This window comes from Perognathus longimembris, chromosome 9 (assembly GCF_023159225.1).
Source record: "Perognathus longimembris pacificus isolate PPM17 chromosome 9, ASM2315922v1, whole genome shotgun sequence".
NCBI lineage: Eukaryota > Metazoa > Chordata > Mammalia > Rodentia > Heteromyidae > Perognathus > Perognathus longimembris.
Window position 1 is genome coordinate 20,252,891 of NC_063169.1, and position 72,089 is coordinate 20,324,979.

The 72,089-nt window shown below is 39.8% G+C and overlaps 1 protein-coding gene across 2 annotated transcripts; it reads left to right on the forward strand.

The window, feature by feature from the left end:
* Positions 1 to 16,841: 16,841 nt before the first annotated feature.
* Positions 16,842 to 53,117, forward strand: Gpr63 (G protein-coupled receptor 63). 2 transcript variants are annotated; one of them, XM_048353804.1, is made up of 3 exons: positions 16,842 to 16,953; positions 27,069 to 27,144; positions 49,884 to 53,117. In XM_048353804.1, exon 3 carries the CDS (start codon positions 50,034 to 50,036, stop codon positions 51,288 to 51,290), a length of 1,257 nt encoding a protein of 418 aa, XP_048209761.1. In that variant the 5' UTR covers positions 16,842 to 16,953; positions 27,069 to 27,144; positions 49,884 to 50,033; the 3' UTR covers positions 51,291 to 53,117. The 2 variants fall into 2 exon arrangements, with proteins under 2 accessions (XP_048209761.1, XP_048209760.1); XM_048353803.1 differs by lacking the exon at positions 27,069 to 27,144.
* The last annotated feature ends 18,972 nt before the right edge of the window (positions 53,118 to 72,089 follow it).

Here is a 72,089-nt window from a genome sequence, read left to right on the forward strand (position 1 = left end):
TAACATAAATCATGGGAAAGATTGGAAAGGTTTCTTGTTGTCTACATGTATACTCTGGTCAAGGAACTGGACTACATCCCCAGCCCCCAAAGTACATATTTTGGTGGGACACTGGGCTCGCACCTATAATCTTAGCTACTCAGGAGGCTGAGATGTAAGGATTGTGGTTCAAAGTTAGCCTAGACAGAAAAGTCTGTGAGAATCTTATCTCCGATAAGCCACTCAGAAAAAGCCGGAAGTGGTGTTGTGGCTCAAGTGATAGAGATCTAGCCTTGAGCACAAAGGGGCTGAGGGATGGTGTCAAGGCCCTGTCAAGCCCCAGGACCAGCAAAAAAAAAAAGTGTTTCAATATCAATAGGTGAGGACCAAAGTGGTTTGTTTAATAGTTATTTCTATCTTCTGAACCATGTAAGATATACTTCTATTTTTGACAGTTCTCCCTTTTGTCTTAAATGAACAGACTTGAAAAATGAAGTCCACACTAATTCCTTCCAAAATCCTACCCAATGTCCAAAAAAGCTTTTTCTTCTGCTTGGAGCATCTTTCTTCTCCTCACTCAGCATCCTAAGAGCCACACATGTTATGGACTGAGTTGGAGGTTTTTGAACTCATCAGTACTATTTCAAGTTCTCAGTTCCATTTTATTTTATTTTTATTTTTTTTTCAGTTCTATTTTATTTATTTATTTATTTATTTTTTGCCAGTCCTGGGCCTTGGACTCAGGGCCTGAGCCCTGTCCCTGGCTTCCTTTTGCTCAAGGCTAGCACTCTGCCACTTGAGCCACAGTGCCACTTCTGGCTGTTTTCTGTATATGTGGTGCTGGGGAATTGAACCTAGGACTTCATGTATATGAGGTAAGCACTCTACCACTAGGCCATATCCCCAGCCCCTCAGTTCTGTTTTTAATGGGCAAGACTTCAGTGACCATCATAAAAATATTCAGTCAATTTACTGATATACAGAGCGGTTACAGTTTCATACTTTAGGCATTGGATACATTTCTTGTACTGTTTGTTACCTCCTCCCTCATTTCCCCCTCCCCCCTCCCCTTTTCCCTTTCCCCCCCATGAGTTGTTCAGTAGATTTCTACTAAACAGTTTTGCAAGTTTGCTTTTGTAATCGTTTGTCTTTTTTACCCTGTGTCTCTCGATTTTGGTATTCCCTTACAGTATCCTAGTTCTAATACCTGTATACATGGTTTCCAATGTACTCAGATAAGATACAGTGATAGTGCGGGTACAACCACAGGAAGGGCATACAAGAGGATCATCAATAATAGAAGCTACGGTTTCACATCGCATGTTGAAAGTAATTACAACAGTGATATAACAGTCGTTTCCGTAACATGGAGTTCATTTCACTTAGCATCATCTTATGTGTTCATAAGGGCATAGCTATTGGGCTCTTGTGATCCTCTGCTGTGACGAGCCTAAACCTGTACTAATTATTCCCTATGAGGGAGACCATAGAGTCCATGTTTCTTTGGGTCTGGCTCACTTCACTTAGTATAATTTTTTCCAAGTCCTACACACACACACACACACACATACACACACACAAACACACACTAACAAAACTTCCCCACAAATGCCAAACTTTGATTGAGTTTTATAAAAATCAGTTCTAGAAGAATCCCAAACGATTAAGTGCTTGTCCAAAGAATTTTTATTCAATTCATTTGGTCTTTCTGATCAACATATTAAATAAAAGTGAGCTGGACACTGTTATCATCTCCATTTTCAAGATAATATGACTATTGCATGGAAGCTCCCAATAATTTCCCTAGCCTAAGGAGCATCTGTAATGAATCAGTTTAAAAGCCTGACTGGTGGTTCTTGCTATGAATAAAAAATGGGGATTATTAATCCATATTAATCTAAGAAGCTTCACATGGTATTTGAATTCCAAAACATATTTTTGCAAAATTTAACCAAACTGTCTTTAATTTGTAATCTTGCCTATGATGCAAAGGGACCACATCACTGCTACACTTTGTTGGCAAAGGGCTCATGTCTGTGGCAGTAAAGTCACCTTTGGGATTCAGGGTAGAAGCCTCTTTCTTGCTCCATTTATTCCATGATCTGGAACATTTTGGAAACTGAAGTTCCAGATCTTGCTGTCCATTTCTTCATGCACTAGCATGACCCACAATCTCTCTACTTGGTTTTTCTTGTCAACATAACCATGTTACCTTGAGTTTTCCTCCAATTAATGAGCATGAGATAATGTGCATCCTCATTATTGGGCAACACGTTACCACTTCTTTTTGGCAAGTTGACTAGATTTTGGTTCAAGACGAGCTCATTAGGATAACTAAGGGTGAAGTTCAATTTCAAGCTCCTAAGTACATTTCAGACTCAGAGGCAGTTGTGAAAAGAAACAAAGAGAAGTCTGGGAACACAGGAGTTGCATGTGAGGAAGAAACCCCATTTTTCCTAAGATTCATTCTGCTCAGTGCCCAGAGAACTGATTTCTTTTGCTTTGGGCAGAAGGAACTCTCCTTTTCACTTGACAACATCTGGGAGGGAGGGAGGAGGCTTGCTCTTAAAGGATAGCTGAATTCCTTCCAATTCAACATTTGAATTCTGCAAACTTACCAGAGGTGCCAATCAGTGCTGTATTCTTCCTGTGAAATTAGGATCATTCACTGCACAGAGAAGTGAATGATTGGTAATGTCACCATTGTCAGCTCTATTGAAACCCTTGTGGACTTGCCCTGCACAGTCCTGTATCACTTGGAATCCAGCATTCTTCATGGGTGGATGAAACCATTCCAAGTTATTGCTCCCACTTCAGAGCATTTGCTTGTATTATTTGCTTCGATTTTATTTTTGAAACCTTAGGTACAAATTGGAATCATTTAAGATCTTAAATTTAGATTCCTTAAAGTTCAATAAATTAACTGCTTGTAAATGCTCTAGAATGTAAGTGGAAAACTTTGACAACAATCTGTTAGATTCTTCTAGAAAACCATAGCACATGTAAGTGAAGGCTTTCTCTTATAAATTAGAGGCACTCTGTGAATAGAAGAATTTAAAAATCAGGTTGTATTAGTAAGCAAAAAAAAAAAATCAATAGGCAGACTGGCAAAATGAGACTAGAAAAAGAAAAAGAGAGGTTATTCACTGTTAGCTGCTTCTTGGATTCTCTCTTGCCCTTAAATTGTTTTTTGAAATTTGTATCAAAAATATAAGTAATAAGCAATAGTGCCCACTTAACTAGTATAAACAAAGGACAAAAGACTTGAAAATCTTAAGCATGTAATTCATGACATGCTTTTTCTGGAAGGAGTACCTTAGAAATGCTCAACTACTGTGATTTGTTTGTGTCAAAAGGGTAATCATAGAAAGGTCTCTTAGGAAGGAAAAGCATTTTTCAGGCCATACCTGTGAACTCAGAGAAGAGAATATTCTAAGGCAGTACGTGCTCAGATGGTCACTATTGGAAGGCATCATACTGTCAAGAATAAGGGAAGATAGGTACCTCTGTGTCCATTGTTCCCTTGTACTCAGGGAGTTAATTCCATGAGTATAATAAAATACATTGGCATTTCAGGAAAAAGTCATCTGGGACACGGGGGGGGGGCAATATTGTCTCTACTAGAGTGCTTATCTTTTCCTGATTAAGTAAAATGCACGAGTGGAACCAGAAGTAATACATATATCAAAAGTTAATGTTGTATAACACAAGTAGAAACAGTTTTGTCACCTCAAATTAATTAATTCACAAGAAAAGAAACCAGGCATGATTGTACATATTTATAATGCCAGTTACTCATGAGGTAGAGATAGGAAAATGATGAGTTAAAGTCCAGACATGCAAAGTTATAAAGATCCTGACTCACAAACACAGTATAAACAAAAAGATGGAGGATGCAGCTCAAGTGCCTACTTAGCATGTATGAGGCCCTGGGTTTAATCCTCTGTACTGCAAACAAACAAACCCAGGTTTTAGAATAACTTTTAAAAATGAAAGATTTTTATTGGTAAAAATGTGAAAATAATTTCTCTTTTTGAAGTTGTTTCAGCTGGTAGAAAAGCAGCACAAAGATAGCAGACTTCAAGCACCTGAGAAAGACTTGAAGAAGGAAAAAAATACAAAAGATAGCATGAAACTTGCATTTTTGTGAGGAACATAAATTAAGGAGTAAATAGATAGGGTAAAGATGAAGGAATTCAGGATTGTTCAAATTAGACACTTTGTGAGTTGCTTCTTTTCTTCTTTGCTGCACAAGAAATAAAAATGGAAATCTCTTAAGGTAGTTGAGAGTTTGGAGAGTCATCCTTTTTTGATCTCAAGAGAAGAGGAGCCTTGTTTTAAGGTCTAGACCCGGGATATCATAGGACTGGAGTACTCACGATGAAAGAATGAGGAGTATGTTTTTGGTGGGACTGGAATGGATGGAGACATTGAGACAAGAAGAACTTCCCTAGGCTGGCATAGAATTCCCCAGGGAGTAAGGACTGTGCATTTCTCATGAATTTGGTTCCGGGAAGAGGGTCAAGGTGATCCCATGGTAATTAGTGTTGCCTGCCTCCTAGAGGATTCACACGCCCTACTCAAGCATGCAAGCCAAGACTTCGAGCTGGTTGAGCTTTGTTGTGGGGAGGCCAGCAATATCTGTGAGAGAAAGGTGAGTGGAGGCCTTTCTCTTTCTCCATATGCAGTGTACCTTTTAGTTTTGAATGCATATCCCAAGTATGAATCAAAATACACTGAACAGAATTTGCCTCTAGTGGGATAGGACCTAAGCCACAACTTGGTTGAATTAATCAGTATTAATTTTGATTTGTTGTTGTTGTTGTTAATGCTTGAACTTTTGGATTGAATTTCCAGTCAATTTATGTAGTTTTAGCCAATATCGGCTTTGGTCTCAACATTACATCCATTCATGTTTTCTGTCAAGGTGTTATAAGTCAGGTGTGTCCTTTCTTAGGATGAGTGAGTTTTCTGACCTTATGGGCCTAATATCTGCTCCTACCCCTCTTCCCCCATTTTTTTCTTGATTACTAGTGAACTGCAATGTGCATTTCCTCCTTGGTAAATGTATTTTGCTTGCTTTTACTCTGGGAGTTTTAGTCTTATCTGAAAGTATATATTTGCAACCTTATCTGTGCTCTCCTGTGACATTCTTGTTAATGGACTAAAGCCACATCTTCCTCTTAAAAGCATTCTAAGACCTCTGTGGTGAAAAGAAACATCTCTTCTTCTGTATTTTCACCTATTTGTTTTGACTATTCGCTAACACTTGGTTCCATTGACTGGAGGAAGAAAGCTTCCCTCTTTGGGAAGGGTCCACCTTATTTCACTCACTTAACATTTTTCCCTTTACAATATGTAGCAATGTACTTTACACAGAACACGTGTCCCATAAATACTCATTGTATTAAATGAAATGAAATAAAAACCATTATAATTTAATTTTCAAAGATGATAGACCATAATACCTTGCAATGGCAATGTGGTAGACTTGATGAAATCAACTACAAATTGCATTAAAAACACACAATGATTTTCCCTTCAGAATCCAGGGTTTCTCAGCACAGAAAGTAGGGATTTATGACTTCCACAATAGTTTGAAATTAGTCACTCTGAATATTTTCTAAATCATAATCTAGAGCCCATATAATTAAATTTCACTGAGAGACATATATTAGAAATTTATTAAGTGGCACAATTGTAGAAAAAATAAATAAAAGACAGACAGGCTCTCTTAATCATAACTTTTAATAGGATTAGAAGTATGAAAACAACTACCAAAATGATAAAATATCCAAGAACGACGTTAAGAGTGCCAGCCGTGATTTTGAGTGGTATAATTTTGTTTTATTGGTATCTGGGGCCTTTAGGAATATAAAATACAGAGAGAAACATAACCAATAAACAGGCCAGGACATGGTATAAATGATAGCGTGCTCAGCAGTAAAAATGCTTTAGCTATTCAATTTTAAAACCCAAGCTTTTTTTTTTTTTAACTTTTGAGAAGATAGAGCTGATATTCTGATTTTTAGGAGTCATTTCAATGTATGGGTAAAACATGGTCTCAAGTGGAGTTTGATGGTGATTTTAAGGGGTTCATTAACAGCAGGATAACTCGTGCCCCAGTTGTTTTGGGTCATGAACTGGCATGATTTCTGGATGCGATCTCTCATCCAGGGTGTCTGTGTCTCTCCTCTTGGTCTTGGAACCACTGCTTTTTGTAAGGAAAAGGATGTGCTATTTTGTTTCTAAGCTTCGAAGTTGAAAGGGTACAATCTCGGAATGTACTCAATGAGAATGAATTACAGGGCTTTAGTAAACTAAATGCTTTGCTGTGAGCAAGCTCGGGTGGAATTCTAGAATCTTTGTGATGTCATCGACAACTTGTTCATGATCAAAGCCTTATCAATGAGATGAAGGTAGCATGTATTCCCTGCCATGTTAGATGGTACTAGTTCTTGAACTTTGGCATGCTATAGAATTTCTGGGAGGCTCTTAAAAACAGAAATTTATAGAATATACCCCAGAGTTGCTGAGGTCAAATTTAAGTTCAAAAAGTTGAGTTTTTAAAATAGTGTCTGATGGGAGTTGACTCATTCTGGTCTATCACCATAGTTGGAGGAAAAGGCATCTTAAGAATATGGAGTTGATGGAATGCTTCTTGTGTTTTCAGTTACTCTCAACTACTCCCTTTAATATATCTGTCTAAGGGCCTTACAGGCAATCGAAGATATATTAATAATATTTAATGTAGGATTCTGAAAATGGAGCTAGTATAAAAATGGTAAGGTTTGTTGAAAATCTGATCACATAAGCTGTTTCTTCCTTTGAATATTTCAAGTTTCTCTTCTGCATGAGGTATTTCCAGTTTCTATTTTACAAACATGATTCCTGAGCTTTGTATATTTACTTGCTAATTTTGAATACATTCTTAAGAAGAAATAATAAAACTTTTAATGGAGACTGTTGTATTCTTTAGTGGAAGACATTTCAAAGGCAAAATTGTTTTGGAAATGTGTAAAAATTAAATAAGGTAGAGTTTCCCTTTACCACATAGATTATTCATTCTTTTTTTTTTTTTTTTCCTATTACTGAGCATTGTACCCAAGGCCTTGCATTTACTAGGCAGGTACTCTACCACTTGAGCTATACCCTCAGCCTTTAAAAAATTTTGTTATTAAGATAAAATCCTAGACTAAATTTGCCCACACTGTCCTTGAACTCACAATCTGTCTGCCTGTATCACCTGTATTGCTAGGAATACAAGTGTGTACTATCATGCCCAGATCATCCATTCTTCTTTCTTACAAAGGAGTGTCAAACTTAGGGCTTGAACTCAAGATCCAGAAACTGTCCCTGAGCTTTTGTGCACAACTTAGTGCTAGTGCTCTTCCACTTTGAGGCACAGTGCTACTTGCAGCTTTTTGGCAGTTAATTGGAAATAAGAGTCTTATAGACTTTCCTGTCTAGGTTGGCTTTGAACTACCATCCTCATATTTTAGCCTCAGCTTTACATGCCTGTGCCACTGACATCTGGCTTTCAACACTTTTTTATCCTTCCTTCTCCTAGTTTGGTGTGTGTGTGGGGGCTGGTGGTAATTCACATAGGTGACATTAAAAGCATACATGACATTCAGCATTTTCTGCTGAAGTTTGAAATACTTGATGCTTTTCTCATAAACTATGTACACATGAAACCAGCCCAAGTGTGTGGATCCCTGTGGGGATATAAATTCCCTGGATATTTGACAACAGCATCAACTTAGTAAATACATAACCAACTATCAGTGAAGAAGCCATAGGCTAACACTGGTTGCTTTATGATTATTCATGAACAAATTATTTAACAATAGATCATTTTATGACATACATGTCATGAAATTCTATGAATTTCTTAAATATACAGGTACTTTTTAATGATTTTAATAAATGAAAACTGAATATACACATTCCATAGGTCTTTGGGCAACACTTTAATTGTATTACAAATTATTTAGAGTATGGATATCTCATATACACATTCATTTGTTTATTGCCTATGTTTTCAGGGAAAGAATGAGGAGTGATCTATAAGATTTCTCCAACTGCCACCATTCTCTTGTATCAAATAGCCTAAGCAACATCAATTTCCTGTTTAGTAAGAATTCCAGAGGCAGTTCAGCTAATCATTCCTCCCTCTCCCCCACTTCATCTCATTTAAGTTAGAATTATAGTTCTTTTCTTTTTCTTCCTCTTACCAAACCACAGATCCTACATTAGGCTTCACTCTTTCTGTTTATGCTTTTCTTTCTCTCTCCATATTGGTAATTTAGTCTTCTACTCCAGGCTGTACCTTTCTGCTGATCTCTGCATCACTGTAACCGGGCCATGTTTTTAAACTTGATGATAGCTTCTCACTGTTCACTGTAACAGAACTGGTGGTCCTCCCAAGAAGTCTTCCTGAACAAAGAAAAAGAAATATACTCTCCCTGTGGCTTCCCTTGCTTTGTCATGCTACAATCTCATTATAGTTTCTAAGCAAACCTCACGTATACTGTCATCATCTCCCAGTTGTGGGATTCTTCTTACCTGTGTTGATTTGTCTGTGCCATCATGAAGACAGCATCAAGAGAGGATGAAGCATGCCAGGTTATTTTTAGAAATATCTGTGAAAGACAAAAGGAAAGAAGGAGTGAATAGGGAGGTCACTCAGCTATGGTGCGAATCCCCACAGTTCAGGAACAATGTAGCGAAGGAAGAAATATGCCATAGTTCTAAGAAAAAATTGGCCAGTATTGAGCCAGTATATTTATCATTGTCCTATTAACATAAGAGAATGATTTTAAGGAAGGATTAACTCAAGAGAAACAGAAATATTTTTAAAAAAATAACATTCTCATGAAACCTTCCAAATATATTCAATACAAGGGAAAATAGGATAGTAAATGCCCACATAGTCAATCCCTAGCCTCAAATATTATAAACCATATTTAGATCTCTTCTACCTTCTACTATTTTGCAGGATTGAATAGCTGTATTTGAAATTTCAGTACAAAGGGACCCACTGCTTGGTGGAGAAATGTGTAAATTATGAGCACTTAAGTGGCAATATTGAATGTAACAACATGAAGAGGTACATTATATAAGCTACACTATGATAAAAACTAGGATGATATAGTTAAAATTTTAATGACTCATTTGCTATTTATTCAGTTTATGAGTTTCTAATATCATTTACTGCTAGTGCTTCCTCTCTTCCCTGGGGAGCTTTTGGTGGTATTTCACTAGAACCTCTTAAATGTTGCTAGCTGACCATACATTGCACGAATGGGGAGGCAGCTAAGAGATTATGACTCAGGACTCATGCTGTGTGGCTCACTGCTAAAAATCCCATGTGGTCTGTAGTACAGTTAAGTCTTTTTCCATGGGTAATGTGGAGCAGAGTGTGGCATTCCAGTAGGGACTTAGTAAGATGTGCATGCCTACATAAAGATACTAGTCATGAATCATGAAGGTCACTGCTTGATCAGGCTGCTCAGCTGCTGGCTGGATGCATTATGCCATGGGTTCAGCTCAGGTGACCTCAACTATGACTGTACCTTGAAATCACCCAGGAAGATTTAGTCCATCTCCAACCTCCAAACTGAATCTGTGTTTGCTAAAGGTTTCTCAAGCATTGGTACGTTCACAAAGCATTCAGATGATGGCAATGTTGACCGTGTGTCTATCTAGTCAGCAAACAAGAAGAACTATTTTACAGGTTTTACCTCATGCAGAAGCTCATGCTGAAAATCTTACTCATAAGAATACTGAAGCTTGGAGAAGTGTTTTTTTCTTCATGCCTTGCTATAAATTGCAGTTTCATAGTCAGTCCAGTTGGCTTCGGAAGTAAGGCCTTTTAACTGATTTTTGAATACAGTTACATTATAAACTGACATATATAATAAACATAAAGCTGGCTGCAGTGGCTCAGGGCTATAATTTTCGTCAGGAGTATTGGCATTCAAGGCCAATCTCAAGGCAAAATATTTCAGAGCCAATGAAAAGCTGGGTATTGTGGGTACAAGTCCATTATTTTAATTAATACAAAGTATAAACAAGAGGATCTCAGTCCAGGTCAGCTCAAGAATAATGTGAGGCCCTATTTAAAGAAAAATAACTGGTCTGGGATTTAGCTCAGTGGCAAATTGCTTGCCTAGCAAGTGCAACATCCTGGGTTCAATCCCCAGTACCAAAAAAAAAAAAAGAAAAAAGAAAAAAATATACAGTTAAAAAAAAACCCAACCAAAAAATTACTAATGTTTCAAGGGCTGGGGATATAGTTCAAGGATGACAGCACTTGTCTAAAAAGCAGGAAGCCCCGAGCTCAAATCCCAATATATCAAAAAGAAACCACCAATTATTAATTAATGATAAAATTTAACTCTATGTATAATATTGGTATTTTATCTTGTTTAATTAAAACAATGATGGTTGGAGCTGGGAATGTAGCTCAGTGATAATGCACTTGCCTAGCATGTATAAGAAACAAGGATCTATCAGCACCCTTACCCTCAACCACCAACAGAAACAGTAGTGGTTAATACCTAAAAAATGATATGATGATAAAGCCAGCCTTATAGCAAATTCTAAGAGGGCAACCCCACTCAACAGAAAATGTAAAAGACTCCCAGACAGAAACAGAAAGAAACTACAATAGCCACATCCCAACAGGAAGAGCAGCTCAATAAAGACAAAAAAAAAAGGGAGAGGAAACACAGCCTAACAGGAAAATGGAAGGAGAAAATCACACTTATCCATGATCTCTTTGAATATAAATGGTATAAATTCTTCAATAAAGAGGAGCAGACTGACAGAGTGGATCTGTATACAAAGTGAACCCACAAAAGTCAGCAGCTTTTCTGTACACCAGCAATGTACAAGCAGAAAAGGAAATTATGGAAATAATACCATTTACAATAGCTAAAAAAAGAATAAATTATCTAGAGATTAACCTAACTAAAGACATGAATGACCTATTTAATGAGAACTGTAAAAAATCTAAAAAGGGAAATCAAAGAGGACACAAGGAGATGGAAAGACCACCCATGCTCATGGGTAGGCAGAATCAATATAGTGAAAATGGCCATATTGCCCAAAATATTAAAAATACAATGCAATCCTCATCAAAATCCTAGCTACATTCTTCACTGAAATAGAGAAAGCAACCCATAAATTCATATGGAACAGCAAAAGACCTAGAATAGCCAAAGCAATTCTAGGCAAAAGAAGCAGTGCAGGAGGTATCACAATACCAGATTTCAAGCTCTATTATAGAGCCATCATAACAAAAACAGCCTGATAATGGTACAAAAACAGACCTGAAGACCAATGGAATAGAATAGAAGACTCAGAAATAAAGCCACATTCTTACAATCAGCTGATATTTGACAAAGGAGCTAAAGACATACAATGGAAAAAACAGAGCCTCTTCAACTACTGGTGCTGGGAAAACTGGGTGGCCATATGTAGAAAACTCAAAGTAGACCCTAGCCTATCACCATGCACCAAGATCAACTCAAAATGGATCAAGGAGCTCAACATCAGACCTGAATCTTTGAAACTACTGAAGGACAGAGTAGGAAAGATGCTAGAACTTATAGGCACAGGAAGGAACTTCCTGAATATAGTCTCAGGGGCACAACAGACAGGGGAAGAGACTCGACAAATGGGACTACTACAAAATAAAAAGTTTCTGCACAGCTAAGACATAGCCACCAAACTAGAAAGACAGCCAACCATATGTGAAAGGATTTTCACCAGCACAGCAACAGACAAAGGCCTAATATCTGTCATCTACAGAGAACTCAAAAAACTAACACCCTCCAAGCCCAGTAAACCAATTATTAAATGGGCAAAGGAGCTAAAGAGAGACTTCACAGGAGAAGACATTAAAAATGGCAAAGAAACATATGAGGAAATGTTCAACATCCCTGGCAGTAAAGGAAATGCAAATAAAAACAACCCTGAGATACCACCTCACTCCAGTTAGAATGGCCTCTACTCTGAACTCAGGCAACAACAAATGCTGGAGGGGATGCGGGGTAAAAGGAACCTTTCTCCACTGTTGGCGGGAGTGAAAATTAGTACAACCACTTTGGAGAACAGTATGGGGGATCCTCAAAAATCTCAGCATAGACATACGCTATGACCTAGCCATACCACTCCTAGGCATCTATCCTGAACAATAGGTCTCAGGATATCAAGAAAAACATCTGCACATCCATGTTTATCGCTGCACGATTCACAATAGCCAAAATATGGAAACAACCCAGATGCCCCTCTACAGATGAATGGATCCAAAAAATGTGGTACCTATCCACAATGGAATATGACATAGCAATTAGAAATGATAAAATATTGGTATTCACAGGGAAATGGTCAGAACTTGAACAAATAATGTTGAGTGAGACAAGCCTAGAACACAGAGAACAAAGGGGCATGGTCTCCTTGATATATGACTGTGAAGGGAGTGTGTGTGGGGGGACAGTAGAGACGAGGTCTGGGAAACAAAAAACTTCTTCTCAAATGGTATTTCCACAGGTTTGGGTCAGCGACCTTACATTATGTATCTAAAACCAAACAACTACTAAACATAAAAGGGTCTAAAATAGACCTGTCAGTGGATCACAATAGCTCAACAGCTATGTATGTATGATCATATAAGACAAGGATAAACAAACTCTATTGTTGGTGTTATATTTAAAGTTCTAGGTGAATTTCCTTTGACATATGCCACGTGGCTACTGTACATGATTTTGGTACACTGGGTATTGTATATATGCCTACCTGATCTAGGGAAGGGAAAGAAAAATGAGGGTGTGAGATATCACAAAATATGTACTCACTGCCCTATTATGTAACTGTACCCCTTTTGCACAACCCCTTGTCAACAAAATTTAATTAATAAAAAAATTTAAAAAAATGATGATTTATGTAATGATACCATGATGTTCCATGTTCTTTTCTATTCTAACAATGGCAATGCTTGCTCCACATCAGTGTCCTCTCATTTTTTTTCTTTCATGGAAAGCCCCTTCCTTTTATATCTTGCCTAGAGAATGCTTGGCAAGTGCTCTGTCACTTGAGTTTGCATTTTGTTTTGGAGATAGTTTGTCCAGACTGGCCATAAGATCAAGATTCATATGTCTCTGCCTTCAGAGTATATGGGATTACACTACAAGGTCTGAATTTCATGTTGCATATTTTTTACTGTAAGTGTTTTTATTGTTATTATAAAGGTGAAATACAGCAGGGTTATAGTCACTTATGTCAGGTAAAGAGTACTGGTCCTTTGGGACCAGGTCACTCTTTCCCTCTACTCTGAGGTTCTTTTTGATATGTTGTGATGCTCTGTGTTTTCTGTGTTAGATGATTATGTCTCCTTAAATATAAGTTCAGTCTCTTTGACGATAGTAACGACATTCTATGCTCTCGCTTTGTTCTTTTTAAATAGGAACACTATAGGTGCTAAAAACACATCCATGTGGCCTTGCAAAATTAACTTTGAGCTTTAATTTCTTTATTCCTAAAACAAGAGGATGTTTTAGATTATTCTAAAGTCTCTCTTAGAAACTTTAGAAAATATTAGGTGGCTATAGGTCTGTGCAGGCCCCAGGCTGATGAAGGGATCACAAAAATGTGGCATATATACACAATGGAATTCTATGCTGCCATCAGAAATGATGATATTGCACCATTCATAAGGAAATGGGAAGGAATTATATTAAATGAAGTACGCGAGACCTGAAGAAACAGATTGCATGGTTTCCTTCATTTAATGGAATTATAATGTGCACATGAATCTACAAGTAAACAAACACACCGGGTGGTAAAAGACAAAAAATACACTTGGACATGACAAATTCTACAGAACTCTAGACATTCATACAGTGAGAACAAAGAAAGCTACTCCTAGGAGAGGATCACAAAGACTCAATAGCTATGTACATCTGATCGTATAAAAGGACATTTATTGAAATGGACTACAAGGAATGGAAACAGGGCTTTTGTGTTATTTTGCTTTTTTTTCTCCTTTGCTACTGTTTTTGATTTCTGTACCTTTTGGCTGTATGTAAATTTGTTTTGGGGAGAGTAAGGGAGAGTACAGAAATGTTGGGATAAAAGGTGAATAAATGCAGCCGTGAAAGCCACTAGATACCACGTTGAAAGTGAACTATACAACTTGTGGGGAAGGGTACTCAGGAGAGAAAAACTTAGAGAAAATGAAGGAAGAAGTGACACTGTTCAAAAACAAATCTGCTCATTACCTGCCTTGTATAACTGTAACCCCTCGGTATATCACCCTTACAATAACAATAAAAAAAGAAACTTTAGAAAATAGAGTCCATTTTTTCCTGTGCTATGTCAGCATTCTATAAAGCTTTCAAATAAAGGAAATGTGAAACTTTTTTAAATGAACAAGTGTAAGAAACTGTCTTGCGTGGGAAGACAAATGCAGAAACTGGCGTTTTGGGTAGGCAAAATATAAACTTCTCCATTTTATCTCTGAAAAGATAAAGAGTAAGTTAGTAAAGTGTGAAAATGAACTTGAGTCATATGGCCCTTATATAGTGACATGTGGTTAATCACAGAGCATATCTCCCCCCAAGTTCAATGAATACATAAGTAACAAAGGATTTCTATGGCTGCTTACCAAGTTGAGTGGATTACATAATATTCTAAGTCCTAACAATTTGAGTTGGAGTATATGGTGATAGAGTTATAATTTAAGGAAGAAAATCCTTAAATAAAATTATGTCTTAACTCTTGTTTGTTTGCAGAAAATTGTTAAACATCTCAGAGGGGCCTGGGACCAAGGGATGTGGTTGAATGAGTATTTACAGTGTCATGAGCATCAGTATTCCCCAGGCTGCAGGGAGGGCGAGTCCTGGGGTCATGCAGTGATGGTGATGTGTGAGTGTGTTGGGAGCATGGGGTTGTCCTGGGAATCTATACCCTTCAGCTGCTCAACACTTATCCCTCTCCTTTATTAACAACGCTGTCATTTTCCGTAGGGAGCCTTTTCTCTTTCCCTCTGCATTGGCTGTATGTGGAGAATTGAGACAGGTAAGTGATTTCCCTTGACATTTTTCAGACACAGGCAAATGAGTCCAGCCTGGCTCTGTGTCTCCCATGTCATGCAAGTTTATGAGTAAGGGATCCGAGTGGGTCCCAGGAAGATGACATTTGGGGTGTTCTCTGGCTGATAGGATCCCCAGCTAATGAGGCTGAAGGAAGCCTTGCAGGTTTGTGTGTTCTTTTCTCGAGATTTATAGATATATGAAGCAGTAACCAAGCCCCTCTCCTGTAGGTTTAAGCCACTGTGCGTGGAGCCTGGGTCACATCCAAGTATCCTGACTCTGGGTGAGCTTACCAGAAGACAGTTTTATCTTATTCACGTTTGCTTACTGCTTACTGTCCTTCCACTCTTCCAGTCTCCTTTCTTGAAGCCCAGGGTTGAGTTCCTCCACATCTGGCAACAGAAGTTGCTCCCACCTTCTGCATCTTTTATCCCTGCCCTCTTCCCCCAAGTTGGACCCCAGCACTCGTTTCAACAATAGTTACAAGGTGGCAGGAGGGGCTCCAGTCTCAGTTCAGGCAGGCAATGGCTCCCGCAAGTGACTTTCTGAGAGAATTAGAAAATGCCACCCCAGAGGGGCGGGGCTGCTGGGCTTAGGATGGCACTGAATCAGAACCCCAGATGGTCTGTTCCTTTTCAGAGGGAGCACGCTGTGTAGAATACAAATGGCACAACACGCAGCCATGGCCCAACAGTACTATGAAGGAAGAGTGGGAGCCATGAGGTGAAGAAATGAACTCCAGAACAGTGGTGGGCCCCGTGCTGCTCAGGCCCATTGTTACTGGCGCCAGTGGCTTGGGTGGACCAACAGCTGCTCCTGCAGTCAGCCTCCTGGGCATGCGCACAGCTCCTGCTGTGGTCTCTGGGCGATCACTTTGGTTGGTGCTGATGGGACACACTACCATGTGCCCCTGGAAAGCAGCGCCACTCCAGGTGACGGTGGGGTCTTTTCTCCAGAGCCTTCTTGGGTGTAGCCCCAGATCTCTGTAGCCAATACACTTTCAGGAAAGTCAGTGGTTCTAACGATCCAGTTGGCGACCACCAGGATAGTTTGGCCCTGAGAAAAGAACACAGTAAAGCAGAGGCGGGTGCTGGGGTTCCCAACTGTCTAGCGTTGAGTGTTCTGTGCTCCTACTGGAGATGAGAAAGAACAACCATAAAGGGAAGGCAAGCAGCTAGGGTCGCACCATCCAACTGAGCAGAGGCCCGCTGTGCGGTGGTGTCCAGGTACTGGGCTCAGGTAGAGGGGTATCAGGGCGCTGGGCCCAGGTAGGGGGAAATCAAGGCTCTGGTTTCAGGCAGAGGGGAATCAGGGCGCTGGCGGGGCAGTCAAGAGCAGTGGGGGGAATGCCAGCCCAGGACTAGTACTTTACCCTTGGTAGGACTCGGGGTGAGGTTGGGGTGGGGGCTTTGCCTGGGCATACTGTCAACCCAAGGGGTGGGGTGGGGGGGAACATGGAGCTCCATTGCTGCCAGCCAGCTCCCACCTTCTTCACTCCCTTCCTTCCTTCCTTTCTTCTTCTCTCCCTCCCTCCCGCCCGCCCGCCCGCACCCATACACATCTCGGGTCCCCAAGCCTAAAGCAGGGCCGGCGCCTTTAAGAGGCAGCTTTGGTTACCCTGGGGGCGGGAACCCCTCGGCAGCTCGCGGGGCGGAGGCGCGGGCTGCGGTGCTCCCCACTTTCGGCGCCGGCTCCCTGCGCCGCCGCAGCCTTCCAGGCGGCGGGGCTCCTCCTCCTCCCCCCCTCCCTGGAAGCCGGGTTCCCTGCGGCCCGGGAGCGGGGGGCTATGTCGGGAAAGTTCCTGAAGGGCCGGGAGGGGGCCCCCGCTCGCCGGGCTCCGCCCGAGGCGCCCGCGCGCGGCCCTTTGTACGAGGTGAGAGGGGCCGGGGCCGGGGCGGGCCGGGGCGGGGGCGCTCCTGTGCGCGCGCGGCGGAGGGCGTGGGGGCGATGGGGTCGGGACTGAAGTTGTGCCAGGAAGCTGGGGTTTGGGCAGGGTTCTTGCGGTGGGGCTGGAGTTGATTCAGCGGCCAGTGACAAACACGGGGCGCGGCGGGGACGGGGTTCCTCCGAGCTCCCCAGCCCTCCCCTCCCCATGCCCGGTTCCCCCCTACCCATCCCTCCAGCCCGCAGCCCAGCTAGGCCTTCGAGGAAAGCGGGCTCTCCCCGCCCGGCTGCCCGCCTCCAGCTGCCAGCAGCGGCGGGCGGAGGAAGGATGGGGTTTCGGGAACTTTTCCACGGGGGTCTCCCGTCCCGAACGGCCGCTGCCCCACACCTGGCGGGCCCAGGTGCGCCAGGTACGCGGTCCCCGCGGCGCCCGCTCCCCACCGCCGGGCCCCGGGCGCAGCTGTGCGCCGGGACCCGACTCACTTCCCTCTCCCGTACTCCTTTTAGGAATCTGAGTCTCAGTCTCTGAGTCTCTGTCTCTCTCTGTTTCTCTCTCTGTCTCTCTCTCTTCTCCTCTCTCCTCTCTCTCTGTCCTCTCTTCTCTCCTCTCCTTTCCTCTTCTCTCTCCCTTCCTCTCTCTCCTCTCTCTGTCCTCTTTCTCTCTTTTCTCTCTCTCCTCTCTTCTTTCTCTCCTCTCTTTGTCCTCTCCTCTCCTTTCCTCTCTCTCTCTCCCTCTCTCCCTCCCTCTCCCTCCCTCTCTTCTCTCTCCCTCTCTCCCTCCCTCTCTTTCTCTCTGTCTTCTCTCTCTGCTCTCTCTCCTCTCTCTGCTCTCTCTCTCTCTCTCTCTCTCTCTCCTCTACCTGTTTTCCCTCTCCCCGTGCCTATCTCGGTGCCTGTCTATCAAGTCTCCTACCCCTAGCCTTTCTCTTTGAGTCTCTCAATATTCTGACAGTTCAGGATCCTTCTCAAAATCTTTAGGTCCACATTTCCCAAAGCAATGGTTTAGCTGGACAGAAAATTAGGAATTCTTGTAGTAGCATGAAGATTTTTTTTTTTTTACTGAGATACTATGAGGTTTAACCTTAACCGTACACACACAAATACACACAACTTCCTTTTAATTTTTTTTGTGATTCTGTTTTCAAATAACGTTTTAGATTAACAATGCTCCAACTAATTTTATGAATAGTATTTCTAAGAATGATTAACAAAATTTGATTTTTCTTCATAAGCTTGCTTGACATTGCTTCAGGCAGTTCTACCCATGAGTGAGGTGTGTAATAATAAAACCTATCCTATTCATTGAGCATATTTATTACACCAATGGGCAAGTTGTCTCTTCATGTTTCTCATGGCTGAAGGAAGGAATCCACCCATGGGTCCTCACTTCACACTCGACCCTGGTCTGTGCCTTTTTCTGTCTTCTCTACTTATTGTTTGTACATCTAAAGTCAGCTACAAATGAGAGGCCCTGTATCCTGTGAATTGCTGCCAGCCAAAATTCTAGTGACATCACGGATTGCGTCATCCAGATCTCAGCGCCATAAAAATAGAATGTGGGAGCTTATTTAAAGAAGTGTCATGAAGTTTTTAAATTTGCAGGCATATGTTTTGCATATAATTTTATAATATATGTATATCAGATAGGGTAGGAAACATCATTTTGAATAGGGAAGTTTTAACAGCATTTCAGAGTAAGCATGAGCATAGTAAACTTTTATTTGGGACATAGATTTTTTTGGTCCCTGAGTACAGTTTTGCCACTTTGCTATCAGGTATTCAGGAGTGAAACATAGAACAACAGCAGCGACTGGACATCGCCAGTATTCCCTGCAAATGCGGAGTCAACTGCTCATTCTGAATTCACTTAGGAAAGTCACATACTTAAAACCTTAACTGCAGTTACCATTGTACCTGAAGTTTGCTGTAATCTAGGCAAGCCTGTGAGAGGATTTCGGATTCTCAGGTGCATGCCAATTAGTTCTTAGAACTGTATTAGTTAATGTGAGTAATGAGATTTTGTATATTTGATTTGGGCTGATTGTTTTATGAATGATTCTTCTCTGTGTATGCAAGCAGCTTTGAACTCAGAATCTGGTGATTGCTATAAACTTTTTTGCTCAAGGTTCTACCATTTGAACCACAGTTCAACATCAGGCTTATTTAGTTGGAGATATGAGTCTCATGGACTTTCCTGCCCAGGCTGGCTTTGAACCAGGATTCTCCAATCTCAGCCTCCTGAATAGCTAGGATTACAGGCATGAGCCACAAGCATCCAGCTGGATGATTATTTTCTTTATTGAAGATACAAACATATACATATGTATATATGCATATATTTCATGTGTCACATACATGCACATGGATTTATGTAGTCATTGCAACCTCATCATGTATATTCCTGAGTCTACCTGTTTGTATAGTACAGGAAACAACACCCAGGGATTGGAAGATTCATATGCACTGAGAATAGCAGGTCTGAAAGATCAGAAGCTAAAAATACTTCTTGTTAGGGCTTGTCATTTTCAGCAGTTTAGCTAAAAGAAAAAAATAACTGTCTCCTAAACATGTTCTTGAAGCTTGAACCAGGGAGCATTAGACTAAAGATCTTAAGGACATATTTGTCTCTTAAACTGTACAAAATTACTCAGTCAATGGATAGATGATTGAGCCAAGAATTTCTCTCTCTCTCTCTCTCTCTCTCTCTCTGTCTCTCGTGTCTCTGTCTCTCTGTCTCTCTCTCTCTTTCTCTTTCTCCCTCTGCCAGTCCTGGGGTTTGGACTCAGGGCCAGAGCACTGTCCCTGGCTTCTTTTTGTTCAAGGCTAGCACTCTGCCTCTTGAGCCACAGTGCCACTTCTGGCTGTTCATTTATGTGGTGCTGAGGAATTGAAGCCAGGTCTTCCTGCATGCTAGGCAAGCACTCTACCACTAAGCCATATTCACAGCCTAAGCCAAGAATTTCTAAGCTCTAACAATTTTACTTTTTAATAGGTCTAAGCTGTATAAAACTTAGGATGTCACTATAATGTTTTCTTCTTTTAGCACTTCAAAAAAAAAAAGGACATTCAGAACATTTGCCATGTTAGAGGTTTAAGATAGTAGACCTCAAAGACATAAATGACAATTCTTGGAAGTCATGTTATTCTAATTTGTGAACTCAGTCTCTATGAGAAAGGGAGACAGAAGGGAGAGAGGAAAGGAGAAAAGGAAAAGAGGAAGGGAGAGAAAGGAGAAGAAAGGAAAGAAGGAAGGATGAGGGAAAGAAGGGAGAGAGGAAGGAAAAAAGGGAAGAAGGAGATGAGGGAGGTGGGAAGGAGAAAAGAAAGGAGGGAAGGAAGAAAGGAAGGTAAATAATACCTCTAATTCATGTTTGGGTAAATAACACCTCTAATTCAATACTAAAGTCACTATAGGGAAAATAATTCCTTTCACCTTTGCAATACTTTACAATCACATATTACAGCAGAAACTGCTAGATTTCAGTTTAGGTTTGAATGTTAAAAATGAAATGAATAGGTTTTTAGACTGATTTTTGCTTTGAATAATTCAATGCTAGCTGGAAATGTGTTTATGTTTGCTGCAGGCCCCCTTATTTGTAGTTGACATTCCCTGCCCTCTATTTTGTTCCCCAAAATGTCATGTATATATTTAGGGTGAGGCCTTAGTATTTATTGAATACATTAACTGGTTTCACAGAATTTGTGTTATGTCTATAGTTCCTAAAAAAATAGCGTTTCCCATGTTTGAGGTCACAGACTAAAACCAGTGGCTCTTAGTCAATTATAATTTCATTTTCGTGGGAATTTTCTGTTTGAGGTCAGATGTACATGACCCTTATTTGAACTGGATGATACACAAAATTGGTACTTTTGCAACCACAAAACATGGAAACATTCCACCTAATTTGCAGTGTGGGAAGCTCCAATGTACTTGAATGTTTAGTTGGCTGGAGGCAGTGTGCTATGATTCTAAAACATGGTTTCTAAAGCTGACAGCAAGCTCTTTCCAAGTTTGACACAGAAGATTAAACGCCTTTCACCAATGTGCCAGTAAGTACAGGCAAGATGGATTAACAGAACTCACCCATTTCTCTTTGTGTAACAGGAGATTTGGAAAGAAAACTCAGGAATAAAACTGTGAATATACTGGAAAGCAAATCTCACTCATTAATGTTCATTATACATGTAATGAAGAGTTAGGCTGTGTGTGTGTGTGTGTGTGTGTGTGTGTGTGTGTGTGTGTGTTGAGTAGACAGGTTTTGCATACTCAAGCAGACATTTTTTCCCCTTGTAAAAGGCAATGAATGCTATGCCCTTTCCTTTGTATCTTTATCTTCCCTGGAAGAAATGAGAGGAATAAATTTGGAACAGACATCCTCAGTTTGAGATGCATGACCAAAACCTGACACAGATGTTATTTAACTTTTCACTTGTTACCTTTATTCGGATCCGAATTTCAAGCATCTTTAAGTGCCTATGCATGTTGTGTTTCTAGAATTACTCATATATTTCACTGTATCTTTTTTTTTTTTTTTTTTTTTGCCAGTCCTGGGCCTTGGACTCAGGGCCTGAGCACTGTCCCTGGCTTCTTTTTGCTCAAGGCTAGCACCCTGCCACTTGAGCCACAGCGCCACTTCTGGCCGTTTTCTATATATGTGGTGCTGAGGAATCGAACCCAGGGCTTCATGAATACGAGTCAAGTACTCTTGCCATTAGGCCATGTTCCCAGCCCCTTCACTGTATCTTTAAAGAGTAGGAAAGGGACCTAGGTTTAAAGCAAGGCCAGGTAGGAAGGTCTGTGAAACTCTTATTTTCAGTTAACTATCCGAAATGTCAGAAGTGGAGCTCAAGTGGTAGAACACTAACTTTGAGCAAAAAATCTTGGGGACAGCTCCCAGGCCCTGAGTTCAAACCCTGGACTGGGCACCCCTTCCGCCCTTCTCACCCAAAGGACAAACAAATAGGAAAGGGTAAGTACATCTTCCTTTGGAAAAATGATGACTAAACTGCTGAATTGTGATCCTAAGAATTGATTAACATCGATGCAGGTGATTGGTAGAGTCTGGCTGGCTGGGGATATTTTTTTTTAATCTACACTGGGCATAGGACAATGTAACTTCTTTAGAATGAATTATCTTATACAGACAACAAGAAAGATGGATAAGGTAAATATTTTTCATGAGGACTTACAGATGGATGTTCAATGCCAATGGAAAAGTTCAGAATATCTTTTGAAACTGATTTTACTTTGTAATTAAGGAAATTAATATTCATTTGGAATGTATGTGCCAAGTACCTAAAACATTTAAAAATTATGGAAGTGAATAGCCATGAACCTTTACCACACCACTTGTCCCATCTTTTGTCAAGAGGAATTTGTCCTTGTAACTAGGTTTTGAAAGTATATTAAAATCTGAATGAATGGCAGATACCAACCATCCCTGTTTAGGAGGTGGGGGCAGGAGGACTGAGTCGGAAGCCAGCCATGGCTACATAATAAATGTCCTCAAAAAGCCGAAAATGGCCAAGCAACGGACTAACCAATCAACCAACCAACAAAGCACACACAAACAAACATACAGACAAAAATCAGACATAGTGCCACACACTTACAATCCTAGCACTGGATAACTGAAGAGGAAGAAATCCTGAATTTGAGTCCAGCTGTTACATATAGTAATGACTTTGAGGTTGGCCCTGACTGCATAGTAAGACTTTGTCTCAAAAGTCCCAAACCAAAGTCATAAATTCATAAATAGCATAGCATTAAGTCTTCCATTTTGTCTTTATTTTGGGGGGAGGTGCCATTCCTGGGGCTTGAACTTAGGGCCCTGGTATTCTCCTTGAGCTTTTGTGGTCAAGCCTACCATTCTACCACTTGAGTAGCAAGGATTACAGGTATGAGCCACTGGAGTCAGCTGGCTCCATTTTGTCCTTATTTTTTGTCCCAGTCCTGGAATTTGAACTCAGGGCCTAGGACTATCATTGAAATTATTTTTCTCAAGGCTAGCACTCTACCCCTTGAGTCATAGCACCACTTCTGGCTTTTTCTGAGTAGCTTATTGGAGATAAGAGTCTCATGGATTTTCCTAGATGGGCTGGACTTGAACCATGATTTTCAGATTTCAGCCTCCTGAATAGCTAGGATTATAGGCATAAAGCACCAGAGCCCAGCTCATTTTGTCTTTTTAATCTGTTTGGATCACTGCCACATCTATGATATGTCCCATCCCTCCCACCCCCCATGCCAGTCACATTGTCTCTGTCTTTCTTTCCTCAGTTTTAAGATTTATTATTTCATCTTCTCAAGGAATTACTTTTGGCTATGCCGACCATCTCTGTTACATTCTTCTTTCTAACTCATTTGTTGTTATGCTCCTATTTTCTTCCTTCAATGCCTGTAGGTATATTCTACCTTTACTGTAGTATTTAATAGACTCTTTATTCACCCAAGAACTGTGAATTTCCCTTGAGTTGCTTGGCAGAATATTTTGTTACATTATGGTTCTAATTACTTTCTGTGGTTACTGGGGTCCGTGCATTTTTAGGAATGGTGTTTCCTAATTTCCAAATGTATGACATTGTCCTGTTACAAACCAGAGCACATGGTGTCTATCATACCAGTTCTTTGATGCTTGTTGAGATTAGCTTTATGAGCATGCTTTATGGTAGGTTTGAAATAGTATGTGTTTTCTAGCTTTTGGGGTGGAACATGTTGTCTATACAAGAGGAAAGACCACCCATGGTCTGTGTTGATTTTATTTTACCCTCAACAGTTAAAGTTGGCAAACTATAAGACTCTGTTAAATAGTTTATTTTGGAAAGGAATAATTACTCAAGCCATTTGATTCAAATCATTGAATCTTAGGGGTAAACATTTTAGGAAACATTATTTCTTTCTTTTCCCTTACAGCATTGCTGTGGTTTAAATATATCCTTAAAGTTTATGTGTTGGAATTGTATGTATGTATGTATGTATGTATGTATGTATGTATGTATGTATGTATGGTGCCAATCATGGGTCTTGAACTCAGACTTGGGCACTATTCCTTAGCTTTTTTCTGCTGAGGCTGGCATTCTACCCTTTGAGCTAGAGCCCCACTTCCAGCTTTCTGGTGGTTAGTTGGAGATTTAGGAGTCTCACAGCCTTTCCTGCTTGGGTTGGCTTTGAACCGTGATTCTCAGATCTCAGCTTCCTGAGCGAGTAGGATTACAGTTATGAGCCATGCATACCTGCTTTATGTATAGGAAATGTAATCCTCAATGCAAAAGTGAATTGGGGTGGAATCTTTTAAGAGGTAGTCAGATCATAAGAGCTCTATCCTTCTGATGGATTGATGTCACTATTGTGAAGTAGTGCTCTCCCAAGGATGGGTTTATTATAAAGATAAGTCTGGTCTCCTCTTGCTGGCTCATGTGTGTACTCTCTCTCTCTCTCTGACTCTCATGCATGTAATCTTTTGCCTTTTCATCTTGCGAGATATGGGAGACATAGTAGAAAGGCCCTTACAAGATTCACTCCTTCAAGCTCAGACTTCCCAGCCTAGAGTTTTGAGCCAAATAAATTACTGTTCACAAATTCCCTAGTCTCAGATATTCTAAGGCATTCATAATTCTCTTTATCCCTATGTAATATAGCAATGCTTTGTGCAACTTTGGTTGTAATGAAGTCAAACAGAGTTTAAGAATCTCAGTATTTATATCTCTCAAGAAAAACAGGCACAGTAAAATAAAGCTGAATAATATTTATTTAACAAAATAAATTAGCTTGATTAAATTGGGATAGCTATTGCATTCATCAGCAATGATTGATCATTACTTTATAATGATACAATTCAGCTTTTGCTATTTTATATGCTTTTTAAGAGAACTATTTATTTCTTTTGCATTCTCAGTTTTGAAGTCTATATCTTTGTCCTACTTTTCCTCATGTTATATAAGGTAGCACCAGAACAGAAATGATCTCTGATCTTTACGCACTGGAGTCTCACCTTAGTGAGGTCTGCTCAATAGATTCTAGAGAAAGGTCTCTTTGGTATTTATTTATTTATTTGCACATTTATTTATTACACATATGAGAAATTTGTTTCAAAAAGCTAGTGTACCATGTCTATTTTGTTTGTGGCCCTTGTAGGAAAGTGAGTTTTCTTTTTTTATCTAATTTTCACAGGAGACCTGATTTCTCACTGAGTGCTTTCTTTCCCAGAACCATGTTAAATTTTTTTCACTGAGCTCCTGTATATTAATTACTGTGCACGTAGAAGGACTGTCACACTTATTTCATTAGATGTTAGGCAAACTTCACACACACACCCATCTTACACATGGGTGCACACACAGACACATACACATGGTATCAGTCACTCTCAGAGGCCATTTGTCCTAGAAGAAATCAAATGAGCAGTGGCATGGGTAAGGTATGATAAAAATGGAAAGTCCCCATAAGTGTAAGAAGTGATATGCAGCCATGTTCAGTGCTTTTTCCTTCTTCTGTTTGAGGAAAGCCAGGGATCGCGGTGCTGAATACTGGGTGTATACTTGACACCAAGCCATTGAATAAATTCCCCCTAGGTTCTTGGATGCCCTATCACGTGTCAGTTGCTGCAGTACCCCGTGAGCATGCAGGGCATTTATGAATGCCTTCCTCTTTAGGCGGAGGACCAGAGACATGCAGCAACCATCTTGCTGAGTGACCGGATCGCTCAGGAGGCCAGCCCCGCAGCCTGCTCATGGGCCTTGTTTCTCTTGTGGTTTTGTAAGCCTTGGTGAGAAATTTGCTCTGGTATTTAGAAGGCAGCTGCTTTATTACCTTCATTGTCTTAAGTTTTGATGTTCAAAAATGAATAGTATACATTGAAAAAATGTTGGTGGGGGTGTGGACAAGGTTTATGGTACAAGATTCTATAGAGAGAATAGGGTTTGTGATGACAGTTGTGCATCCCTATTCATTGGGAGTTATTCCTTCCCATTTGTCTATTGTATAGTAAGCTTGCTCAAAATTGAAAATTTAGAAATTACAGGAATGGGGTCTTTTTAAAGAAGGCACTTAATTTTATAGATGAACTCTGTCTTCTGACTGGCATTAGTAGAAAAACTGCTGATGTTCCAAGGAATATTAAATATTCTGGGATTGAAAACTACTTGGCAACAATTTAGTTTTAGAAGATTTTTGTTTACAGGACAAACAACATGAATTTTGTGACAATTCATCTAAGTGCGGTGCAAATCCTTCTTTTGATCTTTGTTTTCTTTTTTCTCTAAATACTCCTTTTCACCCCTCCCCCACCACCAAATAAAAAGGAATAAAACAAAAACAGTAACTTTGAAACCAAAATCCACCAGTATTCAGTGTATGAGATCACCTTGCTATCTTACAATGTGAATGAGAATGTCACAGTAACATATAAAGGCTAAATGTTTTCTCCACTTCCACTCTTGGAGCATTGGGAATTTCTTCTTAGCACTCACACCTGCGCTTAGTTGTATTCGACGTGAGTCTTCCCAGTAGATCTCCAAGTTATCTAATTCCTCTTTGAATGCAGTCTTACACACACACACACACGCACACACGTGCAGTGTTCACACACTTACACAAACACATATAATTCCTCATCATTGCAGTGTTTACACCCAAACTGTCTTAGAGCAGCAGGTGCCTAATGAAGATTGATCATCCCAACCTGAATATTTGAAATACAGAATAAAAGATTAAGCTATGGAGCATTTTTTATTTCAGGTTTCAGACTATTCTTTAAACAGAAACTATTCCGGTCCCAAGCATTTTGGATAAAGGATATTCAAACCACACGTTTGTTTGTGTTTGTGTCTTGAAAGAAGGAAAGGCTTTCAAAGAAGTGAATGAGTTATAAAGTATATCTCAAAAACATCTTACATTGATTTATTTATTTCAAAGTGATGTACAGAGGGGTTACAGTGTCATACATAAGGCAGTGAGTACATTTCTTATCAAACTTATATCACGTGTGGATAGCATGACAGAAGACTGACAGGAAACGTAATTGAGGAAAGATGACTTCAGTTGGCATTTAATGACTGTCAGTGCCCAGTCACATCTCACATATTATCTGCGGTCTTGTTTTTTAGATAAAGTCTTAATATTCCAGGCTAGCCATGAACTTCTGAGCTTCCTGCTTGAGTCACCCGAGTCCTCTGATCACAGGTATGTGCCATCACTCCCAGTTTTTCAGAGATTTTTGAACTATACATATTTTATGTTTGACCTTTAGATTTTTCAGAATCTTCTCTTCTTGCCCAGAAATATTTTGATAGTGGCAGTGAATCAAGGTTAAAACAGATTTGCCAGTATTTCTGATGATATGTCAGCTCTGCTCTTCACCAATCCTATTTTGCAATGGCATATGAACAGCGGAATGATCTTTACTTCTTTGCTGCGTCATGCATTGTTTTCTAGCTTCCCAATTATTAAAATAATGAGTAATTCCACACTTCCCTTCTTGTCCATTATTTGACTTTGCTTTGACATTGGAGTACATTTCAGAATTAAAATTCTAAGGATCTATCAAAGGATGATCTAAGGTTCCATCCTTTGATTTTAAAACACACACACACACACACACACATACACACACGACTGCTGCATACACAATTAAGAGTTTACTTCATGTCTTTTGTGATGTTGTGAAGGCCTTCTTTTATGATACCACAGGAGATGTCAGGAGATGTGTCTGGCTGATGGAGATGAGGTGGACTAGTGGGGTGGAATAGGGCATCTTGTCTTGCAGACATGTTTGTGTTATGCCATGAGGTTATATTTAAAGTATCTCCAGCAGAGACATTGTCTGGATGCATGGGAGGAATGTGGAGTACATGGTATATGTACATCTGTTTCCTACTTGTTTTCAGAAGACAGCATGTTAATGTGACTATCAGACAAACAGCTCAGTGCCTGGCACATGACTGATGCCTGAAACATATTTGTGGACTTGGCTGGAGCTCTGAGGGATAATTATAGTCAGCACCAAAAAGTGTAGTGAAGAAAAACAAGTCATAACCCTGTTCCATCTGGAGGAGTAGGAATAGAGTGGGCATGGATGTTGTGAATAGTTCTAGAGAGTCTAGTGAGGAATGTAAAGGCTTGCACCATATTTGAAGCAATGAGAGGAACAGAGCAAGTGACACCACACTCTCCTATGAGTCCTGAACTCCAGCTTCAGCCCCTGGAGACTCTGTCTACGCTGTTCCCTAACCTCCCAGCTGCCTCTTTAACTCAGCTTTCAAGCCTCTCAGCTGCTTATAAGCCTTTCAGTTGCCACTTCTCAGACTTTAGGTTCTCAGCTGTCTTGAGACTCTCTCTGATGTTACATTTAAAACATGAACTATTCAGTGTTCTTTTCTTTTCTTGTTTACTCCCCCATCCTGAGGCTTGAAGTCAGGGCCTAAATGCTGTCTCTGAGCTTTTTTGATGAAAGCTAAAACTCTACTACTTGAGTCACAGCTATACTCCCAGCTTCTTGGTGGTTAATTGGAGATAACAGTCATGGGCTTTCGTGCCCCAGCTGGCTTTGAACCATGATGTTTGATCTCAGGCTTCTGAGTAGCTAGGATTACAGACATGCGCCAACAGTGCCCATCCATTTATCTATTTGCCTTCTGATAGTAATTAATATTTTACATTATTGGCCAAGTATACTGGCACATAACATTTTCATTGTATTATTTTTATTATCATTAAGTAGTTGTACAAAGGGATTTCAGTTCAAAGTTTTCACTTTAGAAGTGTCTTTTCCCTCTGTAGATATGGCACAAAATGATTTTCATGCTGTTAACACCACCACCACCAACAATGGCAGCAAAAGAAATGGCACATGACTGTTCGGGAAAAGTATCACCTATTACATAGCTATCTCACCTTTCCGTATTACTTTCTCTGGGATCTTGTGCTCTCTAATCCCCACTAATGTGGTCACTCTTAGATGTTTTCAGTTTAAAGGAAGTTATCTATATTACTTGTTTGTTCTTAAGGGGGACTTGATATTCTGCCAAAGCTTATCTTTGTCATTGGCTGAGTACTGATTTTCTAGAATTATTTTCAGAAAAAAATATATTAGAAACATTATTATATATAAGACCTCGGGGCCAGTAGCTCACACCTGTAATCCTAGCTACTCGGGAGGCTGACATCTGAGAATCACAGTTAGAAGCCAGCCCTGGCAGGAAAGTCTGTGAGATACTTATCTCCAATTAATCAGCAGAAAGGCCAAAGTGGCTCTTTGGTTCAAATGCTACAGTGCTAGCCTTGAACCAATGCTTGGAGACAGCACCCAGGCCCTGAATTCAAGTCCCAGGCAACAAAAGTTTACATGTTTAATGTTAACTATAGGCACTATAGTGTACAGCAGATCTTTAGAATTTATTCATCTTTCATGACACACTTTATACCTATGGAAGAACAATTTTTCTTTCCCTTACCCCGGATGCTATTCTTTGTTTCTGTGAATTGGCTATTTTAGATATTTCCTATAAGTGGGATCAGAGATATCCTATTTTGAGTCTTTACATTCTTTCTCACAGCCATCCAAATTAGTAACTTAATACAAAATTTCTCCATTGTGAGATACCATGTATGTTGAAGATAAATCTCCACCAAGCATGATGTAAATATTGAGTAGCAAACCTGGAGTTTGGAGTTTGAGAGTAAAAGTTTCAGATCTACTTCAGAATTCTAAGCATGCATATAAAAATTTAAAGCAGTCTCCATTCACACAGTTTATCCAACTCCCACCATGTGGTTAGATTTCAAAAAATCCTCCAGACAATTCAGTTTTAGTTAGCATTATGAAAATAGTCCGAGATTGTGGCACACTGGAATTTTCCTTATTTTAAATTGACTTACACTCTTTTAATTGTGAAATACAATTTTATTCCCAAACATGTCCTTGTTTTAGTCATCGCCCTACTTTTTTCCCCCTCAACTGCATAAAATACAGTATCTGCACTCAAGAGGCCCTGGGGAATGATATTCTGAAGAAAAAAAAATGATGTTCCAAAAAAGCCAGCCTTTAGGGAAGGCTGATCTAAAAATAATACCCTCAAGGTGTTAGGCCAAGGATATGGGCCAGATCTACAAACAGAGCCCACATCTTGCTCTCCCAAAATGAAATCTGTCTTCTGTCAGATCCAGTGTTTCCATCACAGGGTTCTCTGCAGCTGAGTTATAATGGGGGAAAATGGCAGAAGAGAGCCATGTATTCACTGGCAGAGGATATCCACAGCAGCCTTAGAAGAAAAGGCAACTCCATTTGTTGTTCAGAAATATACTCTAGATATGAGAAGAAACAAATGTTATCACCAAAGATGGCAAGCAAAACAAACAGAACCAATGTCCCTGGAAGAAAGAGATTAATCAAATAAAAAAAAAACAACACATCACTTTGACAATAAATAAGCAAAAAAAAAAAAAGAGAGATTAATCAAAGAATAGAAGCCAGGATTTGTGGGCTGGGGATATGGCCTAGTGGCAAGAGAGCTTGCCTCGTATACATGAGGCCCTGGGTTCGATTCCACAGCACCACATATACAGAAAACGGCCAGAAGTGGCACTGTGGCTCAAGTGGCAGAGTGCTAGCCTTGAGCGGGAAGAAGCCAGGGACAGTGCTCAGGCCCTGAGTCCAAGGCCCAGGACTGGCCAAAAAAAAAAAAAAAAAAAAAAAAATAGAAGCCAGGATTTATAAAAAAACAAAAACAAAACAACAGCAACAAAACTAGGGAAATTTGAAGAAGGCGGCATCTGGAAAACAAGAAATGGCTGTAGTAAAATGGAGACAATCAAAGAATGAGAGGAAATGGTTAGAAATGAGACATCTAATGAAATTATGATATATTCAATGGAAGATTGAAAGATGGGTATAAGGAAATCTAGCATAAAGTGAGCCACAAGAAGGGCAAAGAAACATGCCCAGGAAAGTCTTAGAAGTTGTATATTTGGAAGATACAATAAAGGAAAAATAAAGTTAAAAAAATGTCAGATAACTAATAGAAGCTTTTATTGCTCTCTAGAAATAATCTGAATCTTCAGACTGGGGAATTTTGAGGGTCCAGCAAAATAGAGAAAGATAACTTTAAGCTCAGACTAATCCTTATGGAACTTAAGAATGCCATGAAAAGCAAAGACCTGAAAAGCCTCTAGAGAAGTGAATTTTCTGCATTCCCAATCATCTGTGAGCACACCTTTGTGTTTTGTAATAAGAGATTCCAACCTGATCTTAGACTTTCCCTGTCCTACACCTTGAGTCAGGCACTTTCCCAGGGAACCACGGTTCCACTGAATGGTGAATGATATTTAGAAACCAAGACTTAGGTTTAATTGTATCTGCAGTGTTTTGGATTCTAGGCCTTATCAAGGTATAGAGGTGGAGTGTGTGTGTGTGTGTTTCCAACATTTCCTGTCTTTATTTTGTCCTGTTTTAGTTTCTGCTTGTCCCTTTATGGTCATTAAATGGTCACAAGATAGAGTTTACAAATAGTAGAATGTGGCTGCTCAAGCCTACATGTTTCCATGGTTGCCTTCTTTCCTTTTCTAGTTACACCAGAAATAACATTAAAAATGTACATTGGAACTTTGCTTCCATCAAGAGGAGACAACCTTGTTTTTCACAGATTCTTCCTCTTTGGTATTACATAACAGATAAACATAGGACATCTCTGAAAAGTGTAAGGCAGGAAGGCTGCCCATGGCCTTAAGACCTGAAGAATAATGGGGCATTGAGTTCCTAGGGTGCTATGAAGTCCTTCAGCCTGGGCATAGACATAAATGCATAAACAATATCCAAAAAGTCTATGTTTTTCTACCATAGGATGGGGAAAGTGGAGTATTACAACATAAACTTAAAAAAAATCAATACCTCTTCACAGTTAGGTTTTTGCAAACAGATTTTATTCAAAAGTCTCAGCAGGAAGCACAGGCCCTGACACAGCCAAAACAATCTTGAAAAGGAAGTTGGAGGATTGCTTTATCCAAAACTGTATAGCTACAATAGTCAAAATCGTGTTGTGCTCTTGGAATAATAAACAGAAAGACGAGTCAAACAGAATAGAGAACCCAGAGATATATTTGACAAAGATATAAAAATAATTCAGTGAGTGAAAGGTAGATGTTTCATAAAATGATGCTAGAACAACTGGATGTAGAAAAAAATGAATGTTGGGCTACATCTCATACTGTAAAATTAACTCAAGTGAGTTAATTTTATGAGACTATCCAACTCTTAGAAAAGGAAAACGTCTCTGGAACTAGTGCAAAGCAAAGCTTTTTAAAACTTTACAGCCAAAGCACCATCCATAAAAAAAGAAAAACTGATAAATTGGATGTTATCAAGATTAAAAACTTGCTTTTCAGAAGACGTTGTTGAGAAGATGGCAGAGCAAGCAATAGGCTTGGAGAAAGGTATTTACAAATAATACATTGGACAAAACGTGGAATGTAGATTTTGTAAAGAACACTTTGCCATAATTCCTTAAGTGGTGGATCCCTTTCCTAAGTCGTGAGAGGCCCTGAGTTAACCTGAGTACCACCAAAAAAATTAAAAATTGTTAAAACTCAACAAGAAAAATTAAAATCAGCTTGAAAATGGGCAAAAAGTGTGGACATTTCATTGAAGATAGAATGCAAATAGCAAATAGGCCTATGAAAAGATGTTCAACATCAGTAGCCCTTCGGTAAAAGCCCTTCAGAAATCACAGTGATTGTTACTGTATAGCTACTATGTGGATAAAAATAAAACCTAAACAAAACAGTGACAACATCAAGTTTTAGGATGAATACAGAGAAACTGGGTTACTCATATGTTACAGGTGGGAACAGCTACTCTGCAAAAAAATTGGACAGTTTAGGGCTGGGGATATGGCCTAGTGGCAAGAGAGCTTGCCTCGTATACATGAGGCACTGGGTTCGATTTCCCAGCACCACATATACAGAAAATGGCCAGAAGTGGCACTGTAGCTCAAGAGGCAGAGTGCTAGCCTTGAGCAAAAAAGGAAGCCAGGGACAGTGCTCAGGCCCTGAGTTCAAGGCCCAGGACTGGCCAAAAAAAAAAAAATTGGACAGTTTATTATAAAATTAAGGATACAAGTACCATATTACCCAGCAACAAAACAAAACAAATCAACAACAAAATTTCAAGACAGTGTCCAGGTCCTGAGTTCCAGGAGAGGCAATAAAAAATCTCTATATAGGTGTTCACTGAAGCACTGTATAGTATACACAAAACCTGGAAACAACCCAGATGTTCTCCAGTGAGTGGGTGGTTACACAGACTGTTGTTGATCTGTTGTTTTGTGGAATATTACTATGCAGGAAATGGGGACAAATGATTGATACAGTATACAACTTGGATGAATCTAGAGAACTATGCGGAGTGAAAAAAGATGCCAAAAAGTCACATATTGTATAATCACAAACAGAATGGTCATTTTACATTCTTGACATGATTAAAAAAAAGTTGAAGCTCTTGAGAGTTGGTTACTAGTTGTTAGGGGTCAGGGATGGTGGCAGAGTCAGATGGGGCCTTGGGTGTGCCCATAAAAGGGAAAGAAGAGTGACCCTGTGGTCACTATCTGTTCTGTGTCTCTTTCATTGTCAACCTCTTGGTTTGATTTTGTGCACAGTTTTGTAAGTTGGTAGAAATGTATAAATGAGATCTCTGCATTTTTTTTTCTTACAATTGTTTATGAAGCTCCACTTTTTTCAAAACAAGAAGCTCAGTTGAAGCTGGGGACCAGTGACTCACTCCTTTAATCTAGCTGCCCAGGAAGCTGAAGCCAGGTTGGGCAAGAAAGTCCATGAAACTCTTATCTCAAATTAAGCACCAGAAGAGCCAGAAATGGAGCTGTGACTTAAGTGTTACAGTACTTGCCTTGAGCTAAAAAGCTGAGGGACAATACCCAGGCACTGAGCTTAATTAGCTCTAGGACTGACACACACACACACACACACTCACACACACACACTCACACACACACACACACACACACGAAAAAGCTTAATTGAAAAGAATATATTTTTGTTTTGGTGTCTGAGATGACAATATGTGCATGTTATTCCAAATCCTAGAGAGAATATATTTAATTTGGAGCAAAAAGATTCTGTAAGTGATCTGAAATTTAATACCTACTTATGAATTGTTTTTTTGCAAAGAAGCTAGACTCTTACTGACAATGTGAAGGTAAAGGATAACCTTGTATTTGTTCTCGAGTTAGCAGAGCATTGCATTTGTAAAGTAGAGCTCTGGAGGACTGGCAGCTGAACACAACCTAGACCCAAACTCCTAAATCCATTCTTCCATTTAGCATGCATGGAAACCACTCCAGGATCTTGGTAAAACACAGATACTGATCCAATAAATATGAATCCTTACCATCTGCACTTCTATCTAGGTGGTCATGCAGAGTTTGCTGCATGCACGTGCCCTTTGAATGTTGCTGCATGCAATGCCATTTGAATAGGGAATTCCTGAGTAATGTATCAGCTCATTTTTGTATCTATTTTTGAAGGAAAACAGGAACAAAAAACTTCAACTGGATTAATTATCTTTACATTCAAATCAAACAGCAGTGGTGAAATGATAAGTAGAAAGAGACACAAGGACAAGAGGAAAAGACAAACAAACAGCATGCATTCCCTGCCCTTTCCAAGAGCACCAACAGCCTGTCTTGCAGAAAGTAGGAGCACTAGTTAGGGCAGAAGCTGGAGGAGCCTTCAGAAGCAGATGGAATAATGGGTGGGGGAGGTGGGGCAGAACTTCTTCCCTGTTGCCTGTGCAAGCATAGATCCTGAGAAATGTCTGCTCCATTGTGGCTGCATTTAACGTTCTCCATGCCAGGCAAAATCCAGAGACATTGCTGCCTAATTTAAAGGACCTAGGAAGTGAACAGCACTTGTTGAAGTATATCCATCATATAGGCGGTTACATTCATGCACTAACCTCAGCCTGAGTGGAGTGACTCAGCTAGAAAGAGTAATTCTTAGTAGCCTGAGGTTGCACTGTGTCAGAATTTCAATGAGGCACGGTTTGAACTGCCTTCTTTCAAATGTATTGCCATTTCTTTGGGATTCAAGAGTTTATTTTTATTTTCTCAGAAAAATAATAAAAGCACATTTAAAATGTGGAGGATATAAGAAAACAAAAATCCTCCACTCCTGCCACCGTCACTAATCTGCCACTAATCTGCTTTTGGCGTTTGAAGAATTGTTTCCCTTGAGATTGTGTGTTTGTATGAATGTGTGCAAAACAGTTGAAGTACACATGCTTTTATGACCTAACTATCATTTTTTTTTTCTGAAAAGAAAAAAGTCATTTGTTTGGCTATAGTGTGGCAGATCAATTTAAAAGAGAAGGGCAGGTCTCTTTTAGGAGCTCTGGTCATAGAAATAAGGAGGACCCACCATTAGAGAAAAAGACTTAGGAAGAGAACCACAGGTTTGTTATGCTGGCAGAAGGACAAGGAAAAATGGGGATTTGACTTCTAGGTTTGGGGTTAGTGTAAATGGAAGAAGATGAGCTTATTAAGTGGAGTAGATCGCTATCTCTTTGTGCTTCTGTGTTCCTTTTAGCTGGGGTTTCCTAGATCACCCATCACAAAGCAAAGTGAAGATACTAGCAGGCTATACTGGGAGGAAAGGGAGGGTGTTACAATGCCAAGGCAGCAAGAAGGAAGGTTAGGGAGGAGGAAGGAAAAACACAGGAAAGCTTCCTATCTTTCTAGTTTCATTAAGTGAGTTGTCTTCTGGGCTCCAGAGAACTCTCCACAGGCCTGGTGCTTCCCTAGGTGAAATCAAGAGGCATCTTTTCTAGCTCCTGTGTCTCAGGTTATAGTTGCCTCCACAAAGTGTTTAACCCTCACTCTTGGGCTGCACTGAGGAGCCACTCTGGGCAGCTGGTGGAAAGCTAACCCCAGGTCCCATAGTGTGGTGGGTCATATGAGTTGAGAAGTGAAGGGAGTAACTGGAAACTTGTTAACACCCCCCCCCCACCAGTTATTGTAAAGGTGATGTACAAAGGGGTTATAGTACATAAGTCAGGTATCGAGTACATTTCTTTATGAACAGTGTCACCCCTTCCCTCACTTTCTCCCAGTTTGTTCCTCCTGTTCCCCAGCTCCCCAAATTGCATGGTTCATTTTCAACTTAGTGTCCAGTGAGGAACACTACTGCATTTATTCACCCTTTGTCACATCCTTTCCTGTGCTACCCCCTTTACCCTTCCAAAGACAGATAAACTAACAAACAAAGAAAAGGTAAAGAAGGCAAAAAACAGCAACAAAGAAAGAAAAAAAATACCTCATTTCCAGTTCTTGAAGTTCATTAAAAATGAAACATTATTTTATATGATCATATGCACATAGCTATTGAGACTTTATGATCCTGTGCTAAGAATATCCTTTTGTCTCACTGTGTGAATGTCTAGAGACCTGTATAATTTACCATGTTTTAGTAAATATTTTGTCTTTTACCATCTGGGGTGTTTACTTGTAGATTTATTTATTTATTTATTTGCCAGTCCTGGGCCTTGGAGTCAGGGCCTGAGCACTGTCTCTGGCTTCTTTTTTGCTCAAGGCTAGCACTCTGCCACTTGAGTCACAGCGCCACTTCTGGCCATTTTCTGTATATGTGGTGCTGGGGAATCGAACCCAGGGCTTCATGTATACGAGGCAAGCGCTCTTGCCACTAGGCTATATCCCCAGCCCTACTTGTAGATTTATAGGCACATTGTAGTTACCACAAATGAGGGAACCCCCTCAGTGGATGAATATATCAAGAAAATGTAGTGTATACACACAATGCAATTCTATTCTTCCATCAGGAAGAGTGATATTGTACCATTCTTAAGGAAATGGAAAGACTTGGAAAAAATTATATTAAGTGAAGTAATCCAGGCCCAAAGAAATATTTTAAATTGGTTTAAAACAACAACAACAACAAAAAAAAACCTCCTGAGCAAAACCAGTATCCCATCTTTACCTTGTGGCATTTGCTTTTCAGCAGGAATTGGGCAGGTGTGGATAAGCCTGAATGAATGGCAAGGCTAAATGCAAAATGACTGTTCACTGAGGGTGGTCATTTAAAAGTACAGGTTGAAGCCAGGTACTACTGGCTCACATCTGTAATCCTAGCTACTTGGAAGGTTGAGATCTGAGGACTGCAGTTTATAACCAGCCCAAGGAAGGAAAGACTGTGAAATTCTTATTACCAATTTACCACCAAAGAAGCAGGAAGTGGAGCTGTGACTCAAGTGGTAGAGCAGAGTGATGCTAGCCTTAAGCAAAGAAGCTCAGATACAGTGCCCAGGTCCTGAATTCAAGTCCCACAACTGACTCCCCAAACAGAAACAAACAAAAAAAGTACATGTTCAAATAAAACAGTAAGAAAGAGGTTGGCTTGATTAGGGGGCTGGAGAAGATCCCCATTGTATTTTAGAAGTGAAAATTCATAAAGTAGCCAGGCTCTGGTGGCAAATGCCTGTAATCCTAGCTTCTCAGAAGGCTGAGAGCAGGAGGATCATAGTTCAAAGCAAGCCTGGGCGGCAAAGTCCATGGGGCTTCATCTCCAAAATAACCAGCAAAAAAGCTGCGCTGGAGGTGTGTATCAAATAGTAAAGTATAAGCAAGCAAATAAGTTGTAAGTTATATGAGTGCAAGGCCCTGTGTTCAAACTGGTTCTGGTAAAATAAAATTATAACATAAAAGGGAAATGCAATTGATGAAGGTTAACAGAAAGGGAATTACTCATTGCTAGATTTTTTTTTTTAAGACTAACTCTGTGGCACAAGGCACAGTTGTAGGCATGTTGTATGCACTGAAAATACAGTTGTGAATAACCCAGACAAAAATTGATATCCTTAATGACAGTGGCTGGTAGTTTGTATCAGACTGATAGAACAGGATATGGATAGTTTGGGGGGAATGGAATGAATTATAGATGAGCAAAGAAACTGTCAATGTGACACAGGCTTGTGGTTTATACAGTGTGAGTGGGGCTGGGGCTGGGAATATGGCCTAGTGGCAAGAGTGCTTGCCTTGTACACATGAAGCCCTGGGTTCGATTCCTCAACACCGCATATACAGAAAAACTCAGAAGGGGCGCTGTGGCTCAAGTGGCAGAGTGCTAGCCTTGAGCAAAAAGAAGTCAGGGACAGTGCTCAGGCCCTGAATTCAAGCCCCAACACTGGCAAAAAAAATATGAATAGTTATTCAGGCACTGTGTATAGGAACAAGAGGCATGGTGCATTAGGACTCTCCAAAGAAACAGAACTAATGAGTGTATGGATCGATATGTAATCAGATACAGGTATATGAATTTATGTGATTTATTAGAGGAATTGGTTTGTGTAATTATAGAGTAATATACTGATTTGTCATTTGGAAGCTGCAGGTCTCCCCAAGCCCCAAGTCCTGAGATCCTGGGGAATGAATGCTATAGGTAAATGTCAGCCTGACACTGAAGGGCCAAGAACCTGCAGTGGTATTACTGTGAGTCTTGGAGTCCAAAGCCCCAAACCTGCTGTTCTGATATCCAAGAAATGAAGATGGATCTTCCAGTTCCCAAAGAGACAGAAAGACAGGAAGTTCACCTTGCCTCTGCCTTTTTGTTCTCTCTGGGCCCTCAATGGGTTGGATGGTACTTGCCCACATGAGTGAGGATAGATCTTTCTTAGTGCACTGATGTAAATGCCAGTTTCTTGTAGAAATACTCTCATAGACAGATCCAGAGATGTTGCTTAACTAAAATTAACCATCAAAAGTAGCTTACAGCAGAGAAAGGGGTCTTTCTGAATTCAACTTGGTAAGGAAACCCTGAGATGACTGTCAAATATCCAAGTGGAGATGTGAGATAAGCAATTGGGTACTTGAGGCTGAAAGTTGGCAGTTGAGTTGGGGACATAGGAACCCATTTATTAGATATTTGTTCATTTATTACGTAACAATTAGAAGAATTGGACAGAGAGGAGATAGTCTATGGCATGAGGACAAAAGAACCAAACTTCTCACTTTGTTTTATATTATGCACTTTTTTTTTCAAAATCAGACTAAATGTTGTGTTTACTTATTATATTACTTTGAAAGGTGATATTCCTTTAAGTGCAATCAACCCCCCCACCCCAATTTTCACCTTTGCTTTCTGCAAATCATTTGTAGGTAATATTGTGGTCTCAGTGTGGTTTGCCCCCACTGAGACTCATGGTGAGGGTTGATCCCCAAATGTAGCATGTTTGAGAGGTAGATCTCTGGGGGATCCATCCTCAGGAGGGGATTAGTGCTGTATTGTGGGACAGAGTGAGTTTTCACTTTGGGGAGACTGGTTTGGTCACTTATGAGAGTGGGAAGGTAAGAAGTAGGGCTGCGCATTGTGTGGAGTCTCTCTAAAGAGCCTTTATGCCCACCCATGGGCCCCTAGCCGGCACTATGTCCTTGGGCAGCCTCTGGAACTATGACCTCAAAGAGAACCTCTTTCCTTTACAAAGGAATCCATTCAAGTATACTGTTACAGCAGTAGAAAGCAGACTATGATGATAAAAGGAGATGTGTGGCGGTCTGTCTGTCCACCTCCTGTGTGGCCCCTTTCATTCTCATGCACGAGCTGCCTGACCAGCAGGTAGCAAGGCCAAAATGAGGGTCACGTGAAAGCCTGCCTTTTGACTCACTAAGAATAAAGGCGCGAGACATGTGGGCTCCTTCGGGGATGCTTCAAGAGCTTCTTCCAAAGTTTTTTTAATCAGGGGAGGGGTTTATATAACAGTAATGGTGGCAGGAAGAGGAGGGACTAACTGGGTATCAACGATTGGCTAATGAACTGTCCATCACGGTGATGTCACGGAACTTCCCGCAGTGGTGGAGACCACAGTTCACAGAACCGCCTCCTTGGGCTCGGTCTGGCGCCATGGTGGCACACGTGCCTGCAGCTGAGAGGCAGGGGCTAGTTTGGCTGTCTCTTCCGATTTGGGACCCAGAAGGAGATGGTGCTGGCTAGCAGCCAGCCGTCCCAGGTCTTAAAGGCATAGCCACCCCCTACAGAGATGAACTGACGTTTTAGCAGAGCAGTGGTAGGTTGACTGGTCTAAGATTGATTTATGATTTTGGCATCATTATGTAGTAAGATGTGGCATTTCCTACTACATATTGAATTACAGTCAAATACCAGGAAGATATATGTTGCTGGTGTATCCATGAGCTATTAAAAATGATGGAATGATGGAATGAAATTGTCCTGCATTTCCCCCAAGAATAGCTTTATGGCAGGTAAAGGTTCTCTTCAAAACCTAATGAATGTGAGACAACAAATTAGTACAAGAAATAGGCAACAAAGGGAAGATGAACATCCACATTCAAAATTGTACTAGCAAAAACAAAATCCTTTCCATTTGTTTTTTCCATCTCAAGACTAGCAGTTTACCACTTGAGCCACACCTCTATGACTTGTTGGTTTTGGGTTTTTTTGGTGTTTATTTGGAGATAGGAGTCTCTAAATGGCTAAAATGGTCCACTTAAAAGTATATTTTGTTCATTTTTAATTATAATAAACCAAGTCATCTATGAATGTTGATCTTTCTTCTCACTTTAGTGTTATCAGAAGTCCCTGATCCCTGGCTGACATTTCATTGCTTCTTTGCATTTTCTGGTAAAAGTAACAAGAATAGAAATCAGTACTCATGTTTAATAATCTAATTTTAATAATGTCTACAAAAATGAACTATTATTTTGACCTTAGTGAGAAAAGTCTTGTCTTTTATGTGAATACACTTGTTGAAATTATAAATATATTAGGAGTGGAGAAGGGCTGTAAATAGAACCCTTCTTACAGTTTATATTAAAAATATGTATGGAGCATTTTCCCCCTTATTAAGGATAGATATTAAGTAAGTTATACTTTAGAAATAAGTGAAATTTTGCTGCAATGATGATTTGTACCTTATAAAAAGAACTTCAGGGCTGGGAATATGCCTTGCATGCATGAAGCCCTGGGTTCGATTCTTCAGCACCACATAAACAGAAAGTCGGAAGTGGTGCTGTGGCTCAAGTGGTAGATGTTAGCCTTGAGCAAAAGAAACCAGGGACAGTGCTCAGGCCATGAGTCCAAGCCCAAGGACTGGCAGAAAACAAACAGACCAACAAAAAATAACTTCAAGGTGGTGAGAGTAGCTCCATGATAGAGTATATGCTCAGTATCTATGAAACTGTCCTAAAATAACTCTGTGTGTGTGTGTGTGTGTGTGTGTGTGTGTGTGTGTGTGTGTGCGTGTGTGCATGCACATGCATGCCGGTAGTTGGGCTTGAGCTCAGGGCCTGGGCTCTATCCTTTATCTTTTTTGTTCAAGGTTGGTACTCTTATCACTTGAGCCTTATCTCCACCACCTGTGTTTTTTTTTGGTGGTTATTTGGAGATAAGAGTTTCACAGACTTTGCTGCCTGGAGTTTCTTTGAACCATAATTCTTAGATCAGAGCTTTGTGAATAGCTAGGATAACCAGTGTGAGCCACTGGTGCTCAACTTAGAATAAAATAACTTTAAATAAGCTCGCCTCTATCCCATCCTTCTCCATGGTATTGTTGCATATTATTATGGTTACTTGCTCTAAAGCTTCCTATACTCTACTTACAAAGAAAGAATAAGAGAACTTCACCAAAAAATCTTGCAAACATTACTAAATTTATTTGTGGACGTATGCTCTTTTTAAATTTCAATGGAAGTTTCCCAGTGAAAATACGGAGTTTTGTTTTTCAAGACATAAAGGGGAAATTTAGATTGCCTTTTGTTTCTGGTTCCTCCACCTTCTAACAGAGCTCCTTGCATCTTCCTATGTCTTTTTGCCTGCCATTTTCCCTTTCTAATGGAAGCATTGGACATGTAGTAAGGATCTACTGTGGCAAGAAATACGGATTTATGCATGATTTTTTTTCTTCTCTTTTGATTTTCAGTTTGCTTTCCTTACAGAATCAGAGGAAAGATAGAGATGGAGGGAGGAAAATTCTGGGGCCAAGTGGTATTTTTTCTGTCTGAGAGGAGATAAGAGGCCAGTCATAGCTTCTGGCAGGTGTGAGGGAGATGTCCTTAAGCCAAGACAAGAGTCTGCTTTCTCACAGGCTTTCACTTTATTCAGGACAATAGCAGAGAGTCTCTCAAAAGGCCATTATTTCAAATTTTTAATTTATTTTATTCTAATGCCTAACTTGTCAGTTAGTCATTCTCTTAATACCAGTCTTTACCAGTAGTCAATTATGCATTCACTTCACTTTTTAAGGGACACAACAGTTCTAGAGCCATGCTACTGTATCCTCCCCACTATCTTGAATCAGGGCCAAACCTGAGAGAGCCAGTGCAGTGAACACAGACTGCACCCGAGGTGGTTGTGCAGGGCCCCTCTGCTGCTGGCCCTGACACACCACCCTAATTTGCTTTATTTTTCTCTATAGTTCCACATTTGTTGATGGTTGTCATGCAGAGTTTTAACGAAACCCCCAGCACTTCTCTCTTTGAAACTTTCTTCTCTGAAGAACAGCTAGTATTTATACTACTGCAGTGTGATGAAAGCCTTCCAAGCATCAAAGCAACTGGCATGAAGAAATCTTTCCTCAGACTTGCTAAATACATCTTTTAGGAGTTTAGAATTTCCTTTCTTGATTTGTTTCCTATGAGGATGGAGTTAAACGATGGTCATTTTGTTTGTAGCGTCCATATATGAAAACCAATCTATTACTCTATTATCAGATATTGATGGCACCTATACTTGGAATCACTCAGCATTCACTAATGCTAACATTCCTTTTCTTCTCTCTCTCTTTTTTTTTTAACTGAATCCATTTCTGGAAGCAAAAGCAAAAAAAAAAAAAAAAGAGTACTTACAGTTCCCCTGCCTGTTTAGATTCCATATGTCATACATTTCTTGGCAGACCTAGCCTTTGTAATCAAGGCACGGAGCCCAACATTGGCAGGAAGATATTCATAAAAATACAGATGTAATCTTGATTCATTTCTCAATCATTTCTAAATTTTATTTTAAATGTCTTTTAAATTTGGTATTATGTCTTAGGAAATATGTGATATATAAATGAAAACAAAGTAGGTGTCATATTTTCCTTATATAAAAAATGTTTCTTTTTTTTTTAAGTTTATAGATTCAATGTATTGAAAACACCTCCCAAACACAGAAGCTGCATATTAAGTTTATAAAAACTATAAAGATGGCAATCTACTCTTGGTATAGTAATCTCAATTTATAGCATAACATTGTGGCTAACAGCAAAGAACCTAGTTTAAATTCAAGCTTTACCCATTATTATTTGTATTACCTTAGGAAAGTTTTTTGGACACTTTATTTCCTAAGAAAATAAATTAAGAGAAACTAAGTTATCCTCCTTAAGAATAAAACTTCCTTGAGAACTAAATATCTTAATGTGTCCACTGAAAAAAATAGTATTCTAAATGTTTTTATTTTGTCTTATTTCTACTGTTCATATTACAAAGTTATAATGATGATCAGAGTGATTCTAATTCTCTATTACATGTAGGACATAGCATGAAACAAAGTAGGACAGAACGTTGCATACTGACCTCATGCTTGATGACTTTATTTGATAAAATTATTCAGGATGTGGTTGTACTTCAATTAGAACAAAGTCCCCATACTGATAGAAATAGTCCTTGTAATCAACAAGGTGGATGGCCAGTGTGCTTGCTGCTGTCCCCAGGCGACCATGCTATACCCAGCAAGTGGAATTTGGGTCAGTATGTTATGACATTGAGTACTCAGGTGTGGGTGAATGGAAATCCTAGTTGCTTCAACACCTGTACAGCATCCGTCCCTCTGCCTTGGTCATGTTCAGGACCCCTTGCGTGAAGGGCAGGTGGGATTAGGTGAAGAGATTGAAGGATATTCATGATGCAAGTCATTTCATTTGGCTTCTTCTCTGAGGTTATTAGGTGAGTATTTCCCAGTCAGCCAAGCCATTAGCCTATTCAGCACTATCTATGAATGAGAGCATTTCTGACCCTCTGACATGTCTCCTTCAACACAGGAGCAACTACATACAGACTTCAGAGTTTTGCATAGTGGGAAACTGAGCATGTCCTTCAAGACTTCTGAGTGGGGTTGTCATGCTACAACTCCTAACTCATTAACCTATCAACATACTATGCATCTGGGCTGGGGATATAGCCTAGTGGCAAGAGTGCCTGCCTCGGATACACGAGGCCCTAGGTTCGATTCCCCAGCACCACATATACAGAAAACGGCCAGAAGCGGCGCTGTGGCTCAAGTGGCAGAGTGCTAGCCTTGAGTGGGAAGAAGCCAGGGACAGTGCTCAGGCCCTGAGTCCAAGCCCCAGGACTGGCCAAAAAAAAAAAAAAAAAAAAAAAAAGATAAAAACATACTATGCATCACAGTCAGAAATCAGACCTGAATATTTCATTCTTTATTAACTGGTCATAGCAAATCCTCAATGAGGCCACCTATGAAGTTAAATGAAAATGGAACAACATAGTAAAAATAGTAGGTATGGACATCTGAGATATATCCTCATAGTACTTGGCCTTCAGGATCTGACAGGCCTGATTTTATGTAGACAACTTCCACTTAAAGAAGTCTCAGTTCCCTGTACACTCACAATTTCATGACTTCAGAGGCGAGCCCAAACCAAGTTTGTATGAAGGGCTCATGTTACATAGTTTTGTTCCAAAGTCCTAAGAGTCATGCTGTGATTCACCTATACGGAGATGCCTAAGTTCCAGGCAGCATTCTTATCTGCTACAGACACTGGAAAATACCAGTGAACCATACAGGTCAAGTGGCAGAGCAGCTTTAAAAGCAGCCTGCACCTGAGACTGTTCTTATTACTTATTAGTCAAGACTGTTATTACTTATTATTCACATCTTTCAAGCTTCTTGGGAAATGGATCAGAATTATATGCTCAAATGAGGTGGTGATTCTTTTCCAAAATCTAAGGACACCTACCAGATTCTGCATCTTTTTAAATTTTCTTCTAGTGGTAGAAGGAACCAGCCATTACTTTGAAATGTCTACTAAACAGGAAACTGACTTTCTGTCAGGAAACTGACAGAAAGGACAGATGTCTGAATTTTTGTTGGTATCTTTCCCTCCTCCATTTTATACATAATAATATCTTCCCAAGCTGTATAGGGTAGTTACAATTTATAGTTAGACAGTGTATAATAGCATAGGTTTCTGTGGAACAGAGGGACCATTTATTTCCCTATTGGGTATGTAATGGTAGTGTGGTGGTGTGTTGATTGAGTCCTGAGGTAAGAAAGTAGGATGCCAATGGAAGGAAATTACTTAAGATAGTCTTAGCCAACTACACAAAAGACAAAATTTGGCAGATTAATATTCATGTGCCAGATGCCAGTGAATATGTTGTTTTGTTCCAACAATGAAGCCACATCTGGTATAACATCTGCATTCTCTGAACTTGTTTCGTACAGAAGAAATGAGCAAGGCATGAGGTTTGAATGATTCTTGTCATCTTTCAAGTCCTTACTGGTGGGCCTAATCTCTGCATTCCCTATAGGAATGAGGTGTGCCATTTGCTTTACTACTTCTATACAGACAGGTTGTTCTAGACCTTTCCGACTATTATAACTCTTATTTTACAGATAAGGAACCTTTGGGGACATCTGCTAAGTATGTATGTTCTGACTGTACTCTTTGCATCTGGAAAAGTAACCATGGCAAGAGTTCTAGTGTGACTAGAAATTGGAATTGAGGCCAAATTCCATTAGCCCCATGATTTATTTAAAACTCTTCTCTCAGTGGTAGAACACAGCACCACTTTGGGTCTCCAGGAATGAGAATTAGTTCAAAGCCATATCCAACAATCTCACAAGATTCAAATGATTTCCCCGGCCTCATTATTTGTCCACCCTTGGTAATTGGGTGAACACATATTTTGGGGGACAATTGAGAGGAAGATTTATTATCTAAATATGTGGGTAGCACGGTCTTTCCTCTCACTCAAGGGACTGTAGGTCTGTTACTGGCTCAAGTTTGAGAATTCATTGAGGGGATACATCTGTTTTATAGCTTTGCAGCTTATATGAATCAAGCAGGATCTTGCAGGGTTTTTTTTTTTTTTTGCCTTTTCTAGACACAATAAACAGCGATGATCTCTGTAAGTTGGACTATTCTGGGTTACAGCTTTTACTTGGGTGCCAATAGTGTCTCAAGTAAATGCTGTTGCTCAGCTCCTGACATTCTCAGATGTGTTTTCTCCATTCTGTTCGAATGTCTTGGCAAGGGAGGTGGCCTCTGGATCTTCCCAGATGTTTAGTTAGAGGTAGGTGAGTACAGACTACATTGTAAACCCAGCCCAACATATAGAGCTGCATAAGATTTCGATAGTTTTCTCTGTACCAAGTAAGTTACAGATTTGCAGTTCCATGTAGAGGCCAAATTTCAGCCAACCAAAGCAGATTTAGAACTATGTTCAACTTCTCCAATCTGACTCAAGACTTCTGATATATTTCCCTGATACTTCCAGGCTCTGTCTATATAAACCGAAAAAAGAATCTCATATTTCTTTTTGTGAAAATGACATTTTTTTCTTTATTGTACTTGATACTTGACCTTCTGCATTTTGCTGAAAGTTGAGTTTGTTTAAAGGTTTAGATGCGAATTTGGTGGATCAAGATTCCTAGGAAATACAATGGTCTTTCATGAAGGACAGCCTTAAATGAGAACCCTGTTATTTAAGCAAGGAGAGATTAATCTTACTAAGAGAGAAAGACCTACTATTTCTATTGGAAAAGGAGAGACTTTGAAGAACAAAGTCCTCAGCTTCTTCAACAGAACCTCCATATGTCCTCATCCCAGGAAATACCGCAACTTTAACAAAACAGGCTCTGTAAATGTGGGTTTCCACACGAATTGCAATGTAGACACTCACATGACTAGACTTGGAATTGGATTGCAGAAATCTCATCTACAACAGATAAACAGTTCTTTCACAACTGTTTTAGAAGCTTTCTGGACTTTCACTTAATCCTTGAATTTGAGATTTTAAAGTCCTCAAGTCCATTTCTTTCCTGTAGAAATTGAAATTATGGCTCTAATCCCAGAATCTGAAATTTGGGAATGGGGCCTACTTTAACAAGTGCTCCAGGTTAACTTTCATGTATCCTCAATTTTAAGAACTACTAATAGAGAATCACATCTTCAAAGATCTTAGAGGAAGTTATTTTCAACTGAGAAGTCAGAACAAAGGCAACTGGTTTAGGAAAGAATAATGACTTAGCAAATATACATAGAATTAAATTTGCCTCCCTTAATGTTCTGCTTTCATAAACAATTGGACAAATGATTCCAATGGTTACAAATAGTTGCATGGAAGCAGAATGGAAGAAAAAGGACCTAGAAATATGCAAGTCAAGATCCCAAGGTAGCAAGGGGTTTCTAAGCTTTCCTCTGTAAAACAGACTCACAAAGGAACTCTTATAGGGAGGGACAGAAGACAAAAGGTAGGAGACCAATACATTAAAATACAGCTGTTAGTGTGACTTTTTATTTTTTTTTATTATTATTTTTTTTTTTGGCCAGTCCTGGGCCTTGGACTCAGGGCCTGAGCACTGTCCCTGGCTTCTTCCCGCTCAAGGCTAGCACTCCGCCTCTTGAGCCATAGCGCCGCTTCTGGCCGTTTTCTGTATATGTGGTGCTGGGGAATCGAACCTAGAGCCTCGTGTATCCGAGGCAGGCATGCTTGCCACTAGGCTATATCCCCAGCCCGTTAGTGTGACTTTTTAAAGAACAATATTAAAATCTATCATGGGGACAAGTGAAAAAAATGTTAAAACCTTTTCAAAAACAACACATAAATCTAGGTAGTTCACGAATATATGTATATTATACAACTATTGGCTTATTAGTAAATATTCCAATTACATGTTGATATTAATATACATGCTAATTTAGACTAGCATTCAGAATTTTAACCTAAAGATTTTGGTAGCATGAAGGGAACAGAAAATTTCTTTATTTCTCTTTCTACTGTCTTTCTTTCTTCCCTCCCTCCCTCCCTCCCTCCCTCCCTCCCTCCCTCCCTCCCTCCCTCCCTCCCTCCCTTTTCCTTTCTTTTCTTTCAATGCCAGAGCCTGGGTACTGTCCCTGAGTTCTTTCACTCTAGGCTAGCACTCTACCACATGAACCACAGCTCCACTTTTGTTTTGTTAGTAGTTAATTTGAGGTAAAAGTCTCATAGACTTTTCTGCCCAGGTTGCCAAACTGCAATTCTCAGATCTCAGCCTCCTTAGTAGCAGGGACTATAGGTGTGAGCCATCAGCAAAGCTTTTCTTTTTAAAAATAAAAAAATTAAAAAACATCTTAATAAAAAGAAGTGAATAAATGATATTGCAGCAATTATCCTTAAAATATTAATGGCTAATTTTATGAAATGACTGATGAAGTTTTCTATTTGTTTTTCCAGTCTTTTCACAGAGTTTTGAAGAAATCTATCCACAAATCCAGAGAGTTTGTTTTATAACGGAAGAGGTTACTTCTCTAGCAAAAACCTAGTAATAGGGGATGATTTAGCTTAGTGGAAGGGCATTTCCTGGTAAGTGCAAGGCCCTGAGTTTGGTCTTTCACTCGCTAAAAACCAAAAAACAAAAGCAACAACAAAAAACAGTAATAGATTAAGAAGGAGCCTTACTTATATATGCATGAAATAGCATAATGAAACCCACTAAAAACTGTTTAGCAATGGAGGGGAATGGAATACAGTAATTGAGGTGAGTGATAAAACAATATTATATGGGATTATATATGAAATAACCCAATGAAACTCCCTTTTACAATTAATTTGTTAATAAATAATGATAAAGTAATAAAAAGGAGACCCTTACATAAATGTAAAGGGTGCAGGCATTTGGTGATAAGGATAAGGGGAAGGTTATAAAGTTTTTGAATAAAATAATGAAATACATCTGCAAATTTTATAGAATAGATTAATATCTGAATGTTTTGCTAAGTACTTTAACATCCTCATCTTTATTATTTGATTAACTTCTTTTGTCAAGTTGCTAACACTAGATAAGTTAGGTTTTAGTGAGAAGAAATAGAGAAGAAAGAAATATACATTTCAGAAAACAAATGATGAAAATGATGGGTTTAGAAAAAAAGGAGTTATAGAATATAAGCAAAGACAGCTTAGGAAAAGAAAAACATTTTGAGTAATATGACCAAGACGTTTCTTCTCCTGAGGGACTTCTTCATTATTGTAGTTGATGATGATGTGTGGGTGAGGCTGAGGATTTCTCGGAAGAAACACAAGAAATAAAAAGGAGAGAATGAAGGAAGAAGAAAGATACAGGAAGAAGGGAGGGGAAGAAAAGGAAGCCAGGAAACATTTTAGAACTTAATTGAAAATAACATAGTACTTCTCAGGGTGATAGTCCCTTGTAAGTGTAATTTTCATGTACTAAATAGGAAACTACATTTCAAGTATTTTTTGCCACCCAGCTCTGTACAAATATAAGAACAGAATACAATCTTGTATGAAAGTGCTGTTAATACTCAAGAAGAATCAGATCATGTGACATGTATTAGTAGCTACTGTAGAAAGTGATGAGGATACTGTATTTTTTTTAAAGTTAGCAATAAGGTTCTAACATTGGTTTATGAGACAGATATACATTTGAGGTTCTTTTTACTTTTATATATAAATGTTATATATAACATATATATATATAAAGCTTTATATATAAATTCATCACAGTTGTCTAAAAGTAAAACAATACTAGTAACCAGCTAGGCTAAGGACAGGCAGTTTTTAAAAAGGCTTAAGGAGAGCAAAGTTGATCTTTCACAATGAAAGGTAAGAAGTCAAGTATTTCTTAGAAATCGAATTTCTTATTGGCTTTTCATGTTTTGGCCTTATTTTTAGGCAAAAGAACTTCTCTGGAAGATGGAATTCTTTGTTCTTTCCCTGGACTGTGTTTCCAAGCCCATCAATGGGACCTGACACTGCTGCCCTGCGTTGGAATGTTTGAAGAGCACCCATATTTTCACCTCTACTTCCCTTCCTCCTGAAATCATGGTCTTCTCTGCAGGGTTGATGGCATCCCATTCTGGGGCATCTAACACAACATTTGTAGTCTATGAGAATTCCCACATGAATATTACGTTCCCACCACTCCAGCATCCCAGCCTTGGTCCTCTGCTTAGAAACAGCTTTGAAACCACGAGTCCCACTGGGTTGAGTTCCTTGACAGTAAATAGCACAGCTGAGCCCTCGACACAAGAAATTTTGAAGAGCTTAAACCTGCCTCTCCAGATCATCTTCTCTGCGATAATGATATTTATTCTGTTTGTATCTTTTCTGGGGAACTTGGTTGTTTGCCTCATGGTTTACCAGAAAGCTGCCATGCGATCTGCAATTAATATCCTCCTAGCCAGTCTGGCCTGTGCAGACATGTTGCTTGCTGTGCTCAATATGCCCTTTGCCCTGGTAACTATCCTTACAACCAGATGGATTTTTGGGAAATTTTTCTGCAGGGTATCTGCTATGTTCTTCTGGTTGTTTGTGATCGAAGGAGTCACCATCCTGCTCATCATTAGCATTGACAGGTTCCTGATTATAGTGCAGAGGCAGGATAAGCTCAATCCATACAGGGCTAAGGTGCTGATTGTAGTTTCCTGGGCAACTTCTTTTTGTGTAGCTTTTCCTTTGGCTGTGGGGAACCCTGACCTGCAGATACCTTCCCGTGCCCCCCAGTGTGTGTTTGGGTATTCAACCAGTCCAGGTTACCAGGCTTATGTGATTTTGATTTCTCTCATTTCTTTCTTCATACCTTTCCTGGTGATCCTATATTCATTTATGGGCATCCTGAACACTCTTCGGCACAATGCCTTGAGGATCCACAGCTATCCAGAAGGTATACGCCTCACCCAGGCCAGCAAACTGGGTCTTATGAGTCTCCAGAGACCATTCCAGATGAGCATTGACATGGGCTTCAAAACACGTGCCTTCACCACCATTTTAATTCTCTTTGCTGTGTTCATTGTCTGCTGGGCCCCCTTTACCACGTACAGCCTTGTGGCCACCTTCAATAAGCACTTTTACTACAAGCACAATTTTTTTGAGATTAGCACCTGGCTACTCTGGCTCTGCTACCTCAAATCTGCATTGAACCCACTCATCTACTACTGGAGGATTAAGAAATTCCATGACGCCTGTCTGGACATGATGCCTAAGTCCTTCAAGTTTCTGCCTCGGCTTCCGAGTCACACCAGGCGACGGATTCGTCCCAGTGCCGTCTACGTGTGTGGGGAACACCGGACAGTTGTGTGAATATTGAAACTATGACATTTGGATGGATGATTTTTCTTTATTAATTGACTTTTTTCCCACATGGCTTCTGTACTTAAATTTTGTTGGTTTTATAGTCTGTATGTGTGTGCGCGCATGCATGTGCATGTGCAGTGTAAAGAAAGATTGACAAGCAGTTATAGTCCTACTACCAAGGATACACAACAGGAAGGTGTGCACAAATGTTACCTCCAGGGTTCCCTCAATTTAGGATGAAGAGGTAGTTGTTTGTTTTGTTGCTGATTTTATTCTTTTGTAGGAGGAATCAGGATTGTGCTTTATTGAGCCTGCAGTTACCTTGAATTGTAGGTGTTTTGTATGCTGCTAAGGTATGCTTTGTTGAATTTACCTATTTTTTTTTTCCAAGAGGATACTGCTGCTCTTTGCCATCACAATGGAGCCAAAACCCCCATCCATCATTTTTAAAATTTTGTTAAAAAAATAACTCAAGTTGGCTAGTGACATTTTAAAGGTTATTACTGTTTACTTTGGTGCACTTTAAGAGACAATGTACAGATTAATTCAGTCTTATTTTTCACAGTTGTTTACACATTGTTCTTTAGGAAATGTGTGCATTGTCATTTCTAGGAAAATAAGTTTGTTTTTTTAAAAGAACACATTTTTACTTGCATGTACAACTTCAAGAGAGCATAAAAATGTAGACTTTTTTTCTAAGCACAATAGAGAATTGTCAGAGCAATAGGAGGAAATTGTGGAGACAGAGCAAATTTGAAAGGAGAAGTGCAGCTGACCCAGGCGGGGCACTTCCTTTCACTCAAGGACTCTTACCAAGCACAACTGGGAGAAGAGACTGCCAATATTGGTCACGTAGTGCATACCTGGCATCATTTTATCCTCATGGTCCTCTGAAGTAGGTATTTTTTTGCTTTTTATAGATGAAGAAAGCAAGTCTCAGGGGGTCTAATATCCTGGCTGGGGTTACTTGTAGAGTTGGAATCCAAACCTTTGTTTAGCTTTTGAGATAGTGCTATGCCACTGTGCCATAGAGACAGACATCCCATTCAGTTAGAGATTTTTTTTTTCAGTCCAGAGGGAATTTTACATGACTTTGTTTTAACTTAGCTTCATTTAAAAAAATTACTAAAAGAAATAAAAATCTGATGCATTAAGTCTGCAACACAGAAAACATGAAATCACTTCAGGCACCTTTTAAAGTTAGTCTTGTCTAGTTATAAAACATCATTACAACTAAGTAATAAATGTGAAAATGAGGAGATAAGGTGATTGTTTTTAAATTTGCAAAACAAGCAGGTGAAAATTATTCAGAAACAAAAGGCAGCTGTGTGTAGGTCTTATCTCTGTAGGCTTGGAGGTTTCCAGTTCTCTAGCTGTGTTAGTTGTAAACATTCTAAGCAGAGTGGCCTTGGGGTCTCTGTGCTTGCCCTGCTAATGCTGATAGTTCCCCTGATGGTACTCAGGGGTGTGTCTCCCTCAAAGAGGGAAGATAAAGCCAGGTTTGAGCTTAGAACAAATTTTAATAAGAGGGCATGTCTGTGGTTTTATTTATTTATTTATTTCTCTTGCTGACTGTAAGTTACATCTAAGGTTGTAGCCAACTTCTCTTTGTTCCCACTGGCATCTTTTATCAGCCAGCCAAGGTGGGACTGCATACAAAGGCCCTCAGGCCTCTAAGTGTAGCCTCTTGGCTACATAGTGGGAAAAATCCATACTTTAACTGTGGATTGATAGCACCATTCCTAGGGCTTCCTGAGTTGTTGGAAAAAATAAATCTCTGTTTCTTCAGTTGTGAAAGGAAGTTGGATTAGATGAAAATGTGAGGATTTAGCCAATTCTAATTTGCTTCAGCATCCCTTTTTGGTCTCCAGTATTACTTCTTTGCATTTTTACTTCATGTAAAGTGGAATGTCTGAAGACCTTGTGCTATGGTGTCAGGAACTAAGACCTTGGAAGGTGATGGAACTCATTATGGAGTGAAAGAGCTCTTTTGGGACTCCAGTTTATTATTCAAAATACTTTTTTTTTTGGCCAGTCCTGGGCCTTGGACTCAGGGCCCGAGCACCGTCCCTGGCTTCTTCCCGCTCAAGGCTAGCACTCTGCCACTTGAGCCACAGCGCCGCTTCTGGCCGTTTTCTGTATATGTGGTGCTGGGGAATCGAACCTAGGGCCTCGTGTATCCGAGGCAGGCACTCTTGCCACTAGGCTATATCCCCAGCCCCATCAAAATACTTTTTGGGGATCATCTTTAGATGATAGTCATCTACCTCTTTTTAGTTTTTTATTTACATTAATTTCAGATAAAATTGTTTTTGTCCATAGGGATCTTATAGGGCATCAACACTGCAATACATTCTAGTAGTGCAATAAAGTGTATGTTGCTTTCCATTTTCAATACAAACTGTATTTTTAAACAAATAATTCATAAGGAACTTGGAGATTCAACTTTCAGAAAAGTTAGCATGATCTCTATTCATCTTAACATATTGGCAGGGTCTGTCTCTGGACTCCTTTTTTGTCTAGGGTTAAAACGGAGTGTTTTCTATATTCTAGTTTTAAGATCAGCTTATAGGTCTCTCTGCTGCTGGGTAGACAGTGCTGTATTTGGTGAGAACGATGGAGTGCCTGTTGACATTTGTCTGTGGAAGACACGCAGAGCCTTGGTCAGGAAACAGCCATGGCACTGAACAGCAATTCTCTTTACACTGGATAATCTTGAGCATATGGCAGTTTACAAATAGTTTGAAACATTATTTAAAAAAATAATGTATATACTTTGAAAGCTTTAAAACAAAATGCAATATGGTGCACCTCTGAAACTTTAGGTGCAAAATTGCATGTTGCTTGTTCCCCTATATTTTCTTGAGGGGGTGAAATACCACTACTAATTCTCACTGCTGACCGACATAATCAGAAATGATACTTTTTGTTGTTTCGTTGTTGTTTTTCTGAAAGAATTAATATAATATTGTGATTGAAAGTGTCATGAGAAATATCGAATAGGCTGCAGTAGTGATATTTTAAACTTTAATAAGTGTTTCTACATACCCAGGAGAGTCTAATTAATAGAAATTCCTAGGCCCTCAGAGGTTTGGGGGTGGTCCAGGATTGTTTATTTTTATTTTATTGAGCATTTGCCTCATTTTTGTTCAGGTGATCCCTGGGGCACACTTATAGACATTTAAATACTATCTATTCTATCTCTAAATATTTGTTTTGTACTGGAAGCTGTTATCTCTTAGTGCATGGACAATCCATATTCACTGAGAAATCTGCATACCATGTGCCTGTTGGTTTTCATGTGTTTCATGGTGGATCTTGCCAGTTAGCCTTCTTTTCTTTTAACTGGAAAATTCTGACAAACCAGACAGTTCACAGGAGAGCCCAGAGAGTGATTTAGTAATTGAAAGTTAAGATTTTTGGAAGTCTTAACTACTCTAACAGTAAAGAGACCATTTTTCTTTATGGACAACTCTCTAGAACATCTCTTTATTGTATGCAATTTGTTGAAGCACATGAGGAAAATGTAAAGATTCATCTAACTCCTATTGCTCTGTTTATGCCAATTGTATTCAATGAAAGCATGGAGTAAAATAAAATAACTTTCAATCTATGTATTTTGGGGAGCAGACACGAATATTCAAATTTTCAATGTTTGCTTTTGTTTACATAAAATGTTTATGTGTATATCACAGAAAAATTTCCACTGTTTAACATTTTATCTTATAGTGATTTTAGTTTAAGAACTACTAGGTTCATATTATCTTCACAACCATAGTCCTGCTAAACTGCCTCCATTGAAAACTCATTTTTATAATAATAATAATAATAATAATATCAAAGCACATGTTTGTTATTGCAAGTAAATGGTGATACATTTCTTAGATATCTATTGGTACTAGTGCTTGATGAATAAAATTAATTTTACAGTGGTATCTGACCTTAATAAAAATAAACCTTCAAATTTTGGTTAATATTTAAATACCAGAATTTATGGTCACTTGTGATTTCTTATTATCACCAAGAAAAGAGTTCCCAATAAGAAAGTGAATAAATGTTCAACATTTCTAGAGGGTGCTTTTTTTTTGAGTACTTCATTTCATCTTAGAAAAGTTTTTGTGAATACTACTTTTTGTTAAATTAAAGTCTGAATTTAGTTTCAAATCCTACTTCTTTTGGGTTCTTATTTCCAGTCAGGCTTAACCTGTTGTGCATGTAACTATATTCTGGTTTTAGAAATTCTTGGAGTACCTTAAGATGAAATGAAAGGATGAAGATCAGTAATAGTTTTAGAAAACTTTGTCCAGAAAGCTGTGAAAATTTTGCTGCTGAGTCACTTAAAATTAAATTGGTAGAACTACCAAAGTAGTGCCACTGTCTGCTTTTATTTTAAAGTCATTTCATACCACAATTTTATATTTAAAATCCACTTATCTGTATATAAGGATTTTAATTTTGTGCCAATTAGACATGAAGGTTTGTTTTTTCATGTACAACAGCTAATTTAATATATCTCTTCCTTTTAAGCCAGAAAAGCAGCATAGGATTTCCATTGAGTTTATAATTTCCTTATGAAACAAATAGAAGAAAACTAAAGCAAAATAGAGTAACATGCTGAATAACAAGCTATTTTCATCTGCCATCAAAATAATAAGCCTTACTCAATTCATCCTTAATAGAGAGACTCTTATGGGGGCATTTCTACCTTAAATATACAGGCATAGTGACTAGATTTAATTCAAAATGAGAAAGTAAAAAAAAAAACCAAAAACCAACATGGCTGTACAAGTCAAGTCTGAATCCAAAGGTAATAATAAGAGATGAAAATATTTATTTTAAAGAATTATTTTACACAGTTATAGAACTGGCTTGCAAGCCTTAAGTCTGTCTGTAGAATAAACTGAGGACTGTGATCTGGCCAAGTTGATCCATCAAGACTGTAACGATGATGATGTCCTCCCAGATAGAGTAGTATCCTACAGATCTTTAGGTGATGCTTAGAAAATTCAAACACACAAATCTCGATGGTCCACAAATTGGAGGTTAATGAAATAAATGGTCAAGTTGAGAATGAGATACATATTCTGATTTTCACCATCATAAGACACTGGCTTTCACTTCATTTTGAAACTTAAAAAGGTGGAATGATGGATCATGGGATTATATAAACGAATGTCCTTTGTAAATTTCCACCATCAGTTGACACTTGTTAAATACTAAGAAATTTGGAAGCATTTATAGTTATAGAAATACTAACCTCTATGATGTTAAGTATCATAAGAAGAGAAATAGATACACTTTTTGACCAAGTATTATGGTCAGTACACAGTATTTATTTTAATTCACAGTATTTCTTCTTCTCTATCTAAAGAAACAGTTCCCAAGAGATTGAGTAGGTGTTTCAAATGTAGTTGATATTTAAACTGAGGTCTAATGGCAAAATTGATACATTTTTCTAGGGCCACCTTGCCACTTTTAATCTCAAAAACACAAATGAGGCTTTAGAATAGCTTCCTAAAAAAATCATACATTAGAAAATAAATAATCATAGCAGGAAAACTTGTATTTAGAATTGTATATATTAATGCTAAGCCTGGATTGGACTGGTCTTGGCATTAAGTCATTTGTTGTACTTGGATAAGTCAGAATGCTGATCTCTCGGAGTCCTGAGGTTACTATCTCCAAGGTCATTTATAAAACTTCTGACCCTATAGGGCCGATTCTGGGGACACTTACTTCCAACGTCTACCCTTAAAGCTCATGGATCTAAGAACTGGGGTGGAAAGTATCCTGAAATATTTCATTGTCTGGAGTATGGGGCGGGGGTAATCTATAGCAGAGGAGGAGGGTGTGGTGAAGACTGGGAAAGCTGGCAGGACCCGACAGGACTTCGATGATAGAAGAGACAGTGAGAGGTCACCCTATTCACTTCTCTTGCTCTACCTTTACTGAGGCTGACTTCCTAACTCTTGTCCAAGCAACAGTAGGATAAAGACCTGTCATGAGGACTCCAGAAATTATACAGAGGAGAAAATATTGGAAAGAGCTACCTCTAAGAATGATTGCACCACCAGACTGTAAAACCCTTGAGCACAGAGACCTGTTGTGCTTGCTGCTATATTCCCAATGCTGTGCTTAGCTATTGCCTCGAATAGGCACTCAACCAATATTGTCAATAAAACAGAAGCACCAGAGGCTGAAGAGAACACTAGCATTGAGATTTTCCAAAGCTGCCATTTGAAGATCAGAAGGACATTGACATCATCAAATATAAAATGACCAATGGGAAATTTTCTGCATTAATAAACATCTGTCTGTATTACAGTAACCCATTCATTTTGAATTTCTGATAAGTAGGCAGGGGACTATATGTAGTTATTTAAGTAATGTGGATTATATCAATACTATTGCAAACTATTGGGGGTTATTTAACTGTCAAATATAACAAATCAGATAAGACTGGTAACTCCTGTGCATCTCAAAGTTCTCAGTGCATCATAAAATGGCACAAGTTAAAGATGTCTATACAGACTTGGCTGGTATAGTTACTAGAATTGCTTAATCCATTGAGACATTTATGTAAAACAGTAACAAAAACTATTAGTATAATTAGTTGGGTATTTTTGAGAATACTGAAACCATATTTTTAGTTCTACAATATATCTCTCAGTCATCTTTTCTGTAACAGTACATTCCAAAATGTTCTATCCTGAAAATTTCCTGATAGAGGTTTTCCAATGCATTATACCCCAATAGACAGATGATGAAACAGCTATAGGTCAATTCAATGACTTGCCCAGATTACTGCAGCAGATCTGGGATTTAAGTCAGATTCACCAGCTCTCTCTTTTTATTTCATTATCAAGGTTTTTGGGGTAGTGGGTGAAACATTGAAGTTTGAATTCAGGTCTTCACAATTTGCTAGGCAAATCTACCACTTAAGCCAGCCCGCCCCCAGCCATCAGCCATATTTTTTTATCCCCCCCCCCCATCACTTTTTGTTCCACCAGCCTTAGGTGTAATTCAATTTATGCTTCCTACATAGCTGGAATGACAGGCACATCTCACAATGCCCAGCTTTTTAATAGCTGAAATGGGCCTGTTGAACCAAAGTTTGGGGTGATCTCAAGCTGAAGTCCTCCTGATCTCAGCCTCCTGAATAGCTAGGATTACAGATGTTAGCCAACCGAACTGAACTGGTGAGATTTTTCTGCCAGATAGAGAAGTTATAAATAGTAAGGTTACAAGGCATAGAAAAACTAGGAATTAAGTGAACAGAAACTAAAAAAATGATCCTGCATTATCTAATAGTCACATGTTCATTAGTAGAAATGAGTGATATAAGTTTTAAGATACTTTAAAGAAAATAATTTGTATGAATTAATCCCTCAAGCTTATCTACAAAGAAAAAGCTCGAGCTTATGAAGAAAACAAATATAGACAGTGTGATAAGATCAGGAATTGCTGTTTCCTAGCATTTGAACCAATGGGTTGATCTTCTCAGCCTGTACTTAAACTTCTGAGGGCCCTTAATTTGGGCTTCCATAGTTCTACCTGCCCTAGGAAGTATTGAAATTGTTTTGCTCACCTGGATCTAATGCGGAAGGAACTTTTCCTTTATGGCTTCCCTTCTGCTCTGTCTTCCTCTCCCTAACCTGAGTTATTAGCAAGGCAGATGAACAGAAGCCATTCCTCTGGGACAAGAAAAAAGATAGATTTTTATTCTATAACTTTCCCAAAGGTACTTATAGTCTTGAAAGCAATAACGAACTTGGACTAAAAGAAGTCACTATATTTTATATAATCCATGTGAAGGCTACTGCTCCTGCCAAGCAGTAGGTTCCATGTGATCTTTTTGAAGGCAAGAAAGCTTTGTTTGAATATAAACACATAGTAAACTAGGAAGCACACTGAAGAGGAATAGAAAGTGTAAATGGACAGAGACTCAATGACAGCCAAAAAGAAAGGAAAACTTCTCAGATAGATCCATTCTCCTCCTCCATTTTGTGTATGCCAGTCCAGGGCCTACGCACTATATCTGAATTTTTGTGTTCAAGGCTGGTGTTCAAGGCCACATCTCCACTTCTGTCTTTTTTGTGATTAATTGGAGAAAAGAATCTCATGGGCTTTCCTGACTGGGTTGGCTTTGAACCACAGTCCTCAGATCTCAGCCTCCTGAGTAGCTAGAATTACAGGTATGAACCACGAACACCCAGGTAACTAGTCACTTCCCTTTGAATTTATACTTTCTTTCCAACATGCTCAGCCAGTACCCCAAGGCAGAATACTGTGCTTGTTCATTATTTCCCATTGCTCTACAGAGACTAGTGTCCCTAAAAGTCTGGAAATGGATCTTTAGTAACAGAATCATGGGACAAAAATCAAAATGTACTTATCTATACCAAATAATTTCTAAGTTGTAAGATTAAAGATCAACACCCAAGCCTTTAGTCTTCAAGTCTCTGGTGACTTACCCACTGCACTAACCTGCTTCTTTGACATAAAGAGAAAGTGAACTGATTATTCTCTGGTGTTTATTTCTAGTCAAGTTTTGGGGGGGTGAATGTATGGAGTTGATAAATTGTTAAAATTGTATATTCTAAACTAAGTGCCCTGAGAGTTGTATATGTCTGTCTATCCATCTATCTATCTATCTATCTATCTATCTATCTATCTATCTATCTATCTATCTATCTATCTATCTCTATAATTTATCTGTCTGTGTGTCTATGCGTATCATATATCTCCATATGTATATTTATATATTTGACCCTGTAGCTTCTAATTCATATAGAGAAATTGTTCTGCTTCTTTTTAAGGCTAATGTCTGTCTTATGCTCTAGATTAAATGTGCTGGAATTCAGCTCTTTAAAGGATAGAGGTTGGTCCTAACTCATGATGCAGCTGAGGAATGCAGATGCAGACAGACTAACAACACAGCAAGGAAAGGAGTTTATTATTATTATCATTACTGTTTATCACTGCTTTGTGTAATGTCAGTTTGTTGGTACATCAATGGTGATGATTATGTGGACACAATATATTCTGTAACTCTCCGTCATGGAAACTCTAGGTGCAAAAGTTCTATGGATGGAATTTGACATCCACATGTCAAATAACATTTTGAACACTTGCTAATGAATCGATAAAGTTTAGAACACTTTCACCATGGATCTGACAGGACTAGGAATACATTTTTTTCAGCTGTTCTCCCTGATGGGAGCTATAAATAGCGTTGGGGAAGTATATAATTATCTCAAAGTAGAAGCTAAAAAGCTGCCTGAGATGTTAAAGGAACATTTAATAGTTATTATTATGTAACATTTATTAAGTATGCTCACTGTATTCATTGTCTTTGCAGGAAGAAATGGAATAAAGACTCATTCCAAGAGAAGATGTGTATAAATAGACACAAGGTACATTAACATGGTTCTGGAACAAAAAGATAGGCTTCTTACAAAAAGAAATAGAAAAGAATAAAGAAAGACAGTCAAATCAGCTTAATATGGGACAGTTAAGAAGAGATATATTTAGTAACTCTGTGTGTGTGTGTGTGTGTGTGTGTGTGTGTGTGTGTGCATGCACATGTGTTTGAAGCAAGGGTCCTGTGTTTGGTAGACAGACATTCTGTCACCGTCATCTGTTTGATTTCTATTTGATGATGCTAATATTACTTGAACATAGACAGGGTCTCCATTTCTTATGACTGCTTTGACAGGCATATGTTAGCATTTATTTTACACATTAGTTAAGGCTCCAACTGGTTGAATTTTTTACGAGACCTCTAAGACTTTTTTTTTTTTTTTTTTTTTTTTTGCCAGTCCTGGGCCTTGGACTCAGCACTGTCCCTGGCTTCCTTTTGCTCAAGGCTAGCACTCTGCCACTTGAGCCACAGTGTCACTTCTGGCCGTTTTCCATATATGTGGTACTGGGGAATTGAACCCAGGGCTTCATGTATATGAGGCAAGCTCTCTTGCCACTAGGCCATATTTCCAGCCCCGAGACCTCTAAGACTTTTAAAATGCAAATATCAGAATTCAGTTCTATGTCTGCAGACACCAAACTCATGTTTTGTAGTGCTGATTATCCAACCTCTTGCCTAGGCTTTCTTATTTCTTTCATCTTGTTCCTTTCCTCATTCACCAAGGACTTTTCTTTAGAACTTCCTGAGGAGAAGTTCATAGACAGAGAAGCCATTAGAGATTCAGGAAAGACCTTGGTAGTGAGACAGGCCTGGAGCTAGTGAACTTCCTATAGGTCAAACACCTCCTTTCTTAGGAATATTTTCATTGCCAAGGGACCATGGAGGCCTCAGGTCATTAGGTCCTGAGATCAGAAGCAGTGCATCCTGGGACTTGGCCTCCATCCACATCCTACGTGCTCATCTGAGTGCTTTCAGTATAATTCCCTAAGTGACTAAGAGTGGTATTATGGGAGTTGGAAGGTTAGGAATGTCAGCAGAGTAACGACAGCAGTTCCTTTCTTTTGGTGGCAAGGGGCCTGTCAGGCATGGCCCTTGTGTGTGCAATGAGTCAGGGATAAGATTCCCTACCTTTTGACCTTGTTTCTTAATTCTTCCATTTGTGTGTTCTCTTTACTCCAAGGATCTGGTTCTTAGCTCTTAACTTCTATTACACTTCTTTGCTTATGATTCGAATTATCTTCCTAGTAAGGAGACTATATACTTCTCAGGAAAATGTTTCATCTGACCTAAATTTCTTCTCCATTGCTATAGGCTACCCATGCATTAATCTGCTGCTTGCCTGCACACGCTTCTGGGGGGGGGAGGGGCTAGAAATGGATTAGTCACAAGGAATTATTTAGGCTAATGGGATTTAATGAAGGTACCCTAAATTGCTTGTCATCTCAGCTTCTTTTATCCCTAAAGTAAGGGCAAACATTGAGCTCACTTTGATCTCTGGTTGGTCTCCTCTTTGCTTTTCTTAGCATAAATCTTAACTGATAGCCAAAGATTCCATTTTTCCCAACTTGTGCTTTTATTTCCTCTGGGTTTTTACCAACCTCAGATTGCAGGTTACAAACATTGTCTCCATTCACCTTGCTATAATTTTCACTCCTTTCTATTTATACTGATCTCCATGAATATTTTCTTAAGCAACTGAACTCTTAACACATGTCCTGTTGTTTTATTTAGGGAACATTAGGAAGCATGTGGTTTCAGTCCCAAGTTAAAGTCAGTATTTCACTATTCCTTAGCAAGGACTGTCAACTTCTCTGTCTTTGAAATTTTCTATTACTGTCCACCATTATTCTATCTTTCAACCATCACTTTAGACTCTCTGCCTTCTATTACTTCTTCACCCCTCCCCCCATGATTCTACAATAAATAAATTTTATTCCACATTTTTCTGCAGCACTATCATTGCAAGGCACAGTTCTTCATAGTGGATCAACTGTGCTTTTTCTTCTTTTTTAAATTTAATTTTATTGTCAAGGTGATGTACAGAGAGGTTACAGTTACATATGTAAGATAGTGAGTACATTTCTTATGGAACATTGTTACCCTCTCCCTCATTTTTCTCCCACTTTCCCTCCCCACCTCAAATTGTAAAGTTATTTCCAACATACTGTCTTGTGAGTATCACTGTTACATCAGTTCATCCTTTGTCTCATCATTTTGATGTTCCTCTCCCTTCCCAAATTCAGATAAATGTATATGCAAGACACACAGTACCAATATCAAATACAGTAGCAACAGGGGATAAATCAAAGAAAAAATGAAAGCAAAAAGAAGTAACTTCATACATTACATTAATTTACTTTTTTTTTTTTTTTTTTGCCAGTACTGAGGCTTAAGCTTAGGGCCTGAGCACTGTCCCTGGCTTCTTTTTGTTTGAGGCTAGCACTCTACCACTTGAGTCATAGCACCAATTCTGGCTTTTTTATATATGTGGTGCTGAGAAATTGAACCTAAGGCTTTATGTACATGAGGCAACCACTCTACCACTAGGCCATATTCCCAACCCCCACATACAGTACATCAAAAACAACAACAAATAAGAAAAACCTCTTGTTTCCATGTCTTGAAGTTCCTTTTGCTTAGCATCAACTTACATGATCATATGTACATAGCCATTTAGCTATTGCGGGTCCACTTCTAGGACTATCCTAGACATATACTAATTATGACAAATAAGAGAAACCATGGAGTCTATGTTTCTTTGGGTTTGGCTAACTTCACTTAGTATGATTTTTTTTCTAAGTCTTTCCATTTTCTTACAAAGACCCAGAAATGAACTTGCAGACCTATGGCTACCTAATCTTCAATAAGGGAGCCAAAATAATAGGATGGAAGAAAGGCAGCAAATGGTGCTGGCAGAATTGGTTAAATACCTGTAGAAAACTCATGCTAGATCTTTTTTTTTTTTTTTTTTTTTTTTTTTTTTTTGGCCAGTCGTGGGCCTTGGACTCAGGGCCTGAGCACTGTCCCTGGCTTCTTCCCGCTCAAGGCTAGCACTCTGCCACTTGAGTCACAGCCCCGCTTCTGGCCGTTTTCTGTATATGTGGTGCTGGGGAATCGAACCTAGGGCCTCGTGTATCCGAGGCAGGCACTCTTGCCACTAGGCTATATCCCCAGCCCCATGCTAGATCTTTATATATCACCATGCACCAGAGTCAATTCCAAATGGATCAAAGACTTCAAAATAAAAGCAGATACACTGAATTACAAGAAGGAATAGGAGAAACACTAGAGCTTGTTGACACAGGTCAAAGTTTCTTAATAAAGGCCCAGAAACACAACAAACCAAAGAAATGTCAGACAAATGGGGATTGCATGAAACTGCAGAGCTTCTGCATGGCAAAGGACAACCAAATCTTGCAAGATAAATAGAAAGCCCACATATTGGGAGAAGATCTTCACTATCATACAACAGACAAGGGGCTCATTTCTAAAATATACTTAGAACTCAAAAAATTAAATCCCCCAAAACAAATCCTCAAAGAAATAACCACCCAATTAATAAGTGGGCTAAAGATTTAAAGAGAGACTTCTCTGAAGAGCAAATAAGAATGGCCAACAGACAAATGAAAAATGTTTAACATCTCTGGCCATAAAGAGAAATGCAAACCAAAACCACATTGAGATTCCACCTCCTCCCAGTTAGAATGGCCATTATCAAGAAATCTAGGGGCTGGGTATGTGGCTTAGTGGTAGAGTGCTTGCCTAGAATAAACGAAGCCCTGGGTTCAATTTCTCAGCACCACATAAACAGAAAAGGCTGGAAGTGGCACTGTGGCTCAAGTGGTAGAGTGCTAGCCTTGAGCAAAAAGAAGCCAGGGAAAGTGCTCATGCCTTGAGTCCAAGCCTCAGGACTGGCAAAAGAATAAATAAGGAAATCTAATAACAAAAGATGCTGGCAGAGATGTGGCCAAAAAGAAATGTTACTACACTGTAGGTGGGAGTGTAAACTTGTTAAACCATTCTGGAAAGCAGTATGGAGAGTCCTCAAATGACTAAGCATAGAGCCTATGACCCAGCAATCCAACAATTTACCCAAGTGACCACAAGGCCACACTAAAGCTACCAGCTACAACCATGTTCATTGCAGTAGTATTTACCATAGCTAAGATATGGAACCAACCCAGATGTCCTTCAGCAGATGAATGGATCAGAAAATGTTGCATATGGAATTCTATGCTTTTGGTACTTCTTTAAAAAATTCTGGTAGGATTCCTCTGCATTACAAGTAACAGAAAAGTAACTGATCAGTTTGGGCCCACAGAATATGCTCCACCCCGGAGCCCTGAGTATGTGAGCTAAAAGTAAGGGAAGGGGTAATTGTTCGCCTGAGTAGTAGGGACACAATGATTATAAGGACAGACTGTGAATATGATGACCTATAAATAGCAAGTGATCTAAACCAAACAATTTCTATTTCACTTAAGTTTTCACCTGACCTGTAAATGTTGCTCAAGACTGTGACTTAGCCCTATGATTGCTGCCACTTGAAGTACATGTTCTTTAATTTTATATGACTCTCAGCTTTACTCAGCAAATGTTTCATATTGCCGCAGCCATCTTTTTGAGATTCTGAAAATGATTATCACTTATTCTCTTCATTCCTCCTAGTCTTACTCTCCATTCCTTATAGCCTCTTATGTATCACAGAAAACAGGATAAGCCTTTCCTCAACTTCCTGTTTCTACATATAGAAATTTGTATGTCCTTCCCAGCTTCTGTATCCTATACTCCAGTCTTGTGTCTTCTATAGGAAGCCCTCACTGTGGCCTCCCTCCTCTATATTCCCAAGTCTTCCTCTCTACCAGAATTTCACTGCTGGAGCTGGATGTGCCTTAAAACTAATGAAGCTTATTTAAGTTTCAGAGCTTGTCATTTGCTTGGCTGCCTTCCAAGTTTCCGGGTGGTTATCTTACCGATGTGTCTGAATGATCATATGTATTTGTGCAATGTACCTGTTTTAGCAGGTCTTTTGTTGTGACAAAAGTTGTGACATAAACAGCTTAAGGGAGGAAGGTTTTATTTTGGCTCACCATTTTAGAGATTTCAGTTTATATCAGGATCAGTTGCTTTGGGACTGAAGTGAGGCATTACCATGGTGGCAGGAGCGTGTGCAGAGCCTATTCTCTCTACAAAGACCAAAAACCAGAGAAAAAATAATTAACAGGAAGATGTCAGGACTAAGATTCATTCCTCAGAGGCATGTTTTTTGCCAGTAAGTTTCCTCCAAATAGATCTTCACTGTCAAACTTTTATCACCCTCCAATAGATTTTCAGTCCGTGGGTGGGTTAAACCATGGATTAGGTCAGCCTCCTCATGATCTAATCATCTATCTAATCATCTGTCAGTGAAGACACCCATCCTGGACACACCTAGAGGTATGCTTTGCCTAGCTAGATGTCTGCCAATCTAATTGAATTGACATTTAAGAATAACCATCACATCTGGGAGGATGAGGGAGGGGTGACATTGATCAAGATGCACTGCACTCATAAACTGACATTCTGAATTTTAACTCCTTTATTAAACTACTTAAGGGTAATAATAATAATAAGCCATCACAGTACAAAAGTTGCATATTTTAAATACAACATTTCAATGCAGGCCTTGATGGAGAGCCAGAAAGATTCACGATGGTGGAACCAGAAAGCAATCTGTTGAAAATCCTTCCCCTTTTCTATAAGTAGGGAATTTTAATTTTTACTGAAATCTGGTAAAAATCTTTTTTTTCTCTTTAGAACATATTGGATAATTCAGTAAGAAAGTAACAGTTTCAGCTTGTCTGTATGTTACTTATTTTTTGGTGCTAGTACCTGGACATGAACTCAGGGACTTGTGCTCTCTGGTGACTTTCTTGCTCACAGTTGGTGCTTGCTTTCCTATTTGAATTATGCCTCTATTTTAGGATTTTGCTAGTTAAGTGGAAGTAAGACTCTTAGACTTTTCTGCCTCGACCTGCTTCAATTGCCATCCTCAGATCTCAGCCTCCTGAGTAGGTAGGAAGGATCATAGGAATGACCTGAGAACCTGGATATAAGTTTCTTTTGTGATAAAAATAATGTAAAGTAGAATTTATCTGAATTCTTGTGTTGGCAAATATGTCTGTGTAGGGTCAAATATTTCCACATTCTTATAATGAATAGCAAATTTTGATTGATCACATTAGATAAAAAGGCTGAATTATAAGAGAGGGAAGATGGCGCCGCCACAGTAAGGAGGCACCCCAACTCGCTCCAACTGAATAGCGAGCTGGGAACTCAGCACCCAACACCCCAACAAGAACCCAACAAAACCAGCAGCCAGAAGCAACAGAGAAACACAGGAAACAACAACAACAACAACAACAACAAAAGAAGAGCCTATAACCTGCACGGAGCCAGAAAATCTCCGGGGTACCCCCCCACCTGCTGACCCTGGCCCGAACAGGGCCAGGCTGGAAAAGGGGACCCAGCGCCGGCAAGCTGGGCTACAGACCTTCAGCCACCAGAGAAGCAACAGCTGAAAAGTCATTCCAGGAGTTCCATGGACCCCAGTCCGTCTGAGACAGATGGTGGTGGCGCAGGACCGAGTGGCCGGGCAGTGGTGCAGGGCAAGGGACCGAGCGGCTGGGAACCGGGCACCGCAGATGCAGAGTGCTGGGACTGCCACCACCAAACGACCCATCGCCACACCCCGGCACCCAGTCCCAAAAAGCTCACAGCAACACGGGACACACACACAATCCAGGACCAGTGAGTTCCCCATTGACCCCCCCCCCCCCCAGCAATGGGAGACCAGCCCTAGCAGAGACCCAAAACCTACAAAGAAGCTAGAGCTTTCTCCCTACCCTGAGGGAACAAAGGAGTCCCACCAAGGCATACCCCCTAAACCCCCAGCAGAGGAGCCAGAACCTGGCCACACCAGCCCCACCCCCTCCCCAGCAGGGGCCCGGGGTCTGGTAGGCATTGGAAGCCCCACCTGAGGCGCCTGGTCCTCGCGGTCTTTTTGAACAACAACCACAGACTCACGGGTGTACAATACCAGCCCAGCAGGGACATATGGGTCCGATCACACGCCCCTCTCACAGAGGAGGCGCAGAGTTTGTGGGCACCAACCTGCACCCGGACACATGAACCTACCAGGGCCCCACCCATACCGCCCCCCACAGCAAACTCGCGAGAGGGCACAAGCACTCTTCAACAACTCGGGTCAACACGCCCCCAAAGGAAGCACTAGAGTGCACATGCATGTGCCCCCTGGAGGGCCAGTGTGAGCCAGCATGCTAGTCCTCCAGCAGGAGGATCATCTGCCCAACCCCCTGCGGGAGTGCACAAGCAGACAAGCTGTAACACCCACCACACAGGTGGGCAGGGCCCTCAACAGCAGTGCCTGCTCTGATAGGCGCACGCCACACAGGCGGGCAGGACCCCCCAGAGGCAGCGCCTATGATAGGCGCATGCCACACAGGGTATTGCCTCTCAGCGGCAATTCTCAATCTGAGAGGTGAGCCACTCTGACCAAGGTACCCAGTGGAAAAAAGAACCGAAGAAGAGAAAAGCCCCCATGCCACACTGAATCAGCGACCCGCAAACCCCCACCAGGGGCACGCTAGGGTCAGCACAACACAGTGGCAGGACACTATTCCGCAGAGAAAGACACAGAACCTACGCACCCCCAAGTGCAGTGAGGGTGACTACTTCGGCAACAACCGAGATGGGCACGCTCACCCACTGGGCAGTAAGTTTCAACAGCCAAACTCAAACCCAGAGCCAGGACACAAACAAGTCTACCACTGATGGACCAGAGGGAACCAGCACAAAGCCAAACCAGGGAAGCCACCCTCAGATCTCCAGATGTGCAAATCACAAAGAAATATAACAAATTTCATCAAAGGGCAGCCAACTCGCCAGCTCCAAAAAGCAGCATGACTGAAGAGGAGATGGAGAATAAAAAAACAACCGAGGCTATGCTAGCAGAAATGATGGAAAGCCTCAGAAACGAAATCAGAAAACAATTCCAGGAGTTCAGAGTGGAAGTCTCAAAGGACATCCAGGAAGCCAAGAAAGAAATGGAAGCAAAAATGGATACAGTGCAAACCTCTGTCAAAGAAGACCTTAACATCCTGAGAAGTGAAATGCATGAAAAAATAGATTTAAAATACAACTCTTTAAAGGAAGAAATTTCCACGATCAGAGCTGATCTGGCAACCATAAATAACTCTCTGACATCCATAAATTCCACACTTGAATCCACAGCACAAAGAATTGACCATATGGAAGCCAGAATTTCTCTCTTGGATGATGATGCAGCTGATAAGAACCAGAAAATTACCACACTCCAAGAAATGGTAAAGCTACAGGGCAGACTAATCCAGGAGCTAGTGGACAAAGACAAGAGATATAATCTGCGCATAATTGGAAAAGAGGAAGGAGATGAATACCGGAGCAGAGGGCTTCAACATATTTTCAATAAAGTGATTGCAGAAAACTTCCCCAATCTCACAAGGGACCCCATCCAGGTAACTGAAGCCTATTGGACACCTAGCAGACAAGATCCTAGAAAAGCCACGCCAAGGCACATAATATTCAAGACTTCAGATCTCAAGAATAAAGAGCAAATTTTGAATGCAGCCAAAGCGAAGAAGGAAATTTATTACAATGGGAAGAGGATCCGAATAATAGCAGACCTCTCCACACAAACCTACCACGCGCGAAGAGAATGGAAGAACACCATCCAGGTCCTACAAGCCAACAATTGCCAACCTAAAATAAAATATCCAGCAAAGCTGGAGTTCATATTTGAGGGGAAAACCAGATCTTTCCATAGCAAAGAGGATCTAAAGGAGTATGTGAATAAAAAACCGGCCCTACAGCGAATTCTAACACGGGACTCCCACCCAACAAAAACCTTATAGGACACACAGACAGAAACAGAAAGAAACTACAATAGCCAGAGCCCAAAAGAAAGAGCAGCTCACTAAAGACAAGGAAAAAAAAAAAAGAGAAAAAACAGTACAACAAGAAAATGGAAGGAGAAAAAACACTCTTTTTTTTTTTTTTTTTTGCCAGTCCTGGGCCTTGGACTCAGGGCCTGAGCACTGTCCCTGGCTTCTTTTTGCTCAAGGCTAGCACTCTGCCACTTGAGCGACAGTGCCGCTTCTGGCCGTTTTCTGTATATGTGGTGCTGGGGAATCAAACCTAGGGCCTCGTGTATCCGAGGCAGGCACTCTTGCCGCTAGGATATATCCCCAGCCCCAGAAAAAACACTCTTATCCTTGATCTCTTTGAACATAAACGGTATAAACTCTCCAATAAAGAGGAGCAGACTCACAGAATGGATCTGCAAACAAGGAGATGCCATCTGTTGTCTACAAGAGACTCACCTTACAGCAAGGTATAAAAACAGGCTCCAAATGAAAGGATGGAGCAAGATCTTCCAAGCAAATGCACCTACGAAAATGGCAGGAGCAGCCATCCTGATCTCAGACAAGCTGAACTTCTCATTAAAATCAACTCATAAAGACAAAGAAGGTCACTACATTTTAATACAAGGAAAAATCCAGAATCAAGACATCACGGGGATAAATGTATACTCACTGAACAAAAGAGGCCCTACATATGTCAAGCAAATTCTCACAGAACTACAGAACAAGATAGACCCAAACACAACCATAGTGGGTGACTTTAATACCCTACTCTCTCCAAGAGACAGATCCAACACCCAGAGGATTAGCAGGGGAGCTGAGGACCTAAGTAACACCATATCCCAAATGGATCTGACAGATCTATACAGAAACTTCCTCCCTACAGAGACCCAATACACCTTCTTCTCAGCAGCCCATGGATCATACTCCAAAATAGACCATGACATAGCCCACACAAAGACCCTCAGCAAATACAAAAGTATTGATGTCATCCCATGTATTATATGTGACCACAGTGGATTAAAGGTAACCCTCAATAACAACAGTTACCACAGAGGCTATACACACTCTTGGAGGCTAAACCCCACACAGTTATCCAACACTTGGGCCACAGACCAAATTAAAGATGAAATTAACAAATTCATAAACCACAATGACAATGAAAATACATCACAAAAAAACCTATGGGACACAGCTAAGGCAGTACTGAGGGCAAGATCATCGCCTTCAGCACTCACATTAAAAGAATGAAAACAGAGCAGGTGAATAACCTCACGATGAAACTAAACCAACTGGAGAAACAAGAAATGATCGAATCTAAAATGACTAGGAGGAGAGAGATCACAAAGATTAAAGAAGAGATAAATCTGATTGAAAATAGAAAGACCATTCAACAAATAAATAAGACTAAAAGCTAGGTTCTTTGAGAAAATAAATAAAATTGATAGACCCCTCGCAAAACTTACAAAAAAAAGAAGAGAAGAGACTCATATACATAAAATCAGGGACTCCACCGGAAAAATCACAACAAATACACAATATTCAAACAACTATAAGGAACTATTTCCAGAACCTCTACTCACGAAAAAACAATAATTTTACAGAAATGGATCAATTCTTAGAGAAGTAAAAACTGCCCAAACTGAACGAAGAAGAAATAAATCAACTAAATAAGCCAATAACTTACAGCGAGATACAGGGGGTAATCAAGAACCTCCCAACAAAGAAAAGCCCAGGCACAGATGGATTCACCAAGGAATTCGACAAAACCTTAAGTGAGGAGCTAATACCAATACTCCTCAAACTCTTCTGTGAAATAGAAACAGAGGGAGAAATCCCAAATTCATTCTATGAAGCTAATATCATACTCATTCCCAAACCAGGCAAAGACCCAACAAAAAAAGAGAACTACAGACCAATATCACTAATGAACACAGACGCAAATCTCCTCAATAAAATATTAGCTAACAGCATCCAGAAACTGATCAAGAAAATTATACATCATGACCAAGTAGGCTTCATCCCACAGTCACAAGGATGGTTCAACATCTGTAAATCAATCTATTTAATTCACCACATCAACAGAACTAAAATCAAGAACCACATTGTTATCTCAGTCGATGCCCAAAAAGCCTTTGACAAAATACAACATCCATACTTATTAAAAGCTCTGGAGAGAACAGGAATAGATGGAACATTCCTCAAAACAATAAAAGCCATATACAACAGACCAACTGCTAACATCATATTAAATGGAGAGAAACTTAAATCATTCCCCCTAAACTCAGGAACAAGACAAGGATGCCCACTCTCCCCACTTCTGTTCAACATAGTTCTGGAATCCCTAGCCATTGCAATAAGGCAAGAGGAGGACATCAAAGGGATCCATATTGGCAAGGAAGAAATCAAGTTATCCCTATT

Bases quoted from the DNA above. Each gene is read 5' to 3' on its own strand.
- Gpr63 (XM_048353804.1), top strand. From the start codon at position 50,034: ATGGTCTTCTCTGCAGGGTTGATGGCATCCCATTCTGGGGCATCTAAC.